The 71,857-nt window shown below is 41.0% G+C and overlaps 3 protein-coding genes across 7 annotated transcripts in view; 1 reads left to right on the top strand and 2 right to left on the bottom strand.

Moving 5' to 3' along the window:
• The window catches only part of TTPA (alpha tocopherol transfer protein), a 16,634-nt gene extending 5,141 nt beyond the window's left edge, over positions 1-11,493 (bottom strand). Inside the window, exons 1-2 of the mRNA XM_053396042.1 lie at positions 10,479-11,493; positions 859-1,012 (exon numbers count right to left, since the gene is read on the bottom strand). Coding sequence (XP_053252017.1) covers positions 859-1,012; positions 10,479-10,679 — 355 coding nt within the window. The 5' untranslated portion in view covers positions 10,680-11,493. The remainder of the gene's footprint in view (positions 1-858; positions 1,013-10,478) is intronic.
• A 13,623-nt stretch (positions 11,494-25,116) lies between these two features.
• LOC128417416 (E3 ubiquitin-protein ligase RNF4-like) lies at positions 25,117-31,558 on the bottom strand. 2 transcript variants are annotated; one of them, XM_053396041.1, is made up of 2 exons: positions 31,253-31,558; positions 25,117-27,331 (listed from the first exon to the last, which is right to left on the bottom strand). In XM_053396041.1, exon 2 carries the CDS (start codon positions 27,283-27,285, stop codon positions 26,440-26,442), a length of 846 nt encoding a protein of 281 aa, XP_053252016.1. In that variant the 5' UTR covers positions 27,286-27,331; positions 31,253-31,558; the 3' UTR covers positions 25,117-26,439. The 2 variants fall into 2 exon arrangements, with proteins under 2 accessions (XP_053252016.1, XP_053252015.1); XM_053396040.1 differs by having other exon boundaries at positions 31,408-31,557.
• A 158-nt stretch (positions 31,559-31,716) lies between these two features.
• YTHDF3 (YTH N6-methyladenosine RNA binding protein F3) lies at positions 31,717-54,071 on the top strand. Of its 4 annotated transcripts, none has more exons than XM_053396037.1 (7): positions 31,717-32,085; positions 33,816-33,840; positions 35,519-35,603; positions 41,534-41,619; positions 44,682-46,265; positions 47,454-47,517; positions 52,920-54,071. In XM_053396037.1, exons 5-6 carry the CDS (start codon positions 44,700-44,702, stop codon positions 47,499-47,501), a joined length of 1,614 nt encoding a protein of 537 aa, XP_053252012.1. In that variant the 5' UTR covers positions 31,717-32,085; positions 33,816-33,840; positions 35,519-35,603; positions 41,534-41,619; positions 44,682-44,699; the 3' UTR covers positions 47,502-47,517; positions 52,920-54,071. The 4 variants fall into 4 exon arrangements, with proteins under 4 accessions (XP_053252012.1, XP_053252010.1, XP_053252011.1 ...); XM_053396038.1 differs by lacking the exon at positions 35,519-35,603 and adding an exon at positions 39,869-39,917 and having other exon boundaries at positions 32,063-32,085; XM_053396035.1 differs by lacking the exon at positions 35,519-35,603 and having other exon boundaries at positions 31,958-32,085.
• Positions 54,072-71,857: the final 17,786 nt, after the last annotated feature.

The following is a 71,857-nucleotide window of genomic DNA, read 5'->3' as shown; positions in this document are numbered from 1 at the left end:
CCCCTCCATTTCCGGGCTTCCTCCTGCCTCAGATTCCACAGCCCCCTTTGCACTCACATACCCTGATGCTATATGTTACTGTACCTTAAAGATGAACAGAATCTTAAGAGCAAGTCTGTCAGTTAGCTCGTTCAGTTAGAGAAGGTTCGACTGAGTTGATGGATGTTGTCACCGTATGAGTGTTTGATAATAAAATATTTGTTCTAAATTTCTACATTGAATCTGGAATGTCATGTTGAAGTCAACACATAGCACCAGGAACTAAATACACTGTGTGAAAGTACTGTGAAATATTTGAGGGCTCCACATCCTCTATGTCTCTCACACAAGGCAGCTGAGGAAAAGAAAAGGGGAAAGAGAAAAGGGAGAGATATTGAGAGGAAAATGCAGGTTTTAAACAAGTGGCAGAGGTTTGAATAAAGAAAGTGGAAGTGGGAGACACTGAGAGAAAAAGTGACAGTTTAAAAGAAGGTTTCAACGCTGCAAGAAGGGAGCTGGGAGCAGCACTTTTTGTGTTTGCTTTTTGGTGTTATTTTCTGTGTACAATTTCTGTGTTGTACCCACCTGTGCTACTTTTGTAAACAACCACGACCACAACAACCCTCCCTTTCCAATCTATTCAGACCCCTCCCACCACTTTCCATTCTCGGAGTCCTTCCTAGCTTCCTGCCATGGCCATTGCTGTTGTGAAACCTGCCTTCTCTTCTGCCTCCTCCACCCTCACTTCATGCAAATCCAGGATTCTGATGAAGTACTACAAATCCACCAGTGGGGGCTGCGAGACGACAGCCTTACATTACAAGAAGTCAGAGGCAGAGCATGCTACTTGCCAGTGTTGCAAAAAGATAAGCTACTTGCCAATTCTGTAAATGAGAACTTTGCTACCAGCTGGGTCCCTCTCCTTCAGAACTCCAAGGTAACCAGATTTCATCAGACCAAGGACAGAGAAAGGCCGCACATCTCCAACTATTTCTGGGAATTCAGCTCTCCACTTGTGATAGTTTTTCAATAGCTGGGAAAGAAATAGCAGAAAGAGGGGGAGATAGTACCGCAAAGCAGTCAGTTGTAGAGTATTCTGTTACATGATTCTTATGTTGTAAAATATTACTGCCCTTCCCGCTAAGTATATGCATACTTTTATCTCAGTTAATTTCACAAACTGTCAAAACAAAAAAAAAATTTCTTCCAGTAGCACCTTAAAGACCAACTAAGTTAGTTCTTGGTATGAGCTTTCGTGTGCATGCACACTTCTTCAGATACATGCATGCACACGAAAGCTCATACCAAGAACTAACTTAGTTGGTCTTTAAGGTGCTACTGGAAGAAAAAAAAAATGTTTTGACTATGGCAGACCAACACGGCTACCTATCTGTAACTTCACAAACTGTGTGCAAATATATTTTAACATTTAGGCTGGTTTCCTTTTGTTGAAATTAATCTCCTGTAACACTAGACTTGACTATAGATAGCTTAGTCGATAAGAGTGTGATGCTGATAATGACAAGGTTGCAGGTTTAATCCCTGTGGTGCAATTAGGTAGCAAGGAGTCTGGATTTTAATCCCTACTCAGAGATGAGGCTCACAGGTTAATCCTGTACCATTCAATATACAGCATCTCAAGCTAACCTGCCTCACATGATTGCTGTGAGGGGGGGTGGGGAAGCAGGCCCTCGTGTTCATTGCCTTGAATTTGATGGGAGGAAGAACAGTGCACGATTGTGACAGAAAGTATAAGCTTCCAAAACAGGACCAGTATAAGATTTCCAACCCAGCCTTCACCATAAAGGGTATATAATCATACAACTGAAAACAAGTAAAACTTGCTTACAAGTATACAATATTAAGAAGCAAAACAATTTCAAATAAAAGCAGCTTGGTGTGGGTCAAACAAAGCAGCAGAGGCATGGGTCCCACAATTATTAACATGGTCACTTAGGCTGAATCCTGTGCTCACTTACCTTGGAGTAAACCCCACTGGATCCTATTTGCATCTGAGTAAGCATGGAAAGAAATCACTGAAACCAAGCAAGTGGGTTGTATCCAAAGAAGACATCCCATGAGTGCAAAGACTTCTGCCTGCACAACGTGACTTCCCTTCTCCTAAATCTCCTCTGGAAGGTTGGGGGAACCCTCAGAAACAGACTGGGAGGTGCAGAAGACAAGGGAGGAAAAGTCCTGTTGTGCAGGTGAAAGTATTCGTGCTGATGGGATGACTTCATTGGATTCAACCCTACATTTTCCCACACACCACCAGTAAACAATGCAGATAGCAACACCTTTTTACAGCAAGACTGTCAAGAACTATAGAGATTTTTCAGGTTGCTAGCCTGGTTCAGAGACAATGTTGGTCTTTCTTTTTGGAGGAAAAGAAAACAGATCCTTTCCCCATTGGTACTGTATTCAGAACAAGGTAGAATTCAGGAGCACTACATAACTATTATCCAACCAGAACATGTTTTTTACATAAGTCTTGTCTAACAGGAATTTTACTTGGAACAATATTTGCTACTTATAGGTTACACTCGGTAGGTAAACAGGGAAATATCCATAGTTTATTTTAAGACTTATCCTGGTAGATGAAGCTACCTTTCAATTACTATTCTTCTGTCAACAATTCATTTCTTTTTCTTTCTCGTAAATGCAAAATAATAATACAAGTTTTCTCCTTCATTTTTTGGTCCCATTATCAAATCTGTATAAATTGTCTCACTTTCATTAAGAACAAAGCTTCCAAGGAGTAATTTGTTGATATCTGAATGCACTTGCCCCATGATCAACATGAAGTAAGTCCCTTTGGGCAATCATTCTGGAATATGGAGCAGTTTTTGATACCTTCAGAACTATGTTAAGTAGCTAAATGTGCTAAACAAAGAAGCTAAATGTACAACTGTGAAGAAGTGCCTGGAAAGAATGAAGAAATGAGCCAAGCTTCTCTTTTAATAGAGAAATCCAGCATCTTCTTTCTGCACTCTCACCTAATGAATACATTTGGGCAGATGACCTTATCTTGCATTCATATCAGTGTACGTACAACCTATAATTTCATTCGAGTTTTGTCTTTCATTGTTCTGATCAGTATCTGCATGTTTCCTGAACATGCATACTTCTTATATTGGGACAGAGGACTTGGCTTATGGATTTTCACATTTGTACCAATGCACCCACTAACAAATCTGATTCAGTTTATTCAGGTCATCTGTAGAGTGATCTCATGATCTTAGCCATCAACACAGTTATTCTAAGGCATTTTCATTTACCAATTAAAGCAGGAATGACAAGTACCCAGGGCTCAAAAGATAAATTAATGTAGAGCTTTAAAGGTTTATGTGCTTCTCATATGAGAAATGATTTATCCACATTAATCATCCTTAGGCTTTCAACCGGAGATATTTGGGTTGGAAAAAGTCTAGCCTCACAGTTTGTTCCCAAATATTGGAGAAATTCTTATGAACTTTGAATGGATATTTCCCAATGCTTAATTCTTAGCCTTTCCCCCATTTTCAACAGGATGCTTGTTTTTCCAATAACACTTTATGTTGTGACATAATCCTCCTTATTTTGAATAACACTTATGGCAAAGGAAACAGATTTGTTAAGTTTAATACACAAGCGTTCACAGTTTGGGACTGTATTAAACAAACACCATGATTCCTTATCTCTGGATTGTGCCGAGCTCCTAAATCAGGAATACTGTATCACACTGAACTAAGATTGTGTATACATTGCAGGGGTACCATGACCTAAGCCAGTGATGGCCAAACTTGGCCCTCCAGCTGTTTTGGGACTACAACTCCCATCATCCCTAGCCAACAGGACCAGCGGTCAGGGATGATGGAAATTGTAGTCCCAAAACAGCTGGAGGGCCAAGTTTGGCCACCACTGACCTAAGCCATATCTTCCCAAGTGCTTCCACTGATGTGAAGTACCTTGAATGAAGCAGTGTGGGAAGGAGACTGATCAGTCAGATCAGGAGGAACCCTTGTGGACTATTAATGGCAAGAGGAAGGCATAAAAAGAAGGGTCAAAAGGTAGGAAATGTGCACAACAGGAGATGGAGTTGGTGGGTGGATGTGGTCTAACAGGAGACAGAGCCAAAAGAAGAAAAGGCTGACAACTGGTATTGGCAGCAGAGTTGTACCAAGGCTTAAGTCAGCCAAACCCACACAAGCAGCTGTTGTGAGAAGCCCAGACCCTACCTGGAAGTATATACTTGGAGCAGAAATCTAGAAATAGATTGCCCTGGGAGATTAAGAGAGCACAGAAGTTCTTACGTCTATTTCACCAGGCATATTCATGGAGCGCTTATTCATTCATTTATACAGATGTTTTGCGCAAAACTGCTTTTGTACAAAACTGCTACATTAAAAATAAATTTGGCCTATTTACAATTACCCTATTTACAATGGTTACTGTCATCTATCTATAGGGCCAATTGGTATTTCAAGATTCCTTACTAGCCACAGTTCTGAAGGAAATCCTTTCTTGAAGGCAGTATTTCTTCTTTTCCACCTTTGACACTGAGGGTTGTATCTGAGTAATTTCACTCACTGGAAGTTGTTTTCTAATGTTGTTAATATCTATCTATCTATCATCTATCTATATCTATGCAAACCATGGGTACTATGAATGTTGCCTTCCTCAATTACAAACCGTTTCTATCTTTGCCATTTCTCAACTACTCAGAGGAAAGCTCCTAGATACAATAGTGATAATAGATTTTCTGTCACAGCCACAGCAGTAAAGAATGCTGGCACACTTGCGTGCATTATTGATCCAGTGAGGAGTTAGGCTGGAGACCAAATGTATCACTTTGCTAGGCTCCCCATAACAGTATGAATAAATGTTGCCATTTGTAGCAAAGTATTAGTTGTAGCACTTGTTCTATTCTGACTGTGAATCAATAACTGCACAAAAGGAGTGCAAGGCAAGCAACTAACATTAACTGACTCAGGAGTGAGTATAATTACCTTGATATAATTCAAGTGGTGCAACCGTGTGGTTTTTCCTCCTCTATCATATAACCAAAGCGCACACCCTAAATGAGTAGATAATTGTGGATGCTGGAGACTCCCAAGGCTTTAAAAACAACAACAACACTGTTGGGATGATGCCAACAGTTCTATGCTCCCCATCAGGCCAGCTTCATATAACTCAAAAATTGTGCTTGCTTGCAAGGTTTTAGGTTACCAGAGATCCTTAAGTTGCCAAGGATCTGAGACTAGTGCACAGGAGATGTGCTTTCTGATAGGCCACTGGAAGTAAAGGTGGCCAGTAGATGGCCTTCCAGCTGCTTCTCTAGCCCACAATGCATCAACAAACACCCTCATCCTGGACCACTTCCATCAAAGACTTATGGGAGATAAGTTGACAGTAAGGGTCTGGATGATGAAGAAGAATAAATGAGAGGTGGTGGGATGAAAGAGAGGTCACATGGGTTTGAGGGGCAGGAGAACAGAGAGGAAAAGCTATGGGAGTACTCATTTCCCTTCTGTACTCCTCTTGTGAGTATATGCATGCATACACGTGAGGAGAAATGCATTTGTGTGTGTGTGCGTGTGAAAGGAAGTGTAAAGGTGGGGTTCCATACCTATTAAATGAAAGTTTTATATGCATGTTAAAATGTGGGAGAAATGTTTGCATGTGTGCTATGAGGTTTTCTGAAATCAAGCTGTATATAAATTTTATGAAATAAATCAACACACGGGCATCTGTGAATCAGCAAGAGCCCTCTTCCTTCCTGTGTCCTAATTTCCTGTACACTAATTTCCTGTACATTTTTCCTAGGATGAAAGAGAATCAGGTAGCCTTGTATTATTGATGTATGAATGGCACTGCAAACAGACATCAAATAAACTTTGTGATTTTATATTATTGGAAATGCAGGTATAAGCATTTATATTATCATCAGAAGCTTAAAAGACAATACAGTGGTACCTCGGGTTAAGTACTTAATTCATTCCGGAGGTCCGTTCTTAACCTGAAACTGTTCTTAAGCTGAAGCACCACTTTAGCTAATGGGGCCTCCTGCTGCCGCCGGAGCACGATTTCTTTTCTCATCCTGAAGCAAAGTTCTTAACCCAAGGTAATATTTCTGGGTTAGCGGAGTCTGTAACCTGAAGCGTGTGTAACCTGAAGCGTATGTAACCCGAGGTACCACTGTATGGGTTTTCAGCTGAGCCATTCAGATCCTATATCCTTCTTCTGAGGATATGTTCACCTAGCCACTTCATGGTCTGAAGATCACTGTTTCCTTTCTTTTTGCTTTCCTCTGTGCCTTACCCACTGGCAGCATGACATACAAAACTTAAAAAGATACACAAACATATTTATTCCTTCTTCAGTCGTCCATTAGCATACATAGCATTAACATGAGTCCATGTTTTATTCATGACAAAGGGAGGTGCTTAATCTCCTAAATAATCCCTGAAAATTTGTCTTTCTTTTAACAGCAGAGAAAGGGCTGTAATTCAGTGGTAGAGTATCAGTGCTGCACACCCCAAGGTCCAAGGTCCAATCCTCAGCATATCCAGGTAGGTCTGGCATAGATCCCAATCTGAAACCTGAAAAACTGCTGCTAATCAGTGAAAACAATACTGAGCTAGGCACTGTAGTAGATAATGGTCTGACTCAATAGAAGACCATCCTATGTTACTATTCTCTGCACCAACCAAGAACCTGCAACTGCACAAACCAGCATGCAACGTGTGTGTGTGTGTGTAATTAGTTTTCCAATATACCCCCAATAATAGCCAAATTATAACAATAACAATTAATCCCCAAATTATACAATTATCAAAATGGCAGTCAACTTCCAATTAATACATTTTAGTTAAAGTGGCTCCCTGCATGGGGGTTTGGGTGCATTTCCAATCTTAAATCACTGCCTTCCATAATCTTAATGAATGTCAGTTACTTTTCAGCTATAATAATAATCCCTTAGTCAACAGCTACATAATCAATCATTTCTGTTCATGATGTTACAATATATAAGTTTATAAAGCTTCAAGTGACAAACTCAGACTATTATCTTTATTCTGTCCTGTGTGTGAAAACTGTTATGTCCCTGGAGATTCCTTCTGTCCATATATGGTGTTGTCTCTTTCACTTCTCAGCTGTTGTTTAACACCAAACATTAAAAACTTCCCTAAACAGGGCTGCCTTCAGATGTCTTCTAAAAGTCAGATAGTTGTTTATTTCCTTGACATCTGAAGAGAGGGTTTTCCACAGGGAGGGCGCCACTACCGAGAAGGCCCTCTGCCTGGTTCCCTGTAACTTCGCTTCTTGCAGTGAGGGAACCAGCAGAAGACCCTTGGAGGAGGACCTCAGTGTCCCGGCTGAGCAATGGGAATGAAGATGCTCCTTCAGGTTTACTGGTGCTTCAACTGCTCTGTCACTTCCCTCTCTTTTCTTTGCAATATGTGACATTGGGCTGCCCCATCACCAACATCTAATGATATATGGCTGTTGGTAGGGCAATGTGCAAGAGCAAAGATATTGCATCACACACTGTGTTATAATGGCAAACAAAGAGGGACGAAGAGTGACAGCAGCTCCATATTTGTTTACAAGACATGTTACATGGAGTTCTGTGATTGTAACACTGCACATGCTTTCCCACCCCTTTCAGAAAGCAGCCACAGGGTTGTGTGGGTGTGTGAGAGAGAAATCTGAAAACAAGATTCGGCCAGGTACCCAGTAGTTTAACATCTTGTTCTCACAGTGGCTGGCTATATACCCGTGGGAAACCCATAAGTAGGATGGGAGAATACAATGTTCTCTCCCAGTGGTGGAGGAAGGGGGTGCGGCTCGCCCTGGGTGCCATTACTGTGGCAGGGGTGACAAACTAAGTTTTTTTTTTAATTGGGCTCACAAAACTTTTTAGGAGTGACGTGGTGGCTTAGGTGCCTGCAGGTTCCACTCTGCCTGAAATGGCAGTGTGGGAATTGCGTCTGCCTACTGCCTCTCCCTCAGCTGCCCTACAGCTGAGGGAGAGGCAGCGGAGAGGCTCAAGGCGCTGGAGAAGCTCGCCCCAACCCATGGGCAGTTCGCCCTGCCCCTGGCTGCAGGACATGCACCTGCACCAGACACCCAAGCGGCTAGCTATGCTGCTGTTCTCTCTACTTGGGATTCCCAGCAACTGGTACTTAGAGGCATACTGCCTCCAACAGCAGAGGCAGAACATCTCAACAGCTTCTAGCCATAATGGCTACCATTATCCTCCATGCATTTATCTAATTTATCTAATGAGAGCCAGTGTGGTGTAGTGCTTAAGAGTGGTAGTCTCGTAATCCGGTGAACCGGGTTCGCGTCTCCACTCCTCCACATGCAGCTGCTGGGTGACCTTGGGCTAGTCACACTTCTCTGAAGTCTCTCAGCCCCACTCACCTCACAGAGTGTTTGTTGTGGAGGAGAAAGGGAAAGGAGAATGTTAGCCGCTTTGAGACTCCTTCGGGTAGCGATAAAGTGGGATATCAAATCCAAACTCCTCCTCTTCTTCTTCTAATTATCTTTTAAAGGTGGTAACTATAACTACATCTTTGATCAGGAACAGTGTGCGCGTGGATTAGCCCTTTGCAGTGCTTTTTTCTGGGGGAGACACAGGGGTACACATACCCCTAAACGTGTTGTGAATCTTTGTACTTTTGTCCATTTACTGTATTTATTTCCCCCGATTTGAACTATAAAATGGTGATTTTCTTGAGTCAAATTGAGAGTACTACTCCTAAATATTTTTTAAGAAAAAAAGCACTGGCCCTTTGTCCCCATATAAAATCCCTGAATTAAAGTGCCTACCCAGATGTTACTGGTCTTCTTAGATGTCTGCCACACACCAGAGGAACAGCTAGCATATTAGTATCCTACCTACTGCTTGCTTCAGATAACTTGTGGGTGGTTTTTTTTACTGCTTCTTGCCATACTGAGAAGCACAGGCATTATCACAGATGTTTTTACAAACACAAAAAGGTACAAAAAGGGTAAGAAAAATAGACAATTCTAAACAGTATCCTGAAATAAAAAGTTCCTTAAAAACAAGTGCACCTGGGGGGAGGAATTACATTAACTGGAAAAATACATAAAGTTGAAAGGTTCTAGCCAATACTGTAATTAGGGTCCAAAGACAGATGCAGTAATCTATGAATGAGGAACTATGTTTTACAAGACCATGTCTCTGGAGTTTTATATGCAAACATAGATGTGTGAGCTTCAGGACAAATGAACAATCCAAAAGATTGTTGGTGGACTTGCCTCTCACTGGGCTTTATAGGACAAACTTTGGACTATTTGCTGCACACAACATGGTATTCTTTGTGTGATGCTGTGCATCTAATGCGATATATTTTGTTTTTTGTGATGTAAAGAAACTTTGGGAACTATTTTTTCACGACGACTTTTTTTTTAAGGACTTGTCTTTTTAAAACAAGTATTTTACTGCCCCTCAAGAATAATAACATTAATCAGAAACTGTGCAAAGCAAAAATATACCATCAATTTATTTCATTCTAATATTTAGCAGGCGTGGTGTGTTTCCAGAGCAAGTCCACCCACAAGGGCAGGTGAGGCAACCAACTCAGGCCACAGGGCTCACAGGGGCAGCAGATCTCAATGTTAGTCTTTCTCTCCCTTCCCCTTAGTCCTGATGTGGAGTTCATTCACCCCTTCTTCCCTGGCCAGGGAAGGTTGGCCTCAGTTGCCAAAATGTCCTGTGTGTTTGTAACAAGGTGCCTAGGAATACGAAGTCAATGCTGTTAAATAACTGTAGTGTCCATCCTTAAGCTTGTAAAGTAGGAGGCCCCAGAGTGGGGTGGGGCCCAAAGCTGCCATGTAAAGCTGCTTTAACTCAAGGGGCTCCTAAATATCCTGAAGTATTATTGCATGTGCATACACGGCCGTTTCCAAGAGCTGTTCTAAGAGCTACTTTAAATTGCAATGTGATGCTTGCTTCTGATGTGGCTAAAGCCCTCTCCCTAGCCTGCCACAGTTCAGCCTGGCTATAATAATAAATAATACATTTTTATTTATACACCGCCCTTCCCGGTTCAGAAAACCAGGCTCAGGGCGGCTAACAACAAATTTAAAACACTTAATTGATGCAACAACAACAAAAGCATAAAATACAGTATAAAACGTAAATAACAATAAATTCAGAATTCAAAAATCAATTACTCATTACACAGAAGTGCAACCGACCCATGTCCTCCTCTTATGCTTTGCAGTGTGCAAACTGATTCTCTGCCTGCATCTCGCTTGTAGTGAGATGCGTGCTGTAGTCACAACCTGAAGCTTAGGCATCTCAAGAAAGCGTGGTAGTGCTGCAATCTTAGGCAAAGTGGGGCTGAGTCCCTGATGTGTGTGCATTGAAAAACAGAGTGAGCCAGGTAGGTTTCCCCGCGCGCGCTCAGCCTTGAGCAGCCGGCGTCCCCCGCAGCCCGGGTGGGCTAGACGCGCCTATCGTGCCCGCGCCCGCGCGCTCCCTTTACCTTCCAGGCCAGCTCGGCGTCGAAATCCCGAGCTCGCAAGAAGCGGACCAGGAAGGCGTCGGACAGGGACCAGGGCGAAGGATGTACATTCTCCTCCTGGGCTCGGCGCCTCAGCGCGGCCACGGCGGCCCTCACGACCGGGGAGCCGTCGGGCAGCAAGTTGAGGTTCCCTTTCAGGGCGCACGGCTCGTCTTGGCTCATGGCGCCACCTCCCCGCCGACTCCCTCGCCTCGGCCTGGCGCGGCTGCAACTGAGGGACGAGCAAGGGCTTCCCGTGGCCCCGCTCCTCCGGCCCCATTACATAATAACGAGGGCGAGGAGTGCCTGGCGCGGCTGCCAAATTGGCGGCCGAGCCCGCTGTCAAGCAAACCGTCGAGTCTGCGCCGCGCCTCCCCATGGCAAACAGGAGCCGCCGCTTTCCTTGGCAGCCTTCGCCCACTCGGCTCCGAGCCAGGCTGCCTCGACTCCTGCGCCTCCCCAGGCGCAACGGACGATGGTCCCCCGGGCCTGGCGTAACGCGCTGTGAAGCACTAGGGGCGGAGAAGGGACAAGGAGAACCCAAGCCCGGCTCCCCCCGTGAGAACCTCGTGGGCCACCAAGCGCAGCCTTGGTTCCTTGTCAACCTTCTTAGCACGTACATGGCTAATATAGGACCAAACCACTGGGGTCCTGGACTGGAGGGGTGTGCGCATGGCTTCTAGCTTATATTCAAGACGGTGAAGGGAAGAGTTCAAAATGAAATGCGAGTTGGGGTCGGGGTCACCGGGATTTCATTTCCCTTTCCTGAAGAAACAAGCCTCACGCTCCCCAGCCCTGTAGCAAATGAATGCCTCTCATCATGTGTAGAGGGGCTTTCCCTCACGCGCTAAAGCCCTCTTCCAGTTGGGAAGTTCATTGAAAGGGCTCGCCCGGTACATCTCTCAGGAAACAATAAGCATGGGATGAGGAAAAACAACTCCCTAGTACAATAATATTAGTCTTGTGAGGGGGCTATTATTCTCTGCAACAACGTTTATATCCAGCATGGAATTCAAAGTACTTCCATGGGGTTCCCGGGTCTTCCATCCAAACACCTGCTCAGCTGTAATAAAGACTAAAAGCGCAACATCAGTCATCCTGAATGTCTTACTTATGAGCAAGGTCATTAAAGAGTGGAATGCCGCAGCACAACTTTTCAAGGCTAAAGGTGGGTATTAATTAGGCCAATTCGGTAGTCAGCGCTTCCTTAAACCATTTAAAGTAGCCTTGTGCTGATTTCAACACTAGTTGAGTTAGAATACAGATACAGAACAAAGCAAAACAAGAGATCTAATTATATTTGTCACTAAAGCCACTGCAGAATGTCACTTGGCCCTGAAAGCCTATGTTACTCCCCATCAGGGACATGGGTTTCTGGGAAATTTTCAAGTGGAAATTTTTCAGTTTGCAATGGGAAATTCTCTTATGCCCTAGAACAGGCATGGGGGAAAGTGTCTCATGCTATATTCATTTTATTTACTACATGTATATCCTACCTATCCTCCAAGGAGTTCAAAAGGAAGCAGGATAGTTCCCCACCTCTGTGTGCTAGGCTTTTGAGAGTCAAGTGACAATGTATTCTAGCAGGGCCTCTGTAGTGGCTTTATTAGTTTAACCAGGTTCTGAGTGCTCTGCTTCTGTTAGAATATTTACTCCATTTAACTGTGTGATGTGTCCTTTAAATGTTTTGTTTTGACCATATCCTGCCCTTACGTAATGTCTTATGTATATAGACCCTGGCCTTTAGATTTAGATTTATAATTGTAATTTGCCAGCTTTTTAGGCTCTGAGATTCGTATTGTTAATCTAAAGCTGCAAGCCTGTGCATTGTTATTTAGGAGTAAGCCCTACTGAACTCTGATATTTACTTCTAGTCAACACAAATAGGATTGAGCTGCATCTTGGTTACATCCAAACTGTTGAACTGAAATTGCCTGAGGAAATGGTTTCAAGTCTAGTACTTTCATCTGACTGATTTATGGCTAAGATTTACCAGAAACTAATTAAATGGAAGCATGAGAATTCCCTAAGGGTGAATATGGAGAAATAAGATCAGGGCTTTCCTTTTTCTTTTGGTGTGTGTGTGAGAGACAGTAATCACTGTTATGGAGTACTGGCAGCCTTTTTTTTTTTACCCCCCCCCCCAAAACTGGACATGATTAAGTTGTCGTGGATAAATTGCTTATACCAAAAGCTTGAAATACTTACTAAGTATTGCTATTGAAGTTTATTTTAAATGTTTGTATATTGTTTTACTGAATAAACTGATGAAATAAAAAAGGAGTTAATTGGAATCCTAATCTCATGAACGCTCCAATACCTTCCAATGTAACTATGTCTATGTAGCACTGATTCTGTAAGGCAAAGGAAGGTCACTACGATTTTTCAAAAGTGAAGAAAGAGCCTACTTCAAACAGCCTGCCTTGAAATCTAACATTAATGGCTTTGCTATAACCTTTTGGTTTTAGAGCTGTTATTTGTTTATAAGTCTCAATAGCCTTTTTCGTATCACAGCTTCCAAAAATGGTTAAACTAAATTTTCTTCATAAACAAGCCAAATCTGAAAAACAAGCTGATCATTAACTAAGATTGCAACATTCCACCCCACAATCTCTAGAATATTTAGGTAGATCTTGCTTACTTGTCCTTTTGATCAGACCCCAGCCTTGTGAAAAAAAATGGCTCTATAAATATTTGAGTATCTTTTAATTATTGACTTTGGTGATGTCATTAGACGTCAAGGAAGCAATACCTATGAGTTACTGATGTGCAAGATTGCTGCCAGACCAAGGGCTGGATGTGGCTCTCCAAACCATTTTTTATGCCCCCCACCCTCAATTTTTTGTGGTTGCACCAAAAACAAAACTAAACTAGAAACAGGGCAGGAAATGTAAGTTTAAACTACTCCTCAACCCAACCCAGTAACGGAGATGCAGATTGTCTCTTATCAGACTGATAATCTTTTGAACAGGGAGATGACAGCTCCCATTCTCAGCTGAACTACACATGTGCCCGTATTTGTGTGTGCATGTACATGCAAGTGTGTTCTTGTTGGGAGTATAGGGTGACCACACCCACTAGAGGGGCCTTGCCTACTCTAGATGAGTGAATGATTGAAGCCGACTGAGAGACAATCATCACAATTCTCAGATGCCAGTTTCTCCATGCTTTTATTTCAAAATGCAGAAACCAAACAATGCTAATAGTTAACAAAAAGAAAACAGGCACACACCCTTTCTGGAGGCATGCTGCATGTCCTCTAGTAGTTCTGCCATTTGCCAAAACATTCCGGGAACCAGCAGAGTTATCTGTACTTGTGAATCTGGGGAGGAGGAGCTGCACTAAATGCTTTGAGTGACCTTGTTATGAGAGAGATAAACTGTTCCTGAACAATGATATAAAGCATTCTTTCAGAGAGAGCTGTGGACCTGTGCACATGACAGAAACATTAAAGAGAGCTTGGATCTGGCATGAATTATTCTGTCAATTTATGCTTTCTCAAACACATCATTCTTAAAGAAAGAGATGCAATGCAGCGGACACATCCAGATTACATAAAACTGGCCATAGTGAAGTTTATTGACCATAATAAAACTTGTTAACAAAGGAGAGCAGATCTGAAGCAGCTTACACTTCAAATGAAATCCTCCTTTCTAAGGCAGCACTTAAATGAGTAGTTTTTTATGCTTCATCCTCAGACAGCAGTTGAGGTACTTCCATGGAATATAAGTTCACTCTCTTCTCCGTATTAAGTGTAAATGTGTAACTCAGGCATTGAATAAGCAACACTTTGAATTCTTTTTACTTCAGAAAATTCCGAAGTTTGATCTCATTCATAAACTATTAAATTCATCCTGGTTTGGAGAACTCTTTATAGAGATAAAAGTGGAGCATAATTAAAGCTATCAATTAGCTGCTGGTTTTCAAGTCCAATACCTTTTACTAGATCCAAGGAAGACCCCCTCAGTTTAAATAAACATTTCGAAGAGGATCAGTACATGCCCATAATAAAAAACCAAGCATAGCTTTTTACAACTTTGTTCTATTACTGATTTTTTCCCCCTTCCAAAGCTGCAGCTCCACAGGCACAATGGATTTGTGTGCACAAGAGAGCTTTCTTTCCCTGCCAATCCCCAGTCAGCTCCAGAGGGTTGGGAAAACCTGTGCAGCATACTTGGCAGCCCGTGTGTGCGTGTGTGTGCATGCACAGAAGAAATAGAAGTCTTGTTGAGTCAGCAGAACCCCACTGGCACAGCATTAGATGTAACCCATTTTATGTGTATTCCTCCTTCCGCCAAGCTGCTCAATATTAAGCCACCGATAAACCCACTATCCAACCTGACATAGTTTTTGTTGTTTTTCGTGTGGGAAATTGCAGTCACACAGAACTATGTCCAAGTGCTAGTTAGTGTATGAAGGGGCGAAGACAACAGGGTTGATTCCTAGGCTCAGCTAGGTCGCACGCCCTCTTCTCTGATGAGAAAGGAAGCAAAGCCTACTCTTCTTGTTCTCTCTCTACACCACGTAACTGGCAAGCTCCGATCTTAAAGCATGTTTGAAACTATCTTTCTGTATTTTCTACCCAAGAGTATTCTGCCTGTGCTCTCTCTGCAGCTGCTTGGACAAATACATGAATGTGATCTTTGGAACATTTTGTAAGTAAAGTATTTTTAAACTTACTTAACTGTGTGTGGTCTATTTATTGCAAGAGGGGTGCAGAGGGTCTAACAACTTATATTCGTAATGCTATACCGCTGCTTGACTTTTGTGAATTTAAACTCTGTTCTTGGGGGGCTCTCTCCTGCTGGACAGCGAGTTTAACCCCATGTTTTAAATCCAGGCACCCAACTAATTCTTTTATTTATCTCACCTGCATGGGTCACAGGGATTCTTATTTTCCTCTTACATTTTAAATAAGCATTTGCAATTGAGTATGGAAGCCAACATGTAACAAAGTGTCTTGTGGCACCTTAAAGGTGAACAGATTTATCACAACATAAGCTTTTATAGACCACAGCCCACTTCATCAGGTGCATGAAAGATTATTCTCAGTTGGTAGATTTTCAGTTTTTATTTATTTATCACATTTGTTATATACTACCACCTTTCATCTAAAACACCATCCATGGTTCCTTTTCTCTTCAGAACAGCCCTGTAAGGTAGGCAAGGCTGAGATATGGGGACTGCTTCAAGTTCATGCAGTTAGTTCCATGGCTAAGCAGAAATGTGAACCAAGCTTCTTAGACCTAGTCAAACTTTAACCACTATACAGTCAAACCTCAGTTGTGGAACGTAATCCGTTCTGGAAGCCCGTTCAGCTTCCGAAATGTTCGCCAACTGAGGCGCATTCTCCAATTGGTTGCAAGAGCCTCTTGCACTCAAGTGGAAGCTGTGTTGGATGTTCGGCTTCCAAAAAATGTTTAAAAACCAGAACATTTACTTCCAGGCTCTTGATGCTCAGGAGCTGAAACGTTCCAAAACAGAGGCGTTCGGGAGCTGAGGTTTGACTCTTCCACACTGGCACTCATATTTTATGGATGTGAATTCAGTTTATAAGGGGCTTATGTGCTAGATGGCTTTCCAGCTACAGCTTTCTGCAACTTCTAATTTGGGAATGATCAGAGATGTAGGATATTGATTGCTCAAAGTTTATTTTGGATTTCAGTGGCATACAAATTTCAGTTCTTTATTCAAGCCTTTGCAGGTCTTGTGTCATAAGGAGTCAGAACTAGGACTCAACATCAGCTTCATGGTTAATTCTGCATTCCACTCATTTTTTTTGTACCCCAAATAATTGGTGTATTACTTGTAGCTGTAGCTGCTTATTTACAACCCACTTTTTTATGTTCCAGCCATTCCCTTCAGGATGCAGCAGACCGATCCAATTAGGGATGAAAAGGAGCAATTCCATTAGATAGTTTCATACCTCCACAGGTTGGCTCATATACTTTTGCTGTTGCAAAGAGGTAAAAGCTAGAGCAAGGACGAGGAACCTGTGGCACAGCAAGTATTGATTGGATTACAACTTCCATCCCAAACCACAGGCTATGCTGGCTGAGGAAAACAACTTATGGGGAGTCACAGGTTCCCCATCCCTGAGCTACAGGTAAATGTAATAACAGAAATACACCTTTACCTGCAGCCTACAATGGCACAATCCAAGAAAATATTAGCTACTTAATTCTACTGACTGCAGAAACAGGCAAAAGATCCAGTAACTTTTTTTTTTTTATAATATTTTTTATTACGTTTCTTTCCAACTTTTATACATTGCAAGCAAATAAGGAATTTACAAGAAACCATTTTTTTTTTTTTTAACAAAAATCCCAATTTGGACTTCCCCACCCCTTCCGATTCTGCGTTCTTTATATTAACAATGTCAGCAATTTGTTACCTTATGTCATACCTTATTGTAACTTTTACATGTTATGTATCTAAATTCAATATATTGTGTCACAGTTTTTATACCTTTAAAATAAACGTAACATGTTCAGTTCATATTATCTCCTTTTCTCTTTTATCACTTAGTTTACTATTTACTTAATCATAATTGCTAAAGCGTATCATTTCGAAATCATGCACAATCTTAAGATTCATACAGTTTATAATACTTTTGCAAGTAGTCTTTAAACTTTTTCCAGTCCGCCTCAGTTGTTTCTACATCCAAATCTCGGATTCTGCCGGTCAGTTCAGCTATCTCCATGTAGTCCATCAACTGCGTCTGCCATTCCTCCAGCGTGGGTAAATCTTGTGTCTTCCAGTTCTTTGCGATAAGTATTCTTGCTGCTGTACTAGCATACATAAACAAAGTTCTGTCCTTCTTTAACACTTTCTGGTCTACCATGCCCAACAGGAAGGCCTCTGGTTTCTTGGGAAAGGTATACCTAAATATCTTTTTCAACTCATTATAAATCATTTCCCAGAAAGCCTTAACCCTTGGGCATGTCCACCAGAGGTGAAAGAAAGTCCCCTCTGCTTCCTTACACTTCCAACATTTATTGTCAGACAGGTGGTGTATCTTAGCTAACTTGACTGGGGTCATGTACCACCGGTATATCATTTTCATAATGTTTTCCTTCAAGGCCGTACTTGCCGTGAATTTCATTCCGGTGTTCCATAACCTTTCCCAGTCTTCAAACATAATGTTGTGTCCAACATCCTGTGCCCATTTAATCATAGCAGATTTAACTGTCTCATCCTGTAAGTTCCACATAAGCAGCAAGTTATACATTCTAGATAACAGCTTTGTCTTTGGTTCTAACAATTCTGTCTCTAGTTTCGACTTTTCCACCTGGAAACCAACTTTTTTATCCATTTTGAAAACCTCTTGAATTTGAGCATAATGTAGCCAATCTCGCACCTTATTTTTTAGTTTGTCCTGGCTCTGCAACTTCCAATTGTCTCCAATTTTTTCAGTCAGTTCCCAATATTTCGGCCAATAGGCCTCCATATTGGGTCTTTTTCGGGCCTTGGCCTCCACTGGTGATAGCCACCTCGGAGTTTTACTCTCTAGTAAGTCTTTATATTTCATCCAGACTGCAAAAATTGCTTTTCTGACAATGTGACTTTTAAACAATTTATGTACTTTAACCTTGTCGTACCATAGGTATGCGTGCCATCCAAAAGCATTATTAAAACCTTCCAGATCTAGGACATCAGTGTTTTCCAACAAGAACCAATCTTTCAGCCAGCAGAAGGCTGCAGCTTCATAATACAACCTCAGGTCCGGCAGGGCAAACCCCCCTCTTTCTTTTGAATCTGTTAATATTTTAAACTTTATTCGGGGCTTTTTGCCCTGCCAGATAAATCTAGATATATCCTTCTGCCATTTTCCAAAGCAGTCCACTCTGTCCACGATCTGTAAGGTTTGAAACAAAAATAACATTTTCGGCAACACATTCATTTTTATCGCTGCGATTCTTCCCAACAAGGAAAGTTTCAATCTTGACCAAATTTCTAAATCCTTTTTAACTTCCAACCAACATTTCTCATAATTATCCTTAAATAAATTCAAATTCTTGGAGGACAAATAAATCCCAAGGTATTTCACTTTTTTAACCACATTCAGTTCTGTTTCTCTCTGAAACCCCTCTGTTTCTGTGTTTGTTAAATTTTTGGTCAGAACCTTAGTTTTTTGTTTATTCAACCTAAATCCCGCCACCCGACCAAATTCCGATATAAGTTCGAGAACTCTTTTTGTACTGGATTCTGGCTCCTGCAGTGTCAAAACTAGGTCATCTGCAAAAGCTTTCAGTTTATATTGTTTCACTCCGACCTCTATCCCTTGTACCAACCGGTCCTCTCTGATCATATTCAATAGCACCTCCAGGACTGAAATAAATAACAGAGGGGATAGAGGGCACCCTTGTCGTGTCCCTTTTTCAATTTTAAATTCCTCCGTCACCACATTGTTCACTATTAGTTTAGCTTTTTGTTCTGAATAGATTGCATGTAATCCATTCTCAAACCCCCGTCCCACTCCCATCCCTTCCAAGTTCTTCTTCATAAACATCCAAGATATGTTGTCAAATGCTTTCTCCGCATCAATAAAAATTAACACCGCCCTTGTGTTCCTATTAGTCTGCAAAAGTTCTAAAATGTCAATGATGTTTCTAGTGTTCTCATATAAATGTCTACCAGGGAGAAAGCCTGCTTGGTCTTTATGAATTACTTCATTTAAAACTTTTTTAAGTCTATTTGCCAAAATGTCTGCAAATATTTTGTAATCCACATTTAGGAGTGAGATGGGACGGTAGTTTTTAAGCTGAGTCTTTTCAGATTCTGACTTAGGTATCAATGTGATGAAGGCTTCTTTCCACGTTTCTGGTGCCCTCTTCCCATCCATGATCTGGTTACATACCTCCAACAAAGGTTGTATCAAATAGTCCTTCAGAACCTTATAATATTTGGAGGTAAGTCCATCCGGGCCTGGAGATTTGCCTAGTTGCATATTCTGAATGGCACCTTCAATTTCCTGTGAGGTTATTGTAGAGTTCAAGATTGATCTTTTATCTTGAGTTATTTTTGATAACTTCCGGAGGCGGCGCGAAACCGTGATGGCGGACCTCTTCGAGCTCTGAAGAGGGGCACCGCAGAAAAGGGTTGTTCGCGACGGCGCAGCGGCAACCCATCAAGACAAACCACGGGCAGAGTGAGTCCGTGGCCGTGGGACCCGGCGGGCACCTGGAGCGACCCCGAAATCACAAAAGGAACCCCGTAAGGGGCTCCGGAGTGAAGGAGGGGGAGCGGTGCTGTGGGTTCATCGCTCTTTCTGCGGAGGCGAAGCCGCGCGGCTGTCACGGATGAGCGCTGACCTTTCTTCCAAGAAGCATCGGGCTGAAACATCAAACCCGTGAGTAAGGACCTAAGATCCTACAAATTAATTCGGAAAATTCGGCTAAAAACGGGAGACGAGAAAGAGGAAGTCCGTCTTCCGGCACTGCTTTCAAGATCAAAGCAGACGGACTAAAGAGCGGAAAGCGCTGTGAACAGGGAAGCTTTAAAGCTTTAAATTGGGACTTTCGTGCACATCTGAATTTTTCTTTTAAAGAATAAATACAGCATAAATTTGACCTGGAGTGGTCCCCCAAGGGGCAAGGGAAGACTCTAACCCCAAATTCCCGGGTGGCCGGGTAAAGTTGTTTAAACTGCGGAACTGTTGCAAGCTTCCTGATACTTTTGTAACTGGAGAGTGTAATTTTGAGCTCTGCTAGCTGAAGTGGATATAACTGTAGGCACCTTGCTGGAACTTTGTTACATGTTTAAAAGTGCTCTGCAGGACTTTTTTCTTAGCGTGCTGGAACTAATTTGCTTTTAAAATTGTTTTTAAAGTTGGAACAAAGAGACTTTAATCGTGGAAAAGTTACCTTCTTCTTACTAAAATTTTGGTGGCACTCCCCCTAGAGGACATTGGGAATATAGAGGCCTGGGAAAAGTTTCTCTGTTTACCTTCTCTCAATAGACTGTTTTCAATTTTGGGCTTGCCTTTCCCATGGGATTACAACATTTGACCTTGAACATTGACTGATGAGTGGCACGGGAAAGACAAGAGCAGCCAAAGCTAAGGAAGCTAAGGAGAAAGAGAAAGTAAAAAAGCAAGCACAGCTTTTGCAAACAACTTTAACTCAGGGACGTAGACTATCAGTTCCAGCTGTGCTTGCGACACAAAAAGTAGAAACCGAAAAGCCTGAAAAATCTGAAGAGGAAGATATGGCAGCAGGAGGAGCTGAGGCAGTACTGAAACAAGTTTTGGAACAATTGTCAGCAATAAATCAAAAAATTGATAATCAATCAACAAAAATTGACCAAGCAACATCCTCGATCCAGAAATTGACAGATCAGGTTTCCCAACATACCCAAGCAATTGAAAAATTGCAAGGAGCAACAGAAGAGAATCGTAAACTGGCAGGGGAAGCCGTTCAAATTGCAACATCAGCTAAAAAAGAAGTCGAGGAAGTTAAAGCAGAAGTCAAGCCTCTCCATAAACAGATAGGGGACCAACAAACCTATCTTTCGTTGGTGGAATTGAAAAATCGCGAGACCAACCTCAGACTAAGGGGAGTCCCAGAAATTGAACAAGAAGACCTAATAGGACTTTTGACAACAGAGTTTACAAAGTTCTGGGACTTAAAAGAAGAAAGTGACTTCAAAATTGTATCGGCTTTTCGGTTGGGAAGATTAGTAAGAAAAGATAGATCCAGAGACTGCCTAATAGCTTTGAGATCAAGGGAGGAGAGAGATAAAATATTAGGCCTACACTTCAAAAACTCAATTGTGATACAAGAGAAAAGGGTGGAAATTTACCGAGACATTCCTAAACAGTTATTGGACTTGAGAGCCACCTATTCAGAATTGGCTAAGTTGCTGAGACTCAACACAATTCCTTACAGGTGGGAGTTCCCACAAGGGCTATCATTTACTTACAAACAGAAGAAGGTTAAAATAAGATCACCAGAGGACCTACAAAAGTTCCAGCACGATCACGGAGAAGATCTCCAAAAAGAAGCAGCAGCTAATTGGCCTATACCCAACCCAGGTGGAGCAATACCTGCACCTTCGGAACCAGAGGAGAAAGAAGACACACCGCTCTAGGTGTAGCAGAATAGTTCAGGATGTCTCTGCGGCTACTCAGTTGGAATATAAATGGCGGAAATTCCCCGGAGAAAAGAAGGAGGTTATTTCACATATTGAAGAAAGAACAATTGGACATTATTTGCCTACAAGAAACCCATGTGACTAGGCTCCACAGGAAGGTTTTGGTTAACAAAAGATTAGGCCAAGAATTTATTTCATCTGACAAAGTAAAGAAAAGAGGAGTGGTGATTTATGCCAAGGAGAGCCTGACACCTAAATTTCTATTTAAGGATGAACAAGGAAGAATTTTGGCAATTGAAATTCAAACCCAAGGAGTAAAAATATTGATTTTAGGAATTTATGCTCCAAATGACGGGAAATCGGAATTTTTCAAGAAGCTGCATGAGACGTTGCTGGATTATCTGGATTATGCTAACATCATAATGATGGGAGATATGAATGGAGTGGTGTCTACACACATGGATAAGTCTTACAACCAAAACTTAACATTAGACGGCAGACTGCCCAAAACTTTTTTCGAATTGACTGACAATCTGGATTTGATCGACATATGGAGGACAAAGAATCCCTTAGGTAAAGAAGGAACTTTTTTCTCTGAGGCCCACCTGTCTTGGTCAAGGATCGACCAAATCTGGACCTCCAGGGGGCTGGCACCCAAGATTAAAAGGGTGGAAATCTGCCCAAAAACATGCTCCGACCATAATGCCTTGAAAATAGAACTTAGATTAACTCAACCTGGTTCCTTCAGATGGAGAATGAATGACACACTACTAAGAGATCAAGAGATTGTGAAAAAGGCCCAAAAAACATTAAAGGACTATTTTGAGATAAATCTGAATACTACAGTTGAAAAAAGAACGATCTGGGACGCAAGCAAAGCTGTTATGAGAGGGTTTCTGATACAACAGAATATAATCAAGAAAAAACTCTGGAATGGAAAGAAGGACAAAATATTGGAGAAAATATACCAAGGAGAGAAAAAACTGAGAACCAAACCAAAGTCCAAGGAGGTGCTGAGAGAAATTAAATTCCACCAAGCAGAATATTCAAAATTGATCAATCAGGAGATTGAATGGAAAATAAAACAGATGAAGCAAAGATCCTTTGAATCAGCAAATAAATGTGGAAAGCTATTAGCTTGGCAGCTGAAAAAAAGACAAAAGCTAAATACGATAACAAACCTAGAGATTGATGGAAGGATGGTACAGAAACCAGAAGAAATTAGGAAGTGCTTCCACAGATACTTCAAAGAACTGTATGCACAGGGGCCCCAGAAAGAATCAGAGATAGATCAATTTTTAAAGACAAATGGACTATCAAAAAGATCCAGTAACTTAACTGCCACCTCCCATAGTCCAAGGAACAGTACTCCAGGTTTTTCCATGGCCAATTCCAGATACCAGGTTGTATCCAATTCAGGACAAATCTTTCCTGAGACAGAATACACTCTGGCAAAGCCTAAAATGTGGGGCCAGGAACTTTTGCCCAATATTTCCAACTCCTGCCCATTTGCCTTGCACAACATTGCACTGGATATAACCCAGTTATATGCAAAGTAAGAGGCAAGTTGTGCTTGTGTTGACTTCAACAGCTATACCTTTAAACATCCAAGTTTCTCCCCCTGCCAATTTAGAGGAAGAAAAAAACCTTTATTTTCATCTGCAGTTAAAATTTATTTGCCTAGATTTTATTTGCCAAATTGAGATTCCAAAAAGCAAAGCTGATATACACACAGGAATACATTTAAATAAGAAAAAAAATATACAAATTTACAAATGGAAAAAGAGAAGCAACAGAGAATTAACTATTTGTTCTTAAATCCATGCATCTTAAGCCAGTATCACTTGCCCTGAAACCAAAATTGCTTTTGACAATGCAAACAGAATGGCCTTGTTCAGACACAACACTGAACTATGATTCAGTGTTACATGCACATGCCTCAGGCTTGTGTGCTCCCTTCCCCACTCTTTCAGTGAAGAGGGTAATGTCAGTTGTTATAAATCAACCACAGTGCTAGCATTATGTCCAAACACTAAACTCTGGGTAATCTCAACTATGGATTAATGAAACAATTCAACTTTGTGGTGGAACTTGGGTTGTTTTAGTATAGTACAATGGAACCTCGGTTGTCAAACACTTGGGAAGTTGAACGTTTCGGCTTTCAAACGCTGACAACCCAGAAGTAAATGCTTCTGCTTTCGAAAGTGCCTCAGAGGCTGAACAGCTTCCAAGGCAAGTTTCTCCAATTTTTTCAATGGATTTTGCCAACCGGCAATTGCACCTTGGTCGTTGAATGTTTTGGAAGTCAAACCGTCTTCCAGAACAAATTACTTTCTACAACCGAGGTTCCACCATACGGTGAAAACTAAACATTTTCCTATGTTTGGACATAATTCTGAACTGTTGCTAATAAAAAATGAAAGTGAAAGCATCCTCACTGTCACACAGACAAGGGGAAGGAGCAACTGATGAGCCCAAGGCTTATTCAGGTAATATTAAACTATAGTTTAAAGCCACAAGAAGGTGCAGCTACAGTGTACTAAATTTGAAGTCAGTGCTACGAACTGTGTGTTCTGTAGATAGAACATTCAAACTTAGCACCCTTTTTTGTTAATCAAATATTCAGGTAGAGGTATACCATATGAAACAATATACTACTAAAGCATGAATAGAACTGCACACCCTCTTAAGACTAGGGAAATAGGTTTATTAAATCATTTATAACTCCTGATGTACAGCCCAATCCAACACATTAGATGAAAAGCCTCATTCAGTTCAATGGAACTTACAAGTAACTCTCTGTAGAACTGCATCCTTACTTCCTTAAAATCCCCAAGTCTTGCCTTTGACAAGATGGATAGCTATTTTGCCATGGATTTTAAAGTGTACAGTATTAAGATTTAATGGCTGATGTTTGAATTGATACATTTCTAGACGCCTACTGAAATGGCTTTTACCGGTTACTAACTTGAACTTTTAAGAAATTATTCAGTTTTGAATTATGAAGAACCAATATGTGAGATATATTTTGCTAAGCTGGTGAACGATATTACATGAAACATTTCTCAAACTCCATTATACAATTATTGTGGCCCTTAAAAATTATCAGTGGTGCAGGAGCTGCAAATCTGAAAGCTCCACATGCTGCATCTAAAGTGCTCAGCTACACTGGTAGCAGAATCACATGGTTTGGTCATTTAGATGCAGCCCTGAGCCATATGCCTAAAGCACCTATGATGAGGCCAGAACCTCTGAAGGATACCTATATCAGTGAAAGCTAAAAATCATGACCCTTTAACTGTACAATTTTCTGCATATTTAAACTTCTGAACATGAACTTAGTTTTTCTATCATAACCCAGGAGGTTAGAAGGCATCTAAAATTTTCTCTACAGCACCAACAATGAGCAGATATTCTATTTTAAATGCTTGCTAATATTTGTATACTTCTGATTTTATACTATTACATTTTGTATACTTTAATGGACTTATTGCATATTAGTGTAGGTAAGGACCCATCTTTCCTGTTTTTCTGTATATTCCTGACAGAGCTTGTGTTTGTGCAGCTTGCACAGCTCTTTTCTCCCTGCTGATGGAGGTACTGGGTTTTTGTTGTTTTTTGGGGTGGGGGCAATTTCCAGTGCTTCCCTTACAGAAGAAATAATCTGAAGCTCAGAAAATGGACTTGCGGACAGCTGCACTGTAATGAATATGAGAAACTTATCTATCAGCAATATAGAAATCCCATGAACCTAATATGCCATGGCTTTACACATGAAAATAGAAAGTCATCAGAAAATGCTTAGTTCTGAACTTAGTAAAGTAACTAAACTCCATATAACATCAGCTGTCCCCTACCTAGTGCCCTTCAGATGCTTCAGACTACTATTTCCATCAGTCCCAGCCAGAACAACTGTGCTAACCGGAGATGATGGGAGTTGCAGTCCAAAGCATCTGGTGGGTACCAGATCTGAGAAAGCTGCACAGCATTCTGAACACTGTCAAATGGCAAGCAGGCCACGATGTGAGTTTTCAAAATACTGAAGATTGAATCACTTATGATTAAGCATGTCCGCAACAGAATATTCTTAAAATGTTAGCTAATTAGTACATTAAGGTTTTTTTGTGTTTTGTTTGATATAAAGCTGTTTAGCATTATATCCTGAGTATCTAACAGGGCCAAGGTAAGTAACCACACCTCCCCCCCTCCAGGTATAAGGTGTGCACATACAAGATTTGCTTATAGGTATGGCTGTAACAGCCAAGTATTTCTTACAGAGTCTTTGTCTTCTGCGTTGATTAAAAAAGGCATCCAAATACAGTATTTACACATCTGATATTGCAAGTGTGTTGCAGTATGATTATAAAGTCAGGTCCCATATGAAATTCTGAAGTTTCCACAAAAGGAGGCTCATCATGGGTAAACAGATAACATTTGGTATCAATTCTTAAAGAGTGAACAGCACAACAGTTGCAGGTTTGGTAGTCGTTTGCCACTTTTACTTGTACTATCATGATCATAATGACTCCAAAGTCCTGAACAAAATGCATTCACACTGTCCCCCAAAGCGGTCAATACATTTTGCAAAGGTTTCATTCAAGTTCTTTGAAAGTAACACAGCAACACTAGCTGCTTCTCACACACTGTCCTTCAGCAAATGTGTTGGTACGCATAACAAAACAAAACCCATGTGTAGGACTGGCCAATAAAAAGGCCAACTAGAAAAGGTCACAAATCAACTTCACAACTGGGCACATATGTGATCTATAACCCTTTGTTTGCAGAGGTATAAGTTTATGCAGGATCCATAGAAGTTCAAGTTAGATTCTTCAGAGAAGAATTTAAAGCTTCATATATAAATTGGATGATATTGTTTGTAACCAAGCTTCTTCCTACAAGTTGGGCAAGAATTAGCATTTCTTAGCGAATCACGGAGGCACTGACTACAAAAGACATGACCACACTTTGTTGATACAATGAGCCGCCCACTCTGCACAATTTCAGAGTAGCCATCCATGCAAATTGGACAACTCACGGTACCTGAACGCCGTGAATTTGAAATTCCATCATCAAGCAATTCCAATTCTCTGGGCAATGTACCGGTCAGCACCACATCATTATCTCTTGCGTCGTCATCATCACTACTTAGTACACAGCTGTCAGGCAGCTGTTGCCTTCTTAACTCTTGATTTCGTCGTCGAACATTTTCTTCAACTATCACAACAGAATCATTGTGTGTCAGATCAACGACTACTGGTTCTGAAGATTCACAAGTAAGGTCTACGACTTCTTCACAAGCACCTTCTTCGAGGTCAATTGGCTCTGCCTGTGAAGCGGCCTGTGAAGCTGCTTCAGCAGCTGAAGCAGCCATTCTACTTTGCTTGCGTGTTTGTCTAGAATTAATTGTCCCTCCACAACGCTTTTTGGGCACCTCGGTCTTCCCCATCCTTTCACTGGAAATCACAGGAGTGGCTGCTACATCATTTCCGGTGCTAGAAACTGTTGCTGCAGCAGCAGCCATTTGCAAGGAGGCCACAAAGGAAGTTGATGGGGATGAAGAGGGAGAAGCAGGGGTTGAAGCAGCAGGCCCTGCAGGCTTGATCTCCAGGGCACCAGAGAGACTTGCTAAGCCAAGGCCACTGCCCTTCTTATTCTTCTTGCGCTTGGCACAACGCTTGGCATCAGTTGGGCTCATGGTACATAGAGGCAGAAGAGGCCAAACTCCCAATTAAACTAGTATTCTAGGAACAAAAGAAATGCATGATAAATCCTGACACATGACATAGATTGCCCATATACATATTTCCAAGTGACTAGTCACAAAACACAAGACCGTACCCACCCACATTGTGGCATGTGAATGTATTTTAAACAACAACAACAACAAAAACAACAACAAATGCTCTATTCCTCCTAAGTATGGTTTTCTCATTGTTCAACTGCCCCTTAGTTAACTGGGCTGTGCTGCAGCTGGAAATGGAGGTTGGTAGTTCTTGGTGTCTCTGCCCCAATTCCTGGCTCAGAGAACAGATTTGGAACTGAACTAAGTCAGTATGCATCCCCTTTCAATGCACAAATATGCATCAAGTCTACCTAAGCATCACCAAGGCCTCAGCATGAAATAATTAAAATTGCCTACAATCTATTATTAGCAATAGGTCACTGGAAAATAAATATCTATGCAGATACTGCAAATAAAACCGTTGCAAATGCTTTAAAAGCACTGAAATAGTGCATCAAGAAAACATTCAGATTTTGAGAGGTATCAATCTTAGCAGCTCAGGCTTGATGAGGGATGAGGAATATTTTAAAAGAGTTAAGACAAGCAGCAAGAGACTGCATTTTGAACTGCCCAAGAACTCATCCTTAGAGACAATATTGTGTTTAGCTTGTCAGAGGGCAAGTTTAAAGGAAAGATTCCCTGAAAATTCCCAACTAACAAATGTCTAGGCTGCTGATATTAATAGGGCTAGAGCACTTGCAATATCCCAGGCACAAGCAATGGCTACTGATCCATATGAAGAAATGTATGTCAATTTTTGAACAGAAAATGTACAAAGAGTTAAAACATAAAGCCAAAAGATGGCAATGCAGCACAGAAATTAGTTGCACAAGTTGTTGACATGTTCCAAGCTCAAATCAGGCCCAGCATAAAGGTCTACATGCTATAATCTTTTTGGAACCAACCATTTTGCCCAGGCTGGCCAGATGCTTTCTGCTACTCAGGAGCGCCCCCTTGTGACAAAGTTGAGATTTCCAGTCACGTGGTTTGCAACTGAAATCTCTGGCTGGGCAGGAGAGCTTAGCTAAACAAACTGAGAAGAAGCTCTTTCATACCATTACATGGATTGCGGGCATGGGACATGTTGTGGTTTGCAGACAAACCCAAGCTGTGATGGGTTTTTCCTGTGCTGTCTGATTATTTAAGGGGCTTCTAATTGTGATCTTGCTTCTCAAAAGTGAAATGGCTCTAGTACTTATGCAGTGCCCCTTTTCTTGCTTTGCGTTTCATGTCTTCTCATAATATTTTTGCTGGCTGGCTTGGAAGAATAAAGGTTTGCCCCTATATTTGGCTTCTGCTGCATCGTTGCTGTTTTCCCCCTAGGAATGCAGGTTGAGCCTGGGGTTGGAGAGAACAGACTGGAAATTAGGGGGGTGGGATTTTTGTTGGGGGTGTTCCCTTTATGTGTATCTGCCCATTCTGAAGTTTTATTTTGCGTATCTGATGGCATATTTAGTATGGAGAGAGGAGTGCAAGTAGAATAAATATTCTTATATTTGAAATAGATAAGAAAACCATTCCTGCTTATTTGTGACAGTGAGATTTACTGGATGTGTGCTGTCTGCTTTTTGAACCCAAGTCTGAAGCGTGAGACAGAGCATCTTTCTAGCCCTTCCTGGGGATGAGTTAGCAAAGTTTGCTGAGGACATCAAGTTGTTCTGGGTAATTTTTAACTAAAAGAGGCTGTGAGGCGCTCTAAAAGGACCTCTCCAAACTGGGGGAATGAGCAGTAAAATGGTAAATCTGATTCAGTGTTAACAAGGGTAAAGTGATGCATGTTGAGGCAAAACACCCTAACATTGTATATATGCTATTGAGGTTTGAGTTGACAGTGGCTGACCAAGAACAGAGATATTAGGGTCATAGTGGATAGCTCAACTAAGATGTCAATCCAGGTTGTGCCAGCAGTAAAAAAACAGGAATTATATTTTAGGGGGAAATAGGAAATGGACTTAAAACATAATGCTGCATTGGCAACTGACATCTCCATCTGGCTGGCCTCTCTGGCTTTCTTAAGCAGCTAAGCAGAAGTCCTTATTCACTACATTTATATCCCAGCTTTTTCTCCAAAGAGTTCACACTTCACCCCCTCACCAGTTAATCCTTACAATAACCCTGTGAGGTAGGTTAAGAGGCTGTGACTGACTCCAATGTCACTCAGTGAGCTTCATGACTGAGTGGGGATTTAAACCCTGATCTCTAATCACTACACCTCACTGGCTTGCTAGAGTACTTCTGCTACTGGGCAGCTATAAAATAAGTAGATTAACAAACATGGGGAAAGCCAAACGTCACTTAGAGAATGATCTGAAATATTTCCCTTGAAGCTTGAATTTGTTTATTCTGGATTTTTATTTGAGGTTTTAAAGTGTTGTAAACAGCTTTGAGATTTTTCTTCAAAATATAAAGCTGTATATAAATGAAATTAATAATAATAGTAAACCCCACTAGGACAAAATGGCACCTAGACATTTTGTTGTGGTGACCATAACCCAAGTTTACAGTGCCATTTGGTGATTAGCTTATACCCCTTAGTTTCTAACACTGGATAGAGCTCATCAGAAAGACGGGAAGTTCAACATCTGTCTATTAAATATATTAGCCACGTCACCTCCAGGAATTCAGTAAAACCAGATTATCTGCAAGGAAACTCCACCCAAGGATTTTTGGTACCATTTGGTCCACAACACAGTGTACACCTCTCCCGGTATACCCGACGGAGAGCCTCAAGATCCATAAATAGCAACACCCTAGTGGTCCCGGGCCCTAAGGAAGTTAGATTAGCTTCAACCAGAGCCAGGGCCTTTTCAACACTGGCTCCGGCCTGGTGGAACGCTCTGCCTCATGAGACCAGGGCCCTGCAGGATCTGATTTCTTCCTGCAGGGCCTGTAAGACAGAGTTGTTCCGCCTGGCCTTTGGCTTGGAGCCAATTTGATTCCCTCCCCCTCTTTCTTTTTCCTTTCTCCTCCTGTGATGAGGCTGCATTTTAATATTTTAATGTTTCAATATTTTAATGCTGTATTTTAATCTTGTTTTTAAGTTGTATTCATTAAACTTGTTTTTATTATTGCTTGTTAGCCGCCCTGAGCCCGGCCTTGGCTGGGGAGGGTGGGGTATAAATAAAAAGTATTATTATTATTATTATTATTATTATTATTATTATTATTATTATTATCTACTGAGTAAAGCCTGTTGTGTGCCACTTTGGGTGGGCTATACTGAAAAGGGTTACATACAATCTCATAATCAAGCTAATAAATGCCTTATCTCAATTATAGGGACTAGAACATCAGGCACTCACTGCCACTTCCCCAGCTCCAAAGCTAGGAGAAAGGCTAGAGGCTGGTTTGGCAGCTGAACCCAGGGGAAGCCGGGTGGTGGTGGGGGGAGCACCACACTTCTTTGTCGGGAAGAGGTCCTGACAGAGAGGCTGGCAACTCCGATGTTTGGCTTGGTCAGCAACTAGCCAGAGGCCTGCTTCCAACCTTTGAGCTGGGGGGGGGGGAGAGATGTGAATCGTTGGTACAACCCTTCCAGGCCGTCTCCGTTCACAGTTCGAAGGTCGCGGGGAGGGGAAAGGCTGCGGCTCCTCGGACCGGCGAGAATAGGCCAAGAGCAGCCCTTAGGCGCGCCAAGGAACGAGATAGTGCGCACTTCCTGTTCCCTGCCTAGACCACCACGATTCCAAAAAGCCTCCCATCGCTGTCCCCTTGCGCAGAGCTCGAACCACACCCAAATATATTCGTTACGGTTTCGATTCTGAGGGGTTGCCTCCTTCCCGCCCCAGCCCCACGGAACCCTCAGCCTTCAAAGCAGCCCCACTGATGGGAAAGGCCCTGCCGAGGAGCGGCCTTTCTGAAGACGACAGCCAGGGCCTACCTGTCACGAACATCCGGCGTATAATGGCAGTCTTTCGAGAAACGCCTCCCGGACCCTCCTCTGTACGGGACGAAACTACCTCAGAACAACCTCTAGCGGCCGCTCCCGCTACCCAGAGGCCCAAAAATGGGGAACAAATCCTTTCTTAAACCCACCACAGAAACGGACGACGCTGCAGAAATCCACACGGCCGCACTTTCCCGAGCAGCCTCCCTCCAAAGACTCGCGCGCACCTTCCTCTCCGAGGCTCCCACACAGCTCTACGCCCGACCGCGGAGAACGTTAAAACGTCACTTCCTCCTCCTCCTCCACTTCACCCCCCCCACCTCCGCAATTTGACAAATGCCGCGCAAGCGCGCCGTGGCTATTTGCTCGGGCTGTTTAACATACGGGACATTTAAGAGGCGAGCGCGCGCGCCGACGGACGGCCGTTTCCCCCGCCCTCGTCTTCGGAACCACGTGATAGGAGTCGGGGACGGAAAGGGAAAAGTCGGCTGCAATGTCGTCAGTGGTAGAGGGAGGGGGGAGAGCGGAAGGTCAGGGCGCCGCGGAGCGGAAGTAGGATCCGGAGCGCGTCCGCCATTGTGGGAAAGCGGAGCCCGGAGCAGGGGAGGGAAGCCGAGCTGTGTCCAGCTGGTTGCTTTCGGAGGCGCCGAGCAGACTAGAAGTGCCCGGGCTGCGGAGACAGTCAGGCGGCGGCGGGGAGAGCGGCGGAAAAGGCGGCGGCGGCGGGGAATTGAGGAAGAGCGGGAGGAGGAGGAGGAGGCCCAAGCGGAGCGGGGTGAGGGGATTGCGGCTCCCCGTGAAGAATGTCAGCCACCAGCGTCGACCAGGTACGGTCTCCGCCCGGCCTGGCCTGGCCGGGAGGATGGCTCGGCCTCCCCTTCCTCACCCCGTCCCGCCCTCCTTCCTCTGGGCATAGCGGGGATCCGCGCCCGCTACATCCGAGGCCGTGCGGCTCCTCCCCTGTTCCCAGGCCCGCCCCCTCCGCAGGCCTGGAGGCCGCTCGGCCTGGGGCCTCCCCGCGGAGGCCGTGAGGCGAACCCGTTGCTTCTCTTCACGAGCAGGCCTTTGCCTCTCCGGGGGCGCCTTCGCTTTCCGCGCCAGCTTCGGCCTCTGCCCGCTTTCCTGTGCCGCCTTCGGTTTTCCCTCGCAAGTGGACTTGGAGGGATCCTTACGGCCACCGTTAAACCTCCTTCGTAGTGCAGCTGCCTCTCGTATCTCGTTCTTGCGGTTATATGTTTCTTTGCGTTTCATTTATTGATGGCGTGTTTCCGTATCTGCTTATTTTGTTTTCATGCAGCTATTACACTTCTTTCTTTCTTTCTTTCTTTCACCCTTTTCTGATCTCCTTATCCCCCCTCCCAATTCCTTCACCAATTCTCCCCATGGTTGTTTTTCTAGTCTTGATCCTCTCAGTCTCACCCTTCTGCCCCCCCCCCCCGTGTAAACATTATTTTTGCAGCTGAGAGCAGGTAATGGAGGTCTCTGGTGAACGTTAACTTGGGAGAGAAATCTTGCAAACCAGAATCCATGTCTGCACAAGTTTCATTTTTAAACCTGGAATGTCACTTTTGAAAATACTTGCTTTTAGTATTGGCTCTTCAGCTAGTACAGGTTTTTCTTCATTCTGTCAGGATTGAGTAATTTTCAAAAGTCATTGCAGGGTCAGAGTCATAAAGTCTATGTGAAAACAGAGGGAAACAGGAATTGTTTGTAATGGGAGGTTTATTTGGGGGCAGGGAAATGCACATAATGAAGTAAAAATATTTTAACATGGTATGTAATAAATAATATAGTCCGCAATATGGCTAGCTGATGTAACAGTTCTGATTTTATTCAGCACTGAAGTGTAGCATTCTTAAGGTACAGGACTAGGGGCATGCAACAGTACAGGCAACACCCCATTTGTGTGGGGGTTGCGTTCCAGGTCATTACGCATTTGTGTGAAATTGGAAACTAATTGAAAAAGTCTACAAACACCCATTCTACCCATTTAGTGACATTTCAATGACATCTTTATAACGTTTCCAGGTTCGGCACGTGTGCACGATCATGCACATATCGGTTGCGCCTAAAATGGGAGTGGCCTGTACCTCACCAGAACATGCTATTCGGTCCTTGTTGCATATTTTTTGCATTTTACAGGCACCTTTTTATAACTGATTTGATAATAGCAATGCATGCATAGGTTTAAGAAATAAAAGCGGGCATAGTACAGTGAAGAGTTTAGCTTCTACAAAATCATCTGATTATACTTTTTATAGTGCCACACATAAATATCGGATGACTGTTCCATTTTGTTTCTGAATGGTAAACTGTAGTTAGGTATCTTAATGTGTACAGTAATATTGGGAGTCTACCAGTAATCCCAATAAACAGAATTTAGAATGCATCAGCTTGCAGCACTTAAGTCATAGTTCTTTCTTTTTAATAAAATGGCTTGTATTTTACCATCTTGGGGTATCTTAAAATCATCAAAATTATTTGAGCTTTGTGATAACTTTAATGTTTGGTTCCTCTAATTTTTGTTTGTTTGTTTTTCTTTTTTTATCACTAACAGAGACCTAAAGGACAGGGAAATAAAGGTAAGTTGATTCTTCTGTGTTAGGTTCACTGACATGAATAGAGTTATTCAATGATTTCTCTGTAGTAGACAGTTAAGTGTAGCAGATGCATTCAACTGACAGTGTATACTGGAGTAGTAGTAGTAGTAGTCATGAGACTGCACCAGACAGTGAATCATTTTTTTCACTTATAAAGTGGATTTTCCCAACATTTTTTTGTGTTACATCATTCTTAATATATTGATTCTGCAACAGCTTCTATTTGCATATCAGGACTTCTCCTGTGTTGTCCCCATATTTCTGAGGAACCCTCAGAACAGATTGGTGGGGGGGGGCAGGGAAATTCCTCTTCTGCTCATGCAATTATTTAGCTGAATACCTCCCATTATATAGAGTAATTCAGGCACCAGTCTATTCCCACTTATGTTGAACTCAGTGGGACACCTGAGTAGTCATGTGTAGATAGAATTGTGCTGTCAGAATGCTTTATACTCAGCCAAGAGTATAGAGTCATATATGAATCAGACTCTGAGTAGTACGACCTACTAAAATCAGCTAAAAATTAAACCGGAAAGCAAAACGTAAAGCTATTAAAATTCCAATAAAAGCAGATAAGCAACAGTGCACTTTATGAGATTATAAGAAGACCATAAAACAAGAAGACAGTTAAATACCTGCCAGAACGAAAAGGTAGTGAAAAACCATCAAAAATGTTTCTGTATATGAAGGGTTAATAATTGTGCTTATGTGCATGGTATTGTAGGAATGGTTCTTCATTTAGCCTAGTAGCAAGTGTGCTAAACTGATGATGAGTGGAGCATATATGCATGAGAATTTTGAGTCCTTAAACTGTGAGACATACTGGCAAATGAAACAAAAAGTGAATGTAGCATGTCATTTATCTCTGCATACAGGATAGCATCATGGTATACTTTAATCTTTAGTGTATTCTTTATCCCAAGCTTTTGGCAGCTCATTAAAAAATTGAACATCTGCATATAGCTATACTGCTAAAATATATACATGGGAGAGTTAAGGACTCCATTTTGTTAGAAGTGAGAGATAAAGCTTGCTAAACATTATATGGTCATAGGCAGTTACCTAGTCATAGCTTAACAAAGGGTGAAATCTCAATCTTTCTCAAATATTGAGAACTGTTCAGTTATTGAACTCCTAAAATTTTAGCTGTTTCACATGTGCACTTTACATCACATCTTCATTGGGATACTTTAGTGTACTTACTGTATTTTTCACTCTATAAGACAAAGCAGACCATAAGACGCACCTAGTTTTTGGAGGAGGAAAACAAGAAAAAAAAATTCTGAATCTCAGAAGCCAGAACAGCAAGAGGGATCGCTCTTGCTGTTCTGGCTTCTGGGATAGCTGTGCAGCCTGCATTTGCTCCATGAGATGCACACACATTTCCCCTTACTTTTTAGGAGGGAAAAAGTAAGTCTTATAGAGCAAAAAATACGGTAATTTTCCGTAGATTAAAGACAAGCAAAGAAGTGAACTTCCCAGTGGATAGGTTCACTTGCCAACATTGTACGAATGAATTTCCAATTGCAAAAGGGAATTCCCCTTTAAATCCCCCAGATGTGATCCAAATCTGCTTTGTCAATCAATGTAAAGTTTTTTTGTTTCCATTATATCACGTTAATATCAACAAGAGAAGCTAGATTGAATCTTGTCTCGGCAGGAAAGATCTCTAACCAGCAGTTCAGCTACTCCCCTACTCTGGTTCTCCTCTCCCCCCATCCTGTGCTTGAAGGCTTGTATTTTAGGTATGCATATTTACTTAGAATCAACTCCTGTTTGGTTTAGTGGTCTTTAATATTAATGACTTTTGTATGCTGATCCATAAGAGTTCTCAGGACTTAATCTGAAGATAAAAACAACTTAAATACAGAATTAGGCATAACATCAAAAGCATAATAAATACAAGAAAACAAAACTCACCACAATACCAAAGTTAAAAGCATTGATTTTAAAAAAGGCCCAGATTACACAAGTTATTTAAAAAGCCTGATCTTTACCCTGGGACTTAAGTAGCCTTAGTAGGCTGTTCTATAACTGGAGTGCCCATAATTGAGATGCCTGTCCTGATTGTTATTCACCTTATTTCTTTTGTTGGGGTTTCTCGGGGCAACATGTCAGCCGCCAGCATCCAAAAGAAAAGATCCCATGGTTTAGGCACATATAGATGAGAAGAGCCTTGTGCTAAAGATTAAGCACTTTCACTTGTGCCTTGTCATAGCCATACTATTCCTAAGGTATCTCCAGTAGCTGTTTCCCCCTGCTTTTTTTTTTACCTCTTCAGCGAATGAGAATTCATAATCTTACTAAGGAACATATTGAAAGTCTGTGTAGTACAGCAGCTAGAGCATTGGACTTAAATGTCTGAAACTGTGGTTGAAATCCCTTCTGATCTATGAAACTCACTGGCACTGTTTATCAGCCTAACTTACCTCCAAGGGTTGTGGTAACGGCAAAATATCACTAAGCTTCATACAGCAAAATAAGGTGCAAATATTTTTTATAAACTGACAAATTTATTATTCCCATTTGAGTGTGCATAGAATTGCAGTCTTAGCTGTACATATGTCACTGAATAAGACATTGATTTTGCTGGTAGTGATGCCTTGGGTTTAGTGGTGTATTCCCCGTTCCAAAGAAGAGAGACATGAAACATAAAACTGTACTTGAAATACACGTTTAGTAACTGTGGAGATAGCATGTGTTTTCCTGTAAATCAAATGATTTGATTATTAAGATTCAACTTGCAATTCAATAATTCATTTAGAGGAGGACACAAATTTATTTTGCAGCATAAATACATACAGAACTTCACTATACTGGCTGATAACTATTTCTGAGTTCATAATTCCTTTTAAAGCACATTTTACTATTTGAGGAGAATTGCTAGTATGTGACTCCCTCTTTTCCAATACAGGGTTGGTCTCTTTCAAACATGCTATCACTTTAGTCACAGGAGAAATGGCTGTCTTTTCTCTGATGAGATACTGGAGAAGGTTTTGAGTTTTTCTGCATCTGTTTATTTAGATATTTAAATACCACCTGTTAGGCAGGCAACTCAATGCAACAATACCATAAAATTTAATACAAAGAAAATGAAAATAATCAGACAATAAACATTCTTAAAATTCCATAGCTGTTGGAATCCGTATCCACCAAAAGCTATATAAAACAAACAAAAAAGGGGGGAATTGCACCACTATTTGCACATTTCTTATTTTGAGGGGGGGTTGTATTCCAGAGTGTGGACTCTGTCACAGAGAAGGCCCTTGTCCTGGTTAATGCTATCTGCAGGCTGTGGCACAATCAGAAGGGCCTCTGCAGATGTTCTTACTGGCAGGGCATGCTTGTCTAGAGGAAAGCATCCTCTCAGATAACCTGGTTCCAAATTGTTTAATAACAAATCCCGAAACACGGCTTGATAGCAAATTGGCAGTCAGTGCAGTTCCTTTAACGGTGGAGTTGCAGTCTCATGGCCAGTAACTTAGCAACTACATTTTGTGCTAACTGCAGCTTCCAGACCAGTTTTGAGGGTAGACCCACAGAAAGCACATTACCGTAATTGACTCTCTATTCCAATGCATGGGTCACTGTAGCCAGGCTGTCCCTGGCCAGGATTAGCTACAACTGGAGTAATGACTGAAGCTGGTAAAAGGTGGTCCCTGAGGCTGTAGTCACCTGGGACTCCAGTGACAACTATAGGTACAGGAGCACCCAATACAGATCAGATAAACTGCCTACATTCTGGATTTGGAAAGTAGTCACCTACAGGATCTCCATCTTGATACAATTCAGCTTCATTGACTCTTATTCAGCCCATTGCTGTGCCCAGGGCTGCAGAGCCCCAATTTAACAAAAGTAAAGGCCCTTCTTTCTCCCTCACCACATTTCTCTTGCTTCTGCAGTCAGATTTGGAATGTATTGTACTAATGAACTAAAATGCCACATTTCCTTATTTTGCATATATTTGGGGATATAATCAGTGTTTTCGAAATGTTTAAATCATTGCAACAGGAATTGTGGGGGTGGGGCACATCATCTGCTGTGAATGTGGATTTCTGGCTTGCTGGCTTACTGTCTTCTCTGTTCACTTCCTTCTTGAGGTATTCTATAACTTTGTCTGCTTCATGTGAAAGTGCCACTTTCAAAAACACAAACAAAAAGACAAATGCTCAGAGAATCTAGTAGCATTAAGGGAATGTTTTGGGCATGGACAAAAGTTTCACCTTTTCTAATGAACACAGAAGTGAATGAGGAAAGAACGTGGAGTTTAGATTAGACCACAACCTACTCCCAGTATAAAACAACTGGCAGTGATCTACCCATTGTCATTGGGGGGGGGAGGCCAAAGTTCCCCCCCCCCCAAAATGTTTAAATCATTGCAACAGGAAATGTGGGGGTGGGGCACATCATCTGCTGTGAATGTGGATTTCTGGCTTGCTGGCTTACTGTCTTCTTCTTCTTCTTCTTCTTCTTCTTTTTTGTAACATTGAATAGGGTTTCAAAAGTGGTAGACTTTTGGTACTGTTTTTTTCAGAGGATCTGATGAAGCTACTTCATCTTTCCTTATTGGAGAAGAATGACGGAGATGCAGGAAAGAATGGACTCTTAAAAGATAAATTGATGGAAATTTGTTTGTGGCAGGAAAGGTTTTAGATGTGGAATAGCTCCTGTTGCTTTTAGATGTGACTATCTCATCCACAGGAAGTGGTGTTTTGCTGTTGTCTAGTTTGGGTCTTTTATGGTTCTCCAGAGTTTTCTCTACAGTTAAGTGAAATAGCTGTCTAAAAAGTGCAAACAGGAATTCTTGCACCAAGAAGAACACTTGGGCAGCTCGGTTAGAAGTATGGGTGAACATATTAGCTATCTGGGTGTAGATGCTGCAGAAATGGTATGCAGCTTCATAGCTGTGTGGGTGGTTTTTAATTGAGTTAGTGATCCAAAGTTTTGGACACTAGTTTTCAGCTGCAGTCTTCAGTTTCAGACCACCTATGTTCTTCATACACAAATATGAATAACAACGTAACTAGCCAAAGTATAAATTTTATTAGGTTCATTGACTCCTTGAAAAATGTGTGTGAAATGCATGGGGCAGATGGTTGTTTTTCTTCTAAGCAAAATTAAAAACGCCACAAAGCTTTGAAAACACAGTGAATACAAATTATATTTCGCAAGTTACTTTGCATATGATGTGAAGGACCTGAAGGTAAGGGTTTTTTTTAATGCTAGGAAATCCTGATGATCTTTAAGTGTCCTTGTTGTGCCCCACTCCCAAAAATTATTGCACAGTTTTCCACCCTGTGTGTGTGCAGGGCATAATTTCCCCCCAGAAAAAAACTTTAAGCTGCCATATTCTTACTAATATATATGCATATGTAGTACTTTGGACCTTATGATTGGTTGGATGAGCTACACAATACAGCTGGACTTTGTGTCTGCAATGTGAAATTGGAAACCTAAGTTCTCATGAGTCCATCTTAGTTACTTAGAGGGCAGAGTTTATGTTGTAAATGCTCAGAACATCTCTGGGTCTTGTTTACTGTTAAGAAGCACAAAACCTGCTTTTATTGTGACTGCTTATGTGGCAGGTTTACTGCAGTGCACCTGTAGAAGTCCTGGGTTGTCAGCTCACATGTAAAAAAAGTGTTACCATTGCTCTTTGCAAATACATTCTTTGTATTTGGTATTAGGAATTGCTCTGTGGGGTGGGGTGAGAACCCTATTGCTGACAAGGTAAACAAAACTAGATTCATGTTACATTATTGGAAAAGTAGGTCATGCCAAGGCAAAGTTCTAGCTTGTGTGTGCATGTCTGCCTTGAAAGCTGTGCTTGTGCTCTAATTCTGTTGCAGAGAATAGTAGGAACATACAAACAGGAGGATATATGTGTGTGTGTGTGTTTGTGAATGATTAATCTGTAGAGCTAGTTTGTATTGCTTTTCCATTTTATTTGCTTGAATTTAACTAGAACTGGCTTACTAAAAATGTTTGACTGCATTTTTGCTATTTTCAGGTAGAAAACTTTTGTATCGCGTACTCTGCATAGAGCTCTATTAATAAAGGTGTCTGCAAATTTCATTTTTGAAGTCAACAATTGCTGCAAATATACTGTATTGTTTCTAGCTATGTTAGAAGTGATATTTCAACAGCCAAGCACTTTTTAGACTATTCCATTCTTAACTATGGAGAGTTGGTTTCCCTGCTTTCTGTAGGTTTCCCATCTGTTGAGGTGTTGAATTTACAATGTTCCCTTAGGATGGCAAGAAAAATGGTTTAGTGTCCAAATATTTTATATTGGAAAATTATGCCAGCTAAGTATACCTGCAGACGATGGTATGTGAAAGTGTTTAGTTGAAGTTATTTGAACAGAGCAGTTAAATCTAATATTTATACTTGCATATGAATCCATAAAACTTCAACTTCAGTTTTAATACATACAACTAGACAAAAAGTCCACTCCTATGAATTACCTTGTTTCTGTTGAGAGTAGGACTGGGTTATCAATATTGCAGTATATCACCAGCTAAACATCTCGATATATTGCAACATCTGAAATAAGGATGGAACTACACAGAGGCAAACAGGACAATGTCCTGGCATCTGCTACTACTTAAGGGTCTAAAACTAATAAATGAGGATATTATCAATCACTTCATGGTCATTTTCAGCAGCAGGCAAGCCAAAATCCACCCAAACAAGACTCTTGGTTTTTGGATTGGCTACCAAATCGTGGCATTCAGGACAATCCCAAAGTATGGTGATGAGTCATAGTGATAACAAATAATCTGGGACTATCCGTTTTAGTCCCTTAAGTACTAGCAGTTGCCAGGACATTGTCCTGTTCGCCTCTGTATAGTTCCTTTCTTATTTCAGAAATTGTGGTAGATTGCAATGCTTAGCTGGTGATATTGTGAGGCTTAGCTGCTGATAACATTGCAGTGTTTAGCTGGTGAGTTATCACAATGTTTAGCTGTTGAGTTACCACGATGTTGAAAACCAGATATCGCCTAGTCCTTATACACATTGTAATTTGTGATATATTGCCAGCTCAAATATTATGAAACAATTATCATGATGTGAACTTCAAACCAGTTTTGGACGATATATCACCCAACCCTAGTTGAGAGGCTTCATATGGTGGTAATTTAATCTTAATATTTTCTTTCACTACACTCAAGATCATCTAGCCAGCAGGTACATTTTTTAACATTTTATTTTATGCCATATTTTCAAAGTCACCCGTTTGATGTTCTTCTAATTCAATAGGGCCGAATAAGTCCTACTACAAGTTGGTCTTGGGTTAACTTCATTGATAACTTAAATAATAATATTCAATTAGTTTGACACATCAAAGGTTTCCAGGTGACTTACAGAATGTAAAAGTACAAAGCACACAATGAAATCAGAAAGGAGCAATGCATTACCAAAAGTTATACAGCAACCCAATAACAGAGCAACAAAAATTCAAGCACCAAAAACACCTTCAACAGACAGCAAAGTCAGATGGCATCCATAGGCTGCTATTGGTTTTTTGAATTCTAGGATGCTTGTAGTGTGTTGTTGCGTCCTAAAGAAATATTCTGGTTTTTGAAACATTTTTTTTCCATCATGTGTTTTTAACAACTAAAAAGTTAGGTATAGGATTTCTAGAAGATGTCTAATTTCAGTTATGTTTCAGTTTCAGTGCAAAACGGTTCGATTCATCAAAAGGATGCAGTAAATGATGATGATTTTGAGCCATATCTAAGTAGCCAGACAAATCAGGTGAGTATTTACAAGAATGCACCTTTTCTTGTAAGCTAGTGAGTATAGTTTTTAGTTGGTTATTCCTTTATAATAAGCAAGTAACACAAAACAGTTTTAATGGTTTTATCACAGACCATTGTAAGTTTTCATAGTATTTGTAAATCTCTTAAACAGTGCTAAATGGATTTGTACGAGTTAGGTTCCAAGTGAGCGAAGTTACTTTAAGCAGAGGGATCCACTTAAGCTTAATTAAATCTATCTTAAATTAAGCATACCTGTTGTGTGTGCACAGAACTGGTTGCAAAATCATTGCTCAGCAGATGGCACAATTCTGAGTTTTAATGTCCCAAGCAAGAGACACAACATGTTTTAGAGCTGTAAATTCCACATTTTGTATTAAACCCAAATTAAAGAATGAGAACCATACTGGATCAGGCACAAGACACACTTTGTCTAATGGCCTGTTCTCACAGTGATCAGCCAGATGCCTGTGGGAAGTCCACAAGCCACACATGAGCATGACACCACTTGCCCACCTATGATTACCAGCAAATGGTATTTCAGACACTTGCTATCTCAAACAGTGAGGTAGAATGTTGCTCTCATGGCTAGTAACCTGATCCTCCATGAGTTTGTCTAATTCAGGAACCCCCAACCTTCGGCCCTCCAGATGTTTTGGACTACAATTCCCATCATCCCTGACCACTGGTCCTGTTAGCTTGGGAATTTTGGGAGTTGTAGGCCAAAACATCTGGAGGGCCGCAGGTTGGGGATGCCTGGTCTAATCCTCTTTTAAAACAATCCAGTTTGACGGACATAGTTACATATTGTGGAAATGAATTCCTTATTTTAACTACGTGCTGTGAGAAGTACTTTCTTTTGTGTATCCTGAAACTTTAAATAGTAAGCTTCATTAGATATGAGAGAGAAGGCCTTCTCTTTACTCAACTTTCTCCATTGAGTGCATAATCTTGCACACATCTGTTATGTCCGCCAACTCTCCCTTTTTGCCAGGTATCTTAAGAGTTACTGTTTTCCTCCTAACTGAACTTAGTGCAAACTATAACTGAAAAGGGTTAATGCTGAAATGAAGTGATTTTTCAAGACCCAGGGTGGTGGGGGGTAGGCCCTAAATGACTGCATCTGCTTGCATAGGACTTTTCTGCATAGAAAAGGCTGATTTATTTAAAATATTTGAAAATTGACCTTCAACAGCATTTCCAGGATGACAAGATAGAATACAGTACACAAATCTCATGCCCTACTCCTGTAGCAGCCTACAGTGCTACATCCCATACCATTTCCTTCAGCAGTTGGGATTGGATGGAGAAGGAGTTAATAGTCCAGTCATTTTTCTTATGATTCAGCCTTTGGTTAGCTTTTGATTTTCTGCTCCCTTTCTGAATTCTTACATGAGTTTCAAGTCCAACAAGGATTCTTCCATTTCAGGGAATTTTTGCTTGCAGAAGATGCATGTTGAGAGGCTTTGGGGCAAGGTATTTGGAAAGAAAGTGGTATTTCTATCATTTTGTATGTGTGTACTGTGATGGGAGAAACAGTTTATATCCTTATGCCCAACCTTCTATACAGTTGATAGTGGTTTTGTATGCCTAAATTTGCATGGTGAGTAAGAAATGCAAAGAATATGTGGTGCTTTTTATTGGGCCAGTTCCTTTTGGTGTCAAATGGCCTTGCAGCCAGTCAGTTGCTAGGCAAGAACATACATTAATTACTTGATCCAGCACTCAAACAACCTTTTGAAAAACAGACACTTGTAGATGAGTGAGCTGATAAAACCTTTTGGGTTTGATCCATTCTTGAATTCGAGTTCTGCTCAGTAGTGGGAAGTGACTTTGCTGATTTCTCCTTCCCTCTGCCTTTCCCTGAAAAGCTGTTTTGGAGGTTTGGCTGATTCTCTAGAAAAGTGTGGCAGTTCCAGGGGCAAAAATCACGTCTCTCCCTCCCCTGGAAAGCTTCTGCTGGGTACTGGTTGCTTTTGCAAATGGAAGGATCCAGCTACGCCAAGGGTGGCATAGTTTATGCAAACTTTGGAGTTTAATATTCTTTATGTATACATAGAGCAGATAATTGCATTTTCTATTTTTTGTTATTGGGAAAATAATAGTGGCAAGACTCAAAATGCCAAACACAGAACATTCAAATATTAATTCAAGATTGAACAATTAGAGCAAGCTAAGTGAATTAGGAATTGGATCTGGACCAAATAAATCAGCAATTTTTTTTTTACCTTTCTTGCAAATGCTAGTCATGCGTGGCACATGGGCAGCCCAAAAGGAACCCTCACACTTATAAAAACTTCCTTGTTTGCTCATATAGAGGTGTTCTTTTATTTTTTTACAACAAATGTAGCTAACCATTACCTTTCAGATGTTATTGGACTATCATCTCTGACCATTGGTCATGCTGTCTTTGACTGGTGGGAACTGGGAGTCCAAAATCATATTGAGGGCCTCAGGTTAGCTACCCCTGGTTTCAAGTGAGCTAGGTGACAGGGTTTATCAGTACTTGAAGTTCCTTTTCACTGTGCAGGGTGAACTTATTTACAGCTTGGCAAGGAACATGATGAGTTGTTAAATATATACACTGAACCTTATCTGTACACCAGAGGCAGGTTTCTCAGGGGAATGTTGGTACACATACATGTTGGGGTAATGGTCATGGTCAGTACTGAATCTTTGATCAGCTGTTCAGCATAGGAGAGAGGCCTAGAAATAGGACAGGAATTTGCTTATAGGAATAAAAGAAATAAAAAGACATCCTGATAAAAAACAGGAAAAGCACTCCTGATTGGAGATGGAAGAGAAATTTTTAATTGCTCTAAGCACTTTTAATTGTGTTATATTAATTAAAACGGTGTAGGCTGTAATTACTTTGGTTTTGTATGTGAGATTAAAGATAACGAAGGTATCTCTTTTAGATCTTTTTGCTTGAATTTTTTTTCTGTTTAAAATTCTAACTGTGTTGGAAATTTGCTTCAGATGTCCATAAATGCATATTTATAGGCAAAGAATGTAGATATAGCAATAGAATGATTCTTACACTGATATGTTTTCCTGCAGAATAATAGCTATCCACCAATGTCAGACCCATACATGCCTAGTTATTATGCTCCATCCATTGGATTTCCGTACTCTCTGGGTGAAGCGGCATGGTCCACAGCAGGAGATCCTCCAATGCCATACTTGACAACTTACGGACAGATGAGCAATGGTGAACACCACTACATCCCTGATGGTGTCTTTAGTCAACCTGGGGCTTTAGGAAACACCCCTCCATTCCTTGGTCAGCATGGATTTAATTTTTTCCCTGGGAATGCAGATTTCTCCACATGGGGGACAAGTGGATCTCAGGGACAATCGACTCAAAGCTCTGCTTACAGCAGCAGCTATGGCTACCCACCTAGCTCTCTTGGTAGAGCAATAGCCGATGGACAGGCTGGATTTGGCAATGATACATTGAACAAGGTGCCTGGTATTAGCAGCATTGAGCAAGGCATGACTGGACTGAAAATTGGCGGTGATATGACAGTCGCTGTGACGAAAACAGTTGGTTCCGCTCTGAGTAGTACAGGTATGACAAGCATTGCAGCAAATAGTGTGCCTGCGGTTAGCAGTTCAGCACCTAAACCAACCTCATGGGCTGCCATTGCTAGGAAGCCTGCTAAGCCTCAGCCAAAACTTAAGCCTAAAGGTAATGTGGGAATTGGGGGCCCTGCGGTACCACCTCCCCCTATAAAACACAACATGAATATTGGAACTTGGGATGACAAAGGGTCTGTGGTAAAAGCTCCCCCAACCCAACCAGTACTGCCTCCTCAGACTATAATGCAGCAGCCTCAGCCATTAATTCAGCCTCCTCCAATGGTGCAAAGCCAACTGCCTCAGCAGCAGCCTCCACCTCAGCCGCCACAAGGACCTCAGCAACAGGCTCCGCCTCATCAGCTGCAGCAGCAGCAGCTGCAAAATCGCTGGGTGGCTCCTCGCAATAGGGGTGTAGGCTTCAATCAGAGCAATGGAGCTGGCAATGAAAACTATGGTATAGGTGTTATACCAGTTAGCTCTTCACCTTCTGGTGTAGAAGTGCACCCAGTATTGGAGAAACTAAAGGCCATAAATAACTATAATCCCAAAGACTTTGATTGGAATCTGAAGAACGGTCGTGTGTTTATAATCAAAAGCTATTCGGAGGATGATATACACCGCTCCATTAAGTATTCTATCTGGTGTAGTACTGAGCATGGTAATAAGCGCTTGGATGCTGCCTACCGTTCACTGAATGGAAAAGGCCCACTCTATTTACTTTTCAGTGTGAATGGCAGTGGACACTTCTGCGGAGTAGCTGAGATGAAGTCTGTGGTGGACTACAATGCATATGCTGGAGTCTGGTCTCAGGATAAATGGAAGGGGAAGTTTGATGTTAAGTGGATCTTTGTTAAAGACGTTCCTAACAACCAGCTGCGGCACATTCGCTTGGAAAATAATGACAACAAACCCGTTACCAACTCGAGGGACACTCAAGAAGTACCCCTAGAAAAAGCCAAGCAAGTGCTTAAAATAATTGCTACTTTCAAGCATACCACCTCAATCTTTGATGACTTTGCACATTATGAAAAGCGTCAAGAGGAGGAGGAAGCCATGCGTAGGGTAAGAATCTAATGTTATAAACTTTGTTCATGCTTTTTGGAGTTTGGGGTTTTTTAAAAGACAGAGCAGCTTGGTTTTTTAATATGTAAAACAAAAAGTAATTAGAAATGGGTTTAGATGGTAAAGGCCAAGGCATGTAACGTACTCAACAACACTTCCTTGCAAGCACATTTGCAAATACAATTTTCTGTTCTTCGTAGCATTTTACTTCTGCATTAAAACCTTCAGCTAAGTAACTAAACTTCGTTGGCAGTAGATGGAAAAAATATGTATTTTAATGGTTTCAGTAGCAAATGGTACTTGTTCCTTAAATCATTTCGTTGCCATTTTTGTTTTGTGACATTTAAACAAAAAATATGTATATGGAAGTTGTGATGTCCACATGCTTCAGCTGTTGTAATAGTACAATTTTTTTAGATGCATAGAAAAAGCCACATAACACAGAAATTGAGAGCTTGTTTTCTGTTAGGAATTTAGACTGCTGACTTATGCCCATTTACTTGGTGGTAAGCCCCATTGAACTCAGTAGGACTTGCTTCTCATAGAGATGCATAGGAAAGAAAAAGAAAATGTCAACATGAGTTTAAATGTGTTTTGACCCTTTGTAGTTACTTTTTTGTGAAACATTTCTTATCAAATGTGCCTGGCAGGACAAATAGAAAGGGCTGTATTCAGGCAATGTGTTTCTCCTGATGGAAGGCACTTTGATGCAGTGGAACCTTCCAGGGGTCAAGGCAAAATTGTGTTTTTCCTGGCCCCTCTGCAGCCCTCCAGCCTGCTTTGCAAGGTTGAAGAACCCTTTAGAACAGCTTCAGTCCTTGAAGGCTCTGCTGGATCAAAGAGCCTTTCATATGTAAAGGGGCATCATTTGGCTATAACCCAAACAACATTTACGCAGAATTAAATTAACCCAACCCAGGGCTGATTCTTATGATGACCTAGTTATCTTAGGGGAGAATAAAGAGTTGGGAAGAGACTTGAAATTTCTCCCTTCTTATGTGGGATATGCCAGGCGTTGATCGTGGATTGTTCTATATGCAAAACAGGCACTTGTCATCAACCCCACTTTATTCCATAGGTACTTACTGCTGTAAGCACATGCCAATCCAAGGTATCTTGTCCCATACCAAATGTTATTTATGAAGACCTGAGTGTTTTTGTGATTTACAATAAAAATTAAACACACAGACTCTTAGGAGCAGTACAAAAGGAAAAATGGATGAAGAAGGAAGATGAAAATAAACAAATTCAGGTATCACTCCTTACACAAGAGCTTTCCAAACTTTTCATGTTGGCGACACACTTTTTAGACATGCATCATTTCACAACACAGTAATTCAGTTTTACTCTTGTTAGCTACATACCCTGCTAGCTGCTGATGGAGTCAACTTGCTGGAAAAGGCTGTGTACAGTGTATGAACTTGTAAGCTCCTGTACTGTTCAAATGGAAGGAGGAATTATTGTAAATAAATATTAGATGGATTCTCCTTTAAGAGCAGGAGAAATATCCTGTGTCCCAGTTCCAGGTCTCCTCTGTGCACCACAAAAAGCTTCCATAGGAAGCTGGTGAGAAGGATTCTATGTCATTGTTTATAGGATCGGAGCAGAAGAAGAAAAAATAGTGTTACAAGTAGTTAACTAGGGATTAACTAGGAGTTCTGTAGAAGGCTTAAAATAAACTTGCTTGTAATCAAGGAATTCAGTGGCAGAGGAGATGTTGGGCAGAATCTGTTCAGTTCATAATCAAAAGTGGGTTTGAGAATTCTGATTCAGGTGTGGCTGCATAGTAGCCAGCCATTGCTAAATTCACATTGAATGGCGTTGGTTAACAAAGCAAATGGGACACTAAGTCTGGTCCTCGGCTGAAGTTGTGACGGAACCTTGAACAGAAGAAAAGGCTGAAGAATAAAAAGTCTCTGACCCAAGTTGTCATTTCTTTTGTGCTTCTCATGGTTGATTTTTCTTTTTGGGATCTACAGAGTGAAACTGAATAAACAGTTTTGTTTTAAGCCCAGGTAGTTTTGCAGTGTTTGAAGAGAAGAAAAAATTATACCTACATATGAAGAGTCCAGCTACGCTCCATAAATAAGCAGGATTCCTTGGGTAGTCTAGTAATGATGCTGCATACAAAATGGCAACTTAAATGTTTATACTAATTGGTTCTTCTGTTTACAAATTTTCTGTAATGGTTCTTTACTTCGACTTTCATTTCAGGTGGTTGTGTTTGCTTTGTTTTTCATACAGTCCTTGTTATTAAGATAATTACACTTGCTATTAGAGATGCATATACAGGCTAGTTCCAGTGTTCTATTTACAAGATGGCTTTTGGAATTATTCTTGTGGTTGTAGACACCTGAAATCAGATGGGGTACATCATCAACCAAGTTGCTAAGATTATTGCCTATTGTCCTCATGTAAATAGCACATTTTACAAATAGGTTGATCTGCTGGGTTTCTATTCATTTTAAAGGGTGTAACTGGATTGTTGGAACAGTACAGAAATTCTAGTGCTACTAATTGTGTTTCTATCAAACCTGTGCCTATCTTTATATTGCACTGGCTTACAGTGGTGCCTAATATGTTGGGTTCCATGGGCATGTTGGGAATTTTGAATATATTATAGTGCTGTCATAAAATGGCTGTCATGGGGTTGTTCCCCTTCACAAAATGACTTGCATGCTGGGTGGAGCCAGACACAAAGTACTCATTTCACATTAAACCAATCGAGATACCAAAGCTTGCACATGCAGCCCCAGAAAGAGAGAGGGAGATCAACAGGCAGCCCCAACAGAAGAGTGCACAGATCCAGAGAAGGAAGAAAAACAAGTACACATTGCCCCAGAGAGAGAGAGAGAGAAACAGAGTCCCAGAGGGTGAGGTAGGAAAGCACACGGTTCAGGAACCAATAGAGGAGGGGAGAGGATCATGTGCATAGTCTGAGAGAGGCAGAAACACAAATTTGCTTTGTTATATCTTCCTTCTTGTCCCCTCAGTCATCTTTTTCTTTGTTTCTAAACATTTGTACAGGATTTTTTCCACTCACGTCTCTCAACTTAATGTTTTGGTGCTGGTCAGCCTGGAAAAGTTCATAGACTTAAGACAGGCCATAGAAAGTGGTAATACTTTTACTACTACTTCTTTTTTCAAGACTGATCACACTCTTTACAGCTTGGAAGGGCAGGCACTGTGTGTCACAGAGACATTTTAAGCACCAAGTGGCTCAGTGGGTGCAATCGGAACCAAAACTGTTCTAAAAACCCATTAACTGTTATTGCCAACCTAGCAGTTTGAAGGCACATCAAAAAGTGCAAGTAGATAAATAGGTACTGCTCCGGCAGGAAGGTAAATGGCATTTCCGTGCGCTGCTCTGGTTCGCCAGAAGCGGCTTAGTCATGCTGACCACATGACCTGGAAGCTATACGCCGGCTCCCTGAGTCAGTAAAGCAATATGAGCACCGCAAACCCAGAGTCGGTCACGACTGGACCTAATGGTCAGGGGTCCCTTTACCTTTACCTTTTTATCCATTATGTATGCAGCACATTGTTTTAGTCCTTTGTGTTCTAGGCAGGGCATCAAACTATTTAAATTTTCTGAATTGATTTAATTTTGGTTCTGCCTGTTAACTCTTGGTTTGATTTCACAAGGAAAAGGCTCAATATTTACAAAATGACACTGATTGGTATCTGCAGTAATCTGATTAAATAGTGAGTTAATCTTAATTCTAGGTGACTACGCCGAAGAAACACCTGTTGTATGTACAGAAAACTTTGAGCAAGGATGAGAAGAAAATTTACTAGATTTTGAAAGAAATATTTGGGAACTTGGAAGTGATGACAGTTGTGAAAGCAGAGCTTAGAAAGATGTCTGCTTAATACACAGATTCAAAAGTCCAATGTTCTTTTCTTTCCAGGTTGATTCCCTATTTTTGTTACAAGTACAATAATATTCTCGCAGGCACCAAATATGTTTACCATGTGATCCATAGTTGTAAGCTAATTTTAAAACTAGCTGCTTGTCTGCTACCCATATTGTTTACCTCAGAGTTAAGTGTTTGATGATTTCTCAAGAAAGACTGCTCATAATAAATTCACACATGTTAGTAAAAGTCCTGAATGTTCCAAACGTTTGTAAGGAAAGAGTTTTGAATGAGAAACATTTTGTGCTGAATTAAACTTCTGTCTGATAGGATTATATGGTATATGAATTTAAATTTCAGAAGCAAAAAGCGCAGTACTGGGAACATTGGGAGAACGAAGGCCTTTACTAGTATGGTTCCAAGAAAAAGTGTATTGATTAGCTTTTGTGAAATTAGGATTCCGAAAAAAAGAGCCCAGTCCACCTTTTATCTTCATTCCTAATTGTTTTTCATCATTTTGCATGGGATTTGAAAACTGGGTTGAAGCATCTGGGCTGAGGAACAGATGAGAGCATAGCACTTGTAGTTATTTGAAGCATGCACTTCTTTAGAACAGGATTGAGGATTCTCTTTCAGTCCCAGGGCCAGATAAGAACTTGCCCAACCTTCTGGGGGCTTCTTAAGAATGGTGGCATGTTAAAACAAAAAACAAACACCCACCCAAAGAAAAATTGCACACATCTCTCTCCCCTCTCCCTGCATCACAACGCACCTCCAACAGGCACACAGTGAACACACACGCCTTTTCTTACACATCCATAAATTCAGTCACACACTCATACATGCAGCCACATGTACACATGTGGCAGGAACATACACACACAATATGCATTTTGAGCCCGCTCTAGTACTAGGGTCAGGGTGGCTAGAAAATTATATCTGCTTCTTCATTCAAAGGGATTTTATTTCCCCATCTTAGCACTAAGCACTACAGTATTAATTTCAAAAAATAAATCTTCTGACTGCTCTTTAAAAATAGTAGGTAGCGTTCTGCCCATCCAGTGCTGGAATGGGAGTTGGGGTTAGGAGAAGGCAAAGAGCTTGTCTCCCATCTAAGTTGAGAGATCCCTCTGCTGCCCTTTCCTCTCAAAGAGGTCTTATCTTCAATCTTAACACTGTGGTACTCGGGTGGCGCTGTGGGTTAAACCACAGAGCCTAGGACTTGCTGATCAAAAGGTCGGCGGTTCGAATCCCCGCGATGGGTGAGCTCCCATTGCTCAGTCCCTGCTCCTGCCAACCTAGCAGTTTGAAAGCATGTCAAAGTGCAAGTAGATAAATAGGTACCGCTCCGGCGGGAAGGTAAACGGCGTTTCCATGCACTGTTCTGGTTCGCCAGAAGTGGCTTAGTCATGCTGGCCACATGACCCGGAAGCTGTACACCGGCTCCCTCGGCCAATAAAGCGAGATGAGCGCCACAACCCCAGAGTCAGCCACGACTGGACCTAATCGCCAGGGGTCCCTTTACCTTATTTAGATCAAATAAAAGAGTTGTCTTTAACTCTTCCATGTCTGACATGATATTAGATTTGCCCCCAAATGACCTCATGGATCAAATAGAAAGCCTAAATGTTCTCCATTAAAAATGTGCATACTTTCCTGAACGACAAAGTATTTTTAAAATGTTAAGTAAAATGTCACTAGTGACATGTTGGCTAATATCAGCAACTTTAGGTAGTAGGAGCCTAAAGTTTGCATAATTTTCTAGGGAAACCCTACTTCCAAACAGTTCATGAATTCATATTCTGTAACCATGTTTCATAAAGGGTAATGTTTTCCATCAGTAGCTTTGTCATAACATCACACATACTACCTGGACTCCTTTGGTAGTAAAAGGATGTCAGTTGAATTAATAAGGCAATAGTATATATGAAACATACTGCTCAGCTTACCTTTGGACCAAAGCTAAGAGGGGGATCTTGTCATCTGGGCTGTGCAGGACCTCCATGCCACTGCCTAGGCTTGCACCCTGGGGAAGTGATTTTAGTGCTGCTAACACAATGGTTTGACTTATCCCATGGAGGCACACTTTGTTGTCTCTTGAGACAGATGCCAACAATATATAACCCTTCATATCAGGAATTGCTATTCAAGTCTTCGTGACTTTAGGTAAAATGTTCTAGAAAACAATGTCGGTACTAGATATTTACTATTTGTAAATTATCCCTTGCATAGCTAGTATCTACATGTTACTAAGCTACAAGGGTTCTGAAGTGTCACCGATATCACCAGACACAATGAAACTTAAGAGATTATCAATTTATAAGAGGTTTTTTTCTGCCCTATAAAGCACTTTGGCATTATCTTGTATCTTTCATTTAAGTTTCTGTGATGAAGTAGAATTGTAAAGATTTGTTGTGTATGACTTGTGTCAAAAAGTGGGATTATGCTAGTGGAAGTGTTCCTTATATTAATTGATCCGTCTTACCCAATGACACCCCCTCCCAAGAAAAAATTCCTCTGGGCTTGGAGACCCTTGGAAACATTTTGGAATATAACGCAGAGGGCTGCAGTTAGTGAAAACTAGATGCCTCACCTTGCAGTAGCAGCAAGTGTTTCTGTGGGAATGGGAAGCCACCATTGGATGCATCCCTTAGGTTGGATTATAGAATTGCACATTTAATTCAGCTGATTGCTGTAATGTTCCTGTAAAGCCAATGTCATGCTTTTATGAAATTTTTAAAGTCGCATAGCACTATATAGCAGAGCTATACTAATTTTCCTTTCTTCTGTTCTGCAGGAGAGGAATAGAAACAAACAATAACTATATGGCGATGGTCCTGCTAGAATTACAACACTAATGATGTGGACTCTGGAAATGCCTAATATGTCTAAGAAGAAGTTATTAAAGCTTTGTTCCTGCTTAAGGTGACATCTTTGAACACTTTAACACAAAATTGACTCTTCTTGTAATGGTTCTCATCAGTGCATCTGCCCTTATACTCTCTCACCAAACACACTTGAGAACTGTAACTTCGTCAAGCACTTTCTGTCCTGAAGCTTTTACCAGTATCTGCTGTCTTTTGTAATTATGCATCCTAGCTAAGGCACAGGAGATGGAACGAATGCAAGGATTCATTAACTCTTTGAATTTGTTAAATACTAACAATTAACCATCATAAGTGGTTCAATGATGTGAGATTCACATTGCTTCAACTTATTTTTCTTTGATGTAGTTTTTTAATTGTCAGTTTTTAGCTATTCAACAGAATTTAAAGCAAAATCATGCCATATTTAGTCCTGGAGTAAAACTCAAGTCTAAATGTTCATGTGAAAATTATTGTAGTAAACTTTTAATATGGCAAAGCAACTTTGAGCTGCAGTTTAGCCAAATGAATTATAACATGAAATTATATTAGAATGACATTTCCCTTGTTTCAAACTGTTTGGTGTAGAGAATATTAATATATGCAGCTTGGTGGGCCGCACCAATTAATGCACATTTCCTTTTTTTTCCTGTAACATGTATACCGAAAAAAGTGCATTTGTCTGAGGAACTGTTTGTTTGCTACCACTCAATCTCAGTTTTGAGTACATGTACCTCAGTCTAAATCAGACTTTTTATGACCTTTATAACTATACTTAAAATCTTTAATTCCTATTTCTGGGTGTTTGCAAGCCTGAAAAGATTGCTATCATGGAAGTGAAAATTTACTCCTCTAGGTGATTCACTAGCTAAATAAACATAATTCTTGTTTTAGCAAGCATATACTCTGTTTCTCAAATTTTGTTTGTTCCCAGCTCTGAATATTATAGTCTGATATTCTTTCAATTCAAAATACTTTGGGAAATAAACGTTTATCCATGGTTTCAGTTTGTATGCTCATGGATGTGTTTACATGTTATCTGTTAGAGCTATATAATAAAAGCCTAGGTACTATATTCACCTGAATATTTTCTATGCTACTTTTTAAACTTTTATTATAAAATTTCCACTTGCACACCAACATGAATGCTGCCTTGAAAGTGAAGCAACTGTATTGTTTTCATGAAATACTGAAGAGTCTGAAAGCTTTCTTTAAGATCAGTACGAAATCCAGATATGGGGAAGTTGAAAAACAGCTGTTGTATAAATGCTTGATGTATCCGTCAAACCCAAATATTTACATCATGTCTGGATTCTTTCACTGGCAGTCTGTTTCTGAAGTTTATTGGGGAGATCAAATCTCTGCTTGATCCCATTATTTTTGGCTGCTATGTTCTTATACATAAATTGGTTGAATATATGGCTGTTTTGGCACAGTGTGACAGTCATTTTGCCATTAATTTTGGAAGCATCATTGGGTGATGACCATTCAAGCCATACTCAAGAGTAGACCCCTTGAAATTAGTGGACTTCAGGTACTGAAGTCATGAATTTCAGTGGCTCTGCTCTGAGTATATAACATTGGTCATCACCGCCTTGTGTTACTTGACTAAAGGTTCCTCTATATACTTGGATGGAATTCCTTTGAATTCTGTGCAACTTCCTTCCAAATAAGTAACATTTGGTTATTAAAACACCTACAAAAATTGCTTCCTTGTGATTAGTATGAGGATGAAAGGCTAGCCTCCTTCAAAAGAAAGCCATAATTGTTCATATCCTCATATTTCAAAAGATGCTGTGTTATTAGAATTTGTGTGTGATCACTATGGAGAACATGATTAATTCAAACATATAGTGCCAAGTGCAGTGCTGTCATGTGGACCATGTGTTAACTAAGGTAAGTGGTTTGAAGAGTGGTTCTCTTTGTGGTAATTAACAACACCAGCCCCAAATTCCAAAGAAGAGGATCGTCCTGGCAGTGTCAAAATCTTTCTGAATCCAGTGGCAAACTCCATTCACAAAGAACTACCAAATGGCTGTGTTGCAAAGTGACAATGTGTATGAATTGTAGCATATATAAAACACACCTTTCTTGGAGCATACATTCAGTGCTGCTGATCATGGCTAACAAAACTTTGGCACAGTACCAAGATAATTCGATTTGTTAGTAACTTTTCTACATTGTACACAGAGGGGTGTGTTGTTGTTTTTTTGCAGTCATAGTTAACAGTTATCATTTTCAATATCTTCTATACAGTCGTACCTTGGAAGTTGAACGGAATCCGTTCCAGAAGTCTTGTTTGACTTCCAAAATGTTTGAAAACCAAATCGTGGAATCCCCATTGGACATTTGGGTTTCAAAAGAACGTTAGCAAAAACATCCAATCCCAGGGCGTTCAGGATTCAAAGTATATCATTTTATTTAGCTCATAAGGAGGAAAAAAAAAGCTGATCATAGAAGCAGAACATCGATCCCCATTCATGTATGTTAGAGTCACACAGGGTCTACTACTTTAATTTGAAGATGGGGTTGTGTTTCTGGCATATATGATGTGGAACAGATGTTTGTAAATCCTCTAGACAAAGAGCAATTTGTTTATCCCACTTGAATTGCCTTGCAAAATGTATGAATAAGACCATGATGGTGGCTTCTCAAAAATAAAACATGAATAAAATGCATTGATGTGCATTCAATGCTTCTGCTTCTCTGTGATTAATTTGGAGAAAATGAATGTTCTTCTGTTTTTGCAGTGGAAAAGCTGATTTCCAAAACCTGAAAATTAAGCAGATGCTCTTAGTTGCTGAATAATTTTATTCTGCTGTTCAGTCATTAGAAGAGGAAAGGATGCCTGGTTCTTCGAAGCTCTTCCACTGACCACTGAAATGCTTTTCAACTGCTTTCTGGTTTCTGAAACTTAACTGGAATTGCTCCCATATTTTCAACCCATGTTTTGGAGGATTAGAAATATTTTAATTAAGATTCTCATGATGCTGAATTCTGCACCCAGTACCAAATTGGCACTTTTTAAAGTTTGCAAAAGCTCAAAGAAGTGGGTGTAATTTCATCACATGACAATTTCTGTGATTAGGGAATTTCCTAGAGTGAGATTTATCCCTGAATGTGAACCTTGGGATGCTTTAAATTTCTGTTCCAATTCTTTTTAGTTGTGTGTTGAATTGCTTTGTTTTGTTGTACACTAGTTATGTAGCTTTGTTAAACTTAATTTAATTTGTTAAACTTAATTGTGTACCATCCATTTAAGTAAACTTGAAGCACAACATTGGCTTTTTAAATTGAATTTAACTTTTAAGACTGAATAAATTATTTTGCCGTTAGACTTTGGGATGCAAATGTATAGTGAAACCATCCCAATTCATTCTGCCTTGTGCTATGTAACTATAGCCATGCCATAGAGTTCACATTCCTACTCCATCATTGAGGCAATTGGAAGAGAAAGCTGTCTGTGGACCTCAACCCCTTTGACTGGACTTAACTTTCCAGGGGTCCTTTACCTTTTTACCTTACTTAATGTGATGTGAATGTTTGCAAAGCCTTGCAATTTAAGGGGCATTGTAATTTAATACAATCAGATGCTTATGTCTGTTTCCTGATGTGCTTATTATACTGAAATGTGCTGTAGATCTTTCTAGCAAAATGATATATTCTCCCATTACTTCAAAGTCTAGATATTGCACTTGGCTTCTAAAATAAGTCAATTGGTGCAGGAGATTCTGCAGAAAGTACATTTACTTTTTTTCACTCACCCTCTATATGTAAAATTCCAGGTTGCCTTTTCATGCTCTTTTCTCCTTGCCCTCACCATACGAAACAGAAGGGAAACCAATTGTGGACAAGAAAGGGGAGGCAGCAGAGACAAGGGTATGGCTTCCACATGGGGCTTCTCTCTTCCCTTTGCCAAGGCAGCAGCCAGGTATTGTGACTACATACAATTTTGCATATACACACTGCATCTGAAACAGAGCCCAATATTTCCACAGCTGTCTCAACAGACATATCAAGTGTTTTCCCCCAGCCCAGTCCAGAAACACATCACTTCTCAATGTTGTTTAGAGAATAAAAAGAACTACTGAGTTTTAGATAGTACAGTGGTACCTCCGGTTAAGTACTTAATTCGTTCCGGAGGTCCGTACTTAACCTGAAACTGTTCTTAACCTGAAGCACCACTCTAGCTAATGGGGCCTCCTGCTGCTGCTGCACCGCCGGAGCACGATTTCTGTTCTCATCCTGAAGCAAAGTTCTTAACCTGAAGCACTATTTCTGGGTTAGTGGAGTCTGTAACCTGAAGCGTATGTAACCCGAGGTACCACTATATTGAGGGCACATTAGAATTTTCTGGATTTTTGTTTTATCTATAAGAGATGCAAAAACATATTAAGGGCAATCTTGGATTCTACAATGGTTTTTAGAGATAAATACACAGGGATGTTCCCAGAGCCATTTCTATCATCTGCCTGTTGCAAGCATAAAACACTTTACTGAAGTTGGCTTTCTTTTCCCCTTCACATGTTTTTGAGTGTCTAGTCCTATTTAATGACCTGAATAATGCACAAATCTTAACAGCTTCCATCATATATTTGATTTGATTTTTGTTTTTTTAAAAGATTTTTTTTTCTCATGTTTTTTCTTCACACTCAAAAAATGTATCTTCAACTTATTCACAGCAAAGTCTCAGAATGTGGCTTCCATAAGAGTAAAATCAGATTCCTAATTACTGTGAGAGAAAGAATTACATCAAGAGGAATAGTCTTATCTTCAACATAAAGCCAATGAAAAGTTATTGGCTGGCAACTAAAGAACCACAAAGTGACTTGTGTGTGTACACAGTGGGCCACACGTTCTTTCACATACACCACCACTCATGAAGGTTGGGGTCTGATTTTATAAGGCCTCTACAGTCAGAAATAAAAAGCCAGCACATAAATGAAATCCTTATGTGCTAGCATATCAAGGATAAGGAACCTCAGACCTGGGGGCAATGCAGCCTTCCAGGCCTCATAGCGGCTTTTCCTGAGGCCCCACACCCTCCCAAACTGCACCTTACTTTGCATCCTCCTCAAATGCTGTTCAATACTGCTTGTTTGCTAAACGGAGAACAAAGAAGTGGGAGAGTGTGAAGAAACCACAGAGGTAAAAATTGCATTTGCTCCGCCCCCCTTTGCATCTGACCAATGGCATGTGGCCCCTGGCATGTGGCATGTCCAGAAGGAAACGTAGCCCTTAAACTGGGAAAAATCTGCTCCTGGTGGATATGAGGATCCCTGAACTCTTGCAATAAAATTCTTGATGTTTATTTTCTCCACCTTGAGCTGCTTTGCATGAAGGAACTATGTGCTGCACTAGATAACGTACACTAGAAAATATTCTCAAAAATAATGATTTAGTGCTACAAGAAACTGGCTGATCTGCTGAGGAGCATGTAGTCTATTTACCCAAATGAAACCATGCACTGATGTTAATCTAAATCAAGTGTTAATAGGCTCCAACTGCGACTGAATGCTGAAGAAGGAATTCTTCTGACAGAGTTGTTTGTGTTTGATACCATGCAGCTTGTTTCTATTCCAGTGTGGAAAATACACACACACACACACAATTTCCCTGTAATAGTTGGGATGACTGCTCTTCCAATGAGTGGCATTTGCCAGAGCGTAATAAATACAGAGGAAATTCCAGTTGGCACAGATAGAGTATTTATAGCTCAGGACATGATGGAATTTAAAAGCATGAGAATTTTAAGGAACATTACTCATGGAGTAAATATAGTTCCAGTGATAGACACTGCATAAAAGGAAGGCAAGAAGTAACTTTGTCATTTTGTCATCTCTCTGGAATAGAACAGAAATTACTAATCACTTTAGCCTCACTATGTTGTGGTGGGTTTCAAAGCACATGTGAAAGCTTATGTAAGCGCTATCGGATTTAGTAATTACACTTGTGGGCTCCCAATGGAATTTATGTAGGACAGCTGTTCTAACATAGCTTTAAAACCTTTCTATGGGAACTTATCAGGGATTCCTGTGTTGGAAGACAGGTAACAACGGACAAGCTACTGAAAGCCAGGTCTGTGACCGACACCTAAGGTTGCAAGCATTGTGCTGATTGTTTACTCAATGATCTCTCTAAATCTGCCACAATACATTGAATCTCCCAAACAGCAGACTTCCGGGTTAGCGCCATCGGCTAATGGCGGATTCCCTCCGAGCTCCGGAGGGAATCGGCTCCGCAGGATCCGGGTCTTGGCGACGCGGGGACCCTCGGAAATCACAGGCGCTGAAGCCTGTGAACTTGGTGGCTCGGCGGGCACCATTTGCGCCCCCCGACCCGCGAAGGAGCCTTTTTAAAGGCTTCGGAACGGGGGACGGGGTGAGCGGCGCGGTGCTGAGAGTCGACTGCTTCTCCTGCGGAGTGAAGCCGCATGCCATGATCAGAGAGCGCTGACTTCTTCTTGTGAACAATTGGACTCTAAAAGTAACAACCCGTGAGTAATACGGAAATTGGATTTGTAAAGAAAATTTTTTTTTTGAATTAGGCACGATCGGGGAAGGCACAAACAGGAAGTCCGTCTCCCCGTCTTATAAATAATCTAAAGCAAGGACTAGCTAACTAAGGTCGAGAGAATTTCTTCTTTATTTGGTAAAAGACATTAATTTCACGATTTGGCAGTATAAGTAATTTCACTGGAGGATAAGAGCTAATTTTGAGAGCTGAAGTGCCACCCCCCCGGACCCGGGAGTGATCCGCGAGAGAGCCTGTTGAGGAGATATAGAAGAGTTTGACAGCTGTCAAATTAGCTGTCAAGAAGGAAAAAGAGAACTTTGTTTCTGCTATCTCTGCTGGATATATTTGCTACAATTTGGTTATATTTTGTTGAAAAGAAGGAAGAACTGATACAAACTAACTTGATTTTTGGATTTGAACTGGAAGGAAGATAAAGTAACCAAAATCCCTCTAGAGGGGATTTTGGGACATTACAAGAATGGCTGAAGGAGGAAAAATTCAAGCTAAATTGGACAGAGTGTTTCTTCTCTTGGGAAAGTTACAAGGCCAAATTGATGTTTTGGCTACAAATGTTGCAACTCTGGACTTAACAGTAAACAAATCCATTGAATTTGATAAGGACTTGACTCATGAAGTCCATGCAGCTGGACAAGAAGAGAAACTTGAAAGATTTGAGAGTGTGGAGAAAGAGATATATGTTGTTTCTGAGGAAAAGGAAGGAGATGTAATGTTGCAGATGACGAAGGAGAGCCAGAGGCCTGACATGATGGCTACAAAGGAAAATAAGTACTGGATGATGAAAATCTGTTTTGAATTGAAGATTGAAGAATGGAGAAATCTCCTTATGTGGAGATCTGAAGACCTATGGATTACAAATTTGATTAAGGTGAAAGTTGGAGCTTTTGGGACATTTGGACTTAAAAGGAGTAAGAAACAAGATTCAGGCTCCACTTTTAAGTATGGAGGTCTGGCTGGAAGAAATATGGACCCTATCGGGACAGAGCTTCTCCGAGATCTGGTGTTTAATATTAAGGACTACCAAAAAAACTGGCAGAGAGGAATTGAGAGAGAATTAAGAGCCTCGGACGTGAGGTCTCCAGGCTGATAGTAGACTAAGACTGATGGACATTTGTTGGGGATTGAAACCGGGAAAGGGTGGGGTGGGGTTTGGGAATCCAAAGGGTGCAGGATAATAATCTGTTTTTTTAAAATTTTGTTTTGTTATTAGTATGAAAATTGGGGAATTCGTGGAAGGGAATTTGGGTCGACTTTAGAAAAAAGTTTTAAGAATGAGCACTGATGTTTAAATACTGATGTTTATAAGTTAAAATTGGTTTTTTTTAAAATGAATTAAATATAAAAAGGTCAAAAATTGGGGACAAGAACTTGTTGAATTAACAATTTGAATTGGAATATAAGAAGGGGAGGTGTGGGGAAGTCAGGGAAATATGTTATTGAAAATAAGGATTGTAAACTTTATGTGTTTTTAACTTCTTTGTTTTTTCCTTTTGGATTTTTTAATGTATAAAGGTGGAAAAACTCAATAAATATCTTTTTTAAAAAAAATAAAATCTCCCAAACAGCAAATCCTTGCTGATCTAATTGACAGTGGGTGTCTTACATAGTTTCATGTGAGCATAAATACTGTTCACAAGTAAACCAAAAAAATCTTAGTGCTTGAATGTCACTCACAGCTTCTGAATGTTTAAGGTTGCACTTCAGTAGTCTGTCCCATAGCATATATTTGAATACCTGACTGATGTTAGATCAACGCTGATATGTTTGTTCTCTTAGTATGTATTAAAACATCAAATGAATAATCAAATTAACAGATCACTGCAGCAAGCTAACCTAAAAGTAGACTGCTGGTACCCATGCTGTGTTGTCTGGTATTGAACGCCAGGATAGAGTATGCAAGAGAATAGAAGGGAGACTTAGGGATATGGCTGAAGATTGGTGGGCAAAGTTGTGGAATAGGATTCCTTTATTCCTTTGTTCTGTTAGAGCCCTATGTTGTGAGTTCTTCCAATTTAGATTCTATTGAGCATCTAATTCATGGGTAGGCAAACTAAAGCCCAGGGACCGGATCTGGCCCAATTGCCTTTAAGTCTGGCCCCATGAATGGGGAACCAGTGGCAATCTCGTAAGTTGCTGGATTGTTGCTTCCATAACCCCCTGTCATTGGTCATGCTCTCTTGGGGCTAATGGGAATGGAATTGATCAAGAACTGGAGGGCCAGAGGTTTCCCATCCTTGGACAACATAGATCCTCAGTAGACCAGATCTTTATCCAGTGAGATGCATCAAGTTGTTCCTTGAGATCTGACTCCCATACAAACCTAAGTGAATCCTGGGGCGAAAACTGCATTTATAAAAGTAGGGAGCATGTGACCCATACCATTTCACTCTGAGTGCCCTGCATAGGAAGTCACTCAAAAGGCCTTAGAAGTTGAATCTGTTGTATCTCCAGTTCCTTTGTTACTTCCACAATCTGTCAAACTCTTAATCAGTTCAAGCCTGTTAAAATGGTTCAGAGTGATAGTATGTCCCTTTTCTATTGATTGTACAATTCTTCAGTATTTCAAGAATGAACATCGTAAGAGGGGAAATTCAGAATGGTTCTTCTCTTACACAAACAAAGCAAACACCAACAGGAATTAAGGGCATTCATGTTCTGAAAGGGTGAAAATAGCTTTGCAAAAAGCTTTAGTTAACCGGCAGATGGCAGTAGAGCAGGATTTTCCAGCTATTTCAGAGCAAGCCACATTTTGTTTGTCTAGATAAGGTGTTTTGACACACAAGCATTTTTTCAGCTATAATAGCAGCTGTGGAAAATGGAAGAAAAGCAGTAAATTTTAAAGACACCCACCCCATTTTTAAAGGCATTATCGACTCTTGTCATATGCCACAATGAGTTAATATGACAATAGGAGACAACATACTTAAGTTGTGTCAAAGTAGAATCCTATGACTCCTTCAGTTCAATGGGACTTACGTATAGGATTTCACTGTTAGGTAACAAAGTACTGATTTCATTTATATCCCTTTTTTCCAAGGAGTTCACAGGGGCACATCTGGTCTCCACCCTCTTTATTCTTACAACAACCTTGCAAAGTAGGTTAGGCTGAAAGTGACTGGCTCAAGGAGTCCAAATGGTTTTCTACTTTTAAATAAAGGCACTATTTTTAATAGTGATATTTCGAAGGAAGAAAAAGACCACCCCACAACTCATGTTCCTTTTTACACAGAATTCTGCAGTCTGTCATTTTGGACGATTTCCCAGTGTGTTCTTGAAGACAATGAGCACAGGCTACACGTATAACAAAATTATTATTTTCACTTCGGTCATTGGAGGAGATTAATATCAGGCTACCCAGTGGCAAAAATGTTAAGGGTGCTTCTAAAGTTTTACACAGTCTTGACACAACATCCTCATCGACATGCCATCCCATATTTTCACACCCTCTTCCCTCAATTTAATCCAAGCATACATTTCTGCATTTATTGTCGGTGTTGTTTTACTGGATTTGCCCCAGAAACAACAAATCCAGATTAAATGGAAAAATAGAACAGCATTTGGATGAGAGGATGTTGTGTGAAAGCTGTTCAAAACCTGTATGCAGAAGCAACACCAAACCCACAATAACTGCCACATGGAAGGACCCTAAGTGTTTCATATTTTGCTATTGATTTAAGGAATGTATACCACCACTTCATAAAAATATATCAGTGGTATATAAGTATAAGACGAGTCATACCAGGCTCCCCATCCTCCATCCAGGCAAACAAGGCACCATCATGTCAGAGATGGAAAGAAGATAAAAGTCCCTACCAGAGAAGAATGGCAGATCAAGTTGGTGAATTATGTCGAAATGGCTAAAATGACTGGAAGAATCAGAAACTAGAAAGCAGGAAGATCAAAATTTTAATAAGTAATTTATCTTAAAGACCATTGTAAACAGTTAAAATCATTAGTAGGATTGGAATATCACTTGTAGTGACACAGTTTTGGACACAATGGAGAGGTGAAAGATATGGATTATCATCAAAGATGCAGGAGGAAATGATTAACAATGGGACCCACAAAGGAGAGGAGGGAAGTCCAGGAGATTCCTTGGAATCTTATTTTTTATGTTGTATGTCGGATATGTGACTGTAAAATTTTAATCTGAAAAATCAAGTAAATACATTTTATAAAACAAACAAACAGAAGGAATCGTCATAGTCTAAGAATGCAGTCCATCAAAAGCACTTGAGGAGGATGTGGAGCAGGGCCAGAGAGATGTGCAGTCTGCAAGGGGGTGGGGGGGGTGGAGAGTCTTCCTGGAGAGCTGAATTTGGCCCCTGGACCTGAAGTTCCCCATCCCTGTCTTGGTGGAAATCATTCTGTCCACTAGTGTACCATCAGATCAGGAATTACTCCAATATACTGATCCCTGCTCTGTATGACAAAGCCTTGGCCCAGATTGTTTTTCAGACATGCATCCTGCTCTTACTCTACTTTGGTCTCCATTTTGAAGTATTGTACTGGAACAACAAGTGGGACCATCTCACAGAGAAGACACAAGAAACCCAGGAAGCACACCTAGTCGCCTTAACAAAGACCTATACTATTATAGCAATGTCACCTATGCTTGCCAAGGGGATACAAACTGCAGATTTATGCAAGTATTTAATAGTAGCTTGCCAAGAATGTCAGCACCCTTTTCAAAAGGAATCTTCTTTTGTGTCTTTTGATATTTAAAGAGCTGTAATTACAATGGCAAAGCTTTGAATTCTTCTCCCCCCCCACCCCCCTTTCCTTTCCCCCCTTATACACATTAATTTATGGGGACCAATCCAACATTACAGACAAGCTAATGAAAGAAGCACACATTCCTTTTATATTTTGTTTCTTTTATAGTTTCATTTGCGTGGATAAATGCAAAAGAGTTAATGCTATAAATAAGTATAATGGTGTATCTCTCTCCTCAATTGCTGGTTGTTGATGCTGAAGTCCTGCATAATAGGGGAAAAAATTGAACTGAATTTAAATCTTCATCTCTGCTCTATTTTTCTCTTATTTCAAAAGATTCATCTACTCTATTTAAGCATTACTCCTGGTTCTTTCCTTTATACTAGTGGCTCATGATACTATTTCCTTCTTTTTGTTTGTGTATTTTTAGCAGTGTAATAAAAACCGAACTTGGAAGACAGAGTAACCACATTTCCCCCTATTACATGTATTGAAAGTAGGTTAGTGTATCCAAAATTACATTACTGTGTTTCTTAAAACTGGTCAGGGCTGGCAAAACAGGACCAGTCACACTTCAGGGAAGAAGGAAATTTCTGCTCTGAGATCCTCACTTCAGAGAGTGCAGTCATTGCAGGAGGTACTACGGCCAATCGAATTCCACACTGTGAACTGCTGTTCTGTGAGGTGAAGATCTTGGGTGCCAAACTACACACAACTGGATCTCCTAACACAATTTAACCCTTTTAAAATAACTGCAAATGGTCCCAGATTTGCCAGGTTGTACTGTTAACACTTTCCCTTCTTTGTCCTTATCCAACTTTAAATCATCCCCTCAGAAAAACTCTGGTGGGTAGAAACATCACCTTTTAATGTGCCTTTTTTCCAGGAAAGGTTTAAACACACGCTCAATAGCAGGCATAGGCAAACTCCGGCCCTCCAGATGTTTGGGACTACAATTCCCATAATCCCTAGCTAACAGGACCAGTGGTCAGGGATGATGGGAATTGTAGTCCCAAACATCTGGAGGGCCGGAGTTTGCCTATGCCTGCTCAATAGGGTTGCTGCAGGAAGCCAGTTATGTTTCTCTCACACATATACACCAGGGCTGCTTGAACTTTGGAAACAAGTTTAAATTTAGATGCAACCTACACCTGGCTGTAGGGACATTTCCAAACAACCTCTTTTCTGAGCATTTATTCTAATTTGTTTTCAAGGAAGGTTAGATGTCATTGAGTCAAAAAAAGTATTATTCCACACTTCTCAGGGCATTTCCCATTCACTTTCCTTCTTGCAAGAAGTCTGATCTTTTGGAGAAGTGAGTTTGTTGGGCAAAACCACTCAATCAGCTATAACTGCACAACCAGAATTTGTTGACATGTGATTGCATCCCTCCTGAAAATAGCAAATATAGTCTAGAACTGAAATAGGTTGTAGAAGTTCTACTTGTGGGATTTCTGCACCGCATGTAGTCTGACTTTTAATTCATTTTAACTGCTTTTCAAACACAAAATCAGTATGAATCAAGGAGTTGAATGCTTGTTTAACGAAATGCAAAGAATCATCTGTGCCCATGTGTAAGTCTACTCCTATACACAGAGACAGAAAGGAAGATCTTGCTTAACTTGTATAGGGGGGTGGGATTTAAAGTAATGCTCTTTAGTGTGCACAGCCCAAAATAGGCATCATTAAATGGTTTGATAATTTTTAAAATGTTCACACACATGAACAGTCGTATGTTGGTCATTATACTATTATGCATACGATTTTTGCTGCATGAGCTGTGATACTATGGTCAATTTCCATTTTCCATCATGTGAATACGAGGCAAAACTGATGCAGATGCAATTGGCACATGTGGTGATTGACATGCAATGCTCCCAGTTTTATCTTTGTGGGCTCATCGGGGGAGAGCTGGTTTTAGACCACCTGGAATTACTTTTTCAGGTTCCTCTATATATTAGGTCAGTCCACTAGTATTTTAAGTAAGTTTTTCTGATGTTATGGCTAATTTTGACTGATTTCATGCTTCACCCGTCTTCTATTCCTCCTGCGTCCCTATTGTGCATTGCTTTATAGCAACTGCATTTAATGGTGCATGAATGATGAAAATGAATAATTAATAAATAAATAAATAAATAAATAAATAAATAAATAAATAAGCAAGCAAGCTCAGGATCAAAACAAGGAAAAATGCAAGTCCTTTCCTTCTTACTGCTTTGTTTCAATGTTCCTTTCAGAATACATTGATAAATGCCATCTGTGTTTTAGGACGCTGTGCTGGCTGGAACCAATGGGGTTTTTTTTAGTACAGAACATCTGGAGGGCAGCAGGTTGGCAAAACCTGATGCCAAGAGATAAACACTAGACTAGAGCTAGAAGCCTCAGCAAGTTCTTTCCTGCTCCTCTCTTCTCTTTTTCTTTCTTGAAACCCAGGCAAGTCTTTCTCAGGTGTGCTCCAGCTCCTCCCAGCCCAGACCCTGATGGTTTACTTTATTTTGTTTGCTTGTTGAATTTCTAGTCTTTCCTACATTGACTGATGATCCTGGAGCAGGTTACCTCATAGCAACCTAAAGCGTAAAGCCATATCATCAAATTCATAGAAAGAACAGGAGCAACTAAAATCGGCTCAGATGATAAGAGGATTGTGATGAAGAGTATGAAGAACTTATTGAAGGTCCATGCTGCTTGGCAGGGGAAGAGGCTTGCCTCAATAGGTAGTGGCCTCTTCCTCATCAGAGGTCTTTAAGCAGAGGCTGGATGGCTACCTCTTAGGGATGCTGCAGCAGCTAATTCCCTGCACCACCAGGGGGTTGGACTGCAAGGCCTTTGAGGTCCCTGACTATGGTTCTGTGAGAAATGACATGAAGCTCTGCAGTTTAACATGAATGTGATTCCTGCAAATATTTCCTAATAAACATATATACTGTTGCATCTTTTAACCCCACCATTGGTAGGTGATTAATTATCTCCTTCTCAGTGTCGAGGGGGAAAAAACATAGAGAAGTAACAAGGCTGACAAAAAAAAAGTGATATTGCTTTTTGGGAAGCTGGTGTGATCCCCTCCCCACCCCTCCCACCTTTGTCATCTGTTTTATGCAGATGCCATCCATTGTCTTTGACAGTCAATTCACTTGTGAAACGAAACAGTTCTCCGTCTAGACATTGCTGTAATATTTGTAGTCACCTAGGTGAGAATCAGGCCATTTTTTCATTAATGTTAATTAGTATTTAATAGGTCTCATTTTTATAGTCTAAGGGTTTTGGCTATTAAAAGATTAGAAAGAAGTACCTTTTGTTCTGCAGTTCAGAAGCTCAATTTTTTAATATACAAGAACTGAAGGGTAGACTTGAAGCAAAAGGTTAGCTCCTTCTTTGAAGTAAACAACAAATGATACAATGCAGAGAAACTGTCCCGCATGATGGATCTTGCATTCACACATGGCAACCCTGTTCCACCCCACCCACCTGTCTACTATTTTGCACAAGAATCTTGCACAAAGAGAAGTGCACTAAAGCCAGAGAATATGGTTTGCATGTGTAAGCTCTTTTCACAGGTAATTGTCCTCCTACATAAATTTCACATAGCACTGTGAATTGTGTGTGTATCACTGTTCAGAGAAGCACAGGCTTGTTTATTATCTTGGACTCACAGCCTTGTGGAGCAGTCTCTACGGGAGTGAAACAAGGTGATCCCGAAAACACTATTCATATTGTCGTTTCATGCTTTTTTTTCTATATCTAATGGCAATTCCTTTCAGTCTAGCTGGGTGATGGATGTGATGGGCACTTGTGGCTTTTCTAAGGTGGTGAAGTCCATTGATACCACAGGACTTGAAAGCAGAAAGAGAAAACCAGCAGGTCTGGGTTTCAGGAGAACTGATCAGTTACTCTGGTGTGGAAATCTGGGACTGCCTTCATGCCTGTGTCTGCCTCCTTATGATACCTGCTTAAGGTGCTGTTGTTGCTGGCATTCATCTGTCTCCAGAGACAACGGAGTGAGCCTCAGGGGATGAAGTCAAAGTGTTCCATTAGCAGCACTAAAGTGATCTCCTCTGGGGCACAGGCCTGGGCAGTATGTATGGAGGTCCTGGGCTGCCCAGACAACAAGACCCCTCTCTCAACCTCGCTGATCTGGTCCAAAGGAAAGCAGAGCAATTCATTTGGCACCAGCTTGGCTGCAGGAGTTGACAGAAGGAGGCGCACAAGGTGCCAACCATCTTAGGGACTCCACTTTGGATTTGTGTAGGGGAGGGGTCAGCAAACTTTTTCAGCAGGGGGCCGGCCCACTGTCCCTCAGACCTTGTGGGGGGCCAGACTATAATTTTTTTTTTGGGGGGGGGGAATTGAATGAATTCCTATGCCCCACAAATAACCAATAGATGCATTTTAAATAAAAGGACACATTCTTCTCATGTAAAAACACCAGGCAGGCCCCACAAATAACCCAGAGATGCATTTTAAATAAAAGGACACATTCTACTGATGTAAAAACATGCTGGTTCCCGGACCAGATTTAGAAGGTGATTGAGCTGGAGCCAGCTCCTGGGCTTTTGTTTGCCTACCCATGGTGTAGGGTTTACCCCTTAGCCTTTTCTTCTCCTGAAGATATCCCACAAGGCAGTGGAGGTTTAGTATCAGAGATATACTTATCCTTTCCAGGTGGATGAGCCCCATCTGCCCCTCACCACAGCATGTGAAGAAACCACCTTCTTGACTGTTGGACTCAGTATTGGTCTTGTCTGCTCAATCCTCCAGAGCCTATCTTCACATGCTGGGGAAGTCCCTAACTCACTGAGGGTTTGAGACCCATCAGCTACCCTCACCTGGTTTAGCTAGCCAGTCAAAGCTGTTTCCCAGAGTGTGCCTCCTGTCACTACCCCTCCCCTAACTTCCCATACACTCCACTTAAGGTGTAGATTGTAAATACGTAGGTTGTTGCAAATATAATATAAGGGTTCAAACTCTGTCAGAGTTAGGCTGGCTAAAAGGGCTTTGGGATTGAACAGAAGTCCTTCTGTGCTAGCTGTTTTGCTGTCACAACGGTTACATTAGCAGAACTCTTCTGATATGCTGATGGAATACTTTACTGCCAGAGCTGTTCTGATGGCAAAGACAGCAGAGCAACTGAAATAGCGTGGGAAGGCATGGGTGAGTGCATTGGGAAAGGGGAGGAAGAGTAAGTTCCATTGTGCAGACAGAAGTCCTTGCACTAACATGATGTTTTCACTGGATACAACCTACAAAGTTGTCTATAGACAAATTCAAAATCTGAGAATTAAATTATTTCCTGCCCCCAAATCTATTTAATATCCATCATTAATTAAGTCCATCTCACATATTAACAATTTCCATCTAGGTTAGGATTTGGCAGGTTACTCATTGGGTGCAATGTTGGGTCCCTGTCCTTGGAGACCTCAGGCAGTGGCTCTCAGGCAGAAGGAATATGTACAAATAAATTAACAGCAGAAGTTGGTCTCTGTTTGTGACTGCTATAGCTACTGATTCCTCAGAATACACCATCCTATTGCCACCTCTTCCCCTTCTGCTAAGTCATGGGTAGGCAAACTAAGGCCCAGGGGCCGGGGCCGGCCCAATTGCCTTCTAAATCTGGCCTGCAGATGGTCCAGGAATCAGCGTGTTTTTACATGAGTAGAATGTGTCATTTTATTTAAAATGCACCTCTGGGTTATTTGTGGGGCACAGGAATTCATTCATTCCTCCTCCCCAATATAGTCCGGCCCTCCACTGAGGGACAGTGGACTGGCCCCCTGCTGAAAAAGTTTGTTGACCCTTGTGCTAAGAGAAAGGAAAAGGGAGCAGGAAAACCTAGGGCAGATAGAATGAAGTTCTTACACCACTTTTCTATAGAGGTGTCCCATAGTAGTAGAACCTAATCAATAAGTTTCATCAATACATTTCCTCTTCTTCTCTTGCTTCACCCTCCCCTCCCCCTCCCCCTCTTCACCTCTTTTAAGTGAACTATAAGTAATTTTCAGCCTTTCCTCATAAGACATTTCTCATTTCTGGATATTTGTACTCTGCCAACATGGCAGCTTTTATAATCTCTCCTCTGAATCCTTTCCAACTTAGCAATATCCTTCTTGAACTGTGGTCCCCATCCAAAGTGCTCCACTTCTGGCCTCAACAGTGCTGAGTTAAAGATTTCTGAGTCCAGCAAATGCTGTTGCAAATGGCCTATTGAGTTACTATCAGGGTCTATGGCTTTGTCATAAATCTATTAAAAACTGCAACCAATCCATCTAATTTATATTCTAAATAGGTCACTTGGGTTTCTTAACTGGGTCTTGTTCCTGTTTTCCTATAATAGAGATGTGTCGATTCCTTAAGTCTCTCACTTGAAATTCTGGATTCTGCTATTAATAATTCCTGGTCCTCCCATTTACCGAAGATACATGCAAATATCCACTGTGCTTGCAGGCTCAGGGACTTTGAATGCCAGCTCATTGTTTTGTCTTTGTGTGGTCACACACACTCTATACATTTAAAGCACATTTAACACACATTTAAAGCAAATGTGTGTCTCTCCCTCCCCCATCTTGGGAACTATAGTTTACCCTTAACTGAACCATAATTCTTAGCACCCTTAGCAAACTAGGAGTCTTCAAGGGAAACATGTACTTGCTTCAAATGAATAGTGGAGTCTCCCTTTGCTCTCCAAAAGCTATTCACCACAATACAGGACAATCAAGATAAATCTCTTTATCTTGCACACACATATATATTCATAGGCTGACTTTTGGGACAAAGTTTTGTTCCTCTATGAAAGAGTGTGAATGCAGCAGGCATGGGATGAAGGGGCATGTTTGGTCAACACTTTTGTCTTAGAAATAATCAGGGAACTGTATTTGACCCAAGCAACTTCAATGAGTTCTTTTGACAGTTTCCAAAGGCTGTTGAATGCTTGTACACAGACTACTGGCTTAGAATATTGAAGGCTTGTTTTTCCCCCTAAGGAGTAGGTAGAACACTTCTCTCTAAATTCATCCTCATCATACTAGCATTAGTGACACTTGCTGGTCTGCTGATGTACCAGTCTGGGGATATTAGAGTTTAGAGGTCTGACTTTAACTACAGTGCTACCTCGCGTTAAGTACTTAATTCATTCCGGAGGTCCGTACTTAACCTGAAACTGTTCTTAACCTGAAGCACCACTTTAGCTAATTGGGCCTCCTGCTGCTGCCACGCTGCTGGAGCACGATTTCTGTTCTCATCCTGAAGCAAAGTTCTTAACCTGAAGCACTATTTCTGGGTTAGCGGAGTCTGTAACCTGAAGCGTATGTAACCTGAAGCGTATGTAACCCGAGGTACCACTGTACTAGGGTTGGCATGCTATAAGCTGTTACTTTACAGATAGTTTCTTTTGATTGTGTTTTTAATGTATCATATATTTGGTATTAGCCACCCTGAGCCCTGTCCTGGCTGGGGAGGGTGGGGGTATAAACAAACAAACAAACAAACAAACAAACAAACAAACAAACAAATAATACCTTTGTACCTTGGAGACTCCTAGCCCCTGTTTGCTTGGCAGCAGGACTCAGACGGGGCTATGACAGATGGGGAACTAGATTCTCACTTTCCATGGGCCAATTTTTACAGGTGG

Source organism: Podarcis raffonei, chromosome 7, assembly GCF_027172205.1.
Source record: "Podarcis raffonei isolate rPodRaf1 chromosome 7, rPodRaf1.pri, whole genome shotgun sequence".
NCBI lineage: Eukaryota > Metazoa > Chordata > Lepidosauria > Squamata > Lacertidae > Podarcis > Podarcis raffonei.
This window is presented reverse-complemented; position numbering and strand designations above follow the sequence as displayed.

Bases quoted from the DNA above. Each gene is read 5' to 3' on its own strand.
- LOC128417416 (XM_053396041.1), bottom strand. From the start codon at position 27,285: ATGAGCCCAACTGATGCCAAGCGTTGTGCCAAGCGCAAGAAGAATAAG.
- YTHDF3 (XM_053396035.1), top strand. From the start codon at position 32,062: ATGTCAGCCACCAGCGTCGACCAG. The intron at 32,086-33,815 runs GTACGGTCTCCG...TATCACTAACAG, and splicing joins CAGCCACCAGCGTCGACCAG to AGACCTAAAGGACAGGGAAA. The intron at 33,841-41,533 runs GTAAGTTGATTC...GTTATGTTTCAG, and splicing joins TAAAGGACAGGGAAATAAAG to TTTCAGTGCAAAACGGTTCG.